Source organism: Phoca vitulina, unplaced genomic scaffold (genome assembly GCF_004348235.1).
Source record: "Phoca vitulina isolate PV1807 unplaced genomic scaffold, GSC_HSeal_1.0 scaffold40, whole genome shotgun sequence".
In the NCBI taxonomy this organism is placed as follows: Eukaryota; Metazoa; Chordata; class Mammalia; order Carnivora; family Phocidae; genus Phoca; species Phoca vitulina.
This window is the reverse complement of record NW_022589743.1, coordinates 15,790,629-15,862,329: the sequence shown is the minus strand read 5'-3', so window position 1 is coordinate 15,862,329 and position 71,701 is coordinate 15,790,629. Positions and strand designations below refer to the sequence as shown.

At 44.3% G+C, this 71,701-nt stretch overlaps 1 protein-coding gene across 2 annotated transcripts; it reads left to right on the top strand.

Annotated features, from left to right (window-relative positions):
- Positions 1-16,997: 16,997 nt before the first annotated feature.
- HEATR6 (HEAT repeat containing 6) lies at positions 16,998-50,374 on the top strand. 2 transcript variants are annotated; one of them, XM_032428876.1, is made up of 20 exons: positions 17,006-17,212; positions 21,089-21,196; positions 23,364-23,504; positions 23,978-24,093; positions 25,173-25,287; positions 26,931-27,032; positions 27,941-28,078; positions 29,789-30,087; positions 30,894-31,071; positions 35,391-35,597; positions 36,031-36,130; positions 38,552-38,904; positions 39,753-39,875; positions 40,239-40,325; positions 42,677-42,811; positions 43,554-43,676; positions 44,375-44,499; positions 46,061-46,157; positions 47,216-47,420; positions 49,423-50,374. In XM_032428876.1, the coding sequence occupies exons 1-20, from the start codon at positions 17,006-17,008 to the stop codon at positions 49,992-49,994; spliced, it is 3,531 nt and encodes a 1,176-aa protein (XP_032284767.1). In that variant the 3' UTR covers positions 49,995-50,374. The 2 variants fall into 2 exon arrangements, with proteins under 2 accessions (XP_032284768.1, XP_032284767.1); XM_032428877.1 differs by lacking the exon at positions 42,677-42,811 and having other exon boundaries at positions 16,998-17,212.
- Positions 50,375-71,701: the final 21,327 nt, after the last annotated feature.

The following is a 71,701-nucleotide window of genomic DNA, read 5'->3' as shown; positions in this document are numbered from 1 at the left end:
ATTTATTCTGTTGTTACTGCATGCCTCTTACTGTGCTGAGTGTTGGAAGAATAATTGAGAGGTCTGTGTCCTTAAAGATCTTAAAGTAATAGAGATAAATATGTAAAACCAAACACAACCAACAAAATAGAGACAAACATATAAACCAACAAAAACCAACCAAAACCTCTAGAAAATGAGCGTGTGTATATGATTTTTACAAATGTGATGTCATATATCAGCCCTAATCAGTAAATACAGTTCTACTGCATGTTTTAAATGGCTTTATTGTTTTCCAGTATATAGATATGCCTTATTTTCCACATCTTGTCTTGTTAACACTAGAAAATCTGTCATTTGGGGCTAATGTTCAGTAACAAGTACAAGATAAATGCCCTTGAGTGAAATCATATTTCTTTTTTTTAAAGATTATTTATTTTTTTGAGAGAGCGTGAGATAGAGAGCATGAACAGGAGGAAGGGTAGAGAGAGAAGCAGGCTGCCCGCTGAGCAGGGAGCCCGACGCTGGGCTCCATCCCAGGACCACAGGACCATGACCTGAGCCGAAGGCAGATGCTTAACCGACTGAGACACCCAGGCGCCCTGAAATCATATTTCTTTAAGATAAATTCCTAAAAGTGGCATGGCCAAATATACATTTGAAAGCTTTTGATGTATATTGTAAATGCCTAATGAAGACATCCTTCAACACCAAAAAAGAAAAAAAATGTGTAGCCTCACCCCACATATTTGTAATTTAGTAGACAAATGTCTACTAACATTTTATGTGTGTATATATGTATGTTATTGATGGGCTTGTGTTTATATTTATAAAAACACAGAGAAAATCCTAGAAGGAGCCACAGGAAACAGTAGATACCTCCTGGGAAGTGGGCTTGATGGGTTGAGGGGAAGGGAGACTGACTTGTTCTTTATATAGTTGAGTGCTTTTTGCCTTTTATAAATGAAAATATAGGGACGCCTGGGTGGCTCAGTCAGTTAAGTGTCTGCCGTCAGCTCAGGTCTTCATCCCAGGACCTGAATCGGGCTCCCTGCTCAGCGGGGAGCCTGCTTCTCCCTCTGCCTACCGCTCCCCCTGCTCATGCCCTCTCTCTTTCTCTCTGACAAATAAATAAAATCTTTTTTAAAAATGAAAATGTATTACTTTTATAATAAGGCAAACTATGTAGATATCTATATATTTTGAACTGAACAAAAGTTTAAAACACATAAGCCCCCTCACAGCGCTCCCCTGGTCTCCTGCCAGGCTTCGCAGTCCTCGTCTTCTGGTGGCAGGGCTCCGTGTGGAACAGCGCCGAGGACACTGGAAGTGGGTGTAGAACATCCCCGTGTCACCGGCCAACACAGCCACATCTGCTCGCCAGCCCGAGACCACGGTAAGAGCAGCAAGTCCTGCGTGTGCATCCTAGGCCACCTGGAGGCTTAGCCCTGCCCAGACAACGGCTGTCAGGCCCACCACAGAGAGAGAGAGAGAGAGAGAGAGAGAGAGAGAGAGAGAGAGAAAGGCAGCAGCAGGTGGGGCCCGTGTTAGCCTCTGTGAAAATTAGAAAAGATGTCCCTTCTCCCAGGTCTAGAAGACTGTGAAGACAGATAAATAAGATCTTGCTTTAGAAGTATCTGCAAACCTTGAACAAGCTGGAAATAGTCTTCAAATGAAAAGGAAAAAGTATTAAGTTACCAAATCATTCCTCAGCAAGGGTCAGAAAGAACATGGGTATGAACGAGTTAGCCCCTGTCTCACACCCAAACACACGTCTGTGCTAGTGTGAAGCACACAGGTCCGTTCCTTCACTTCACCAGTCTTTACACCTGCCCAGGCTGATTCTTGCCTGCCCTGGCTGGCAGCTGCTATTCTGCCAGAGAAACTTGGGGCCACGCATGTAGCCTGAACATCACCTCACACTGGAGCCCTTGAGCCCCCAAGCAGGACACCAGGAACAGAAGCCAGCGGACCCCAAAGTGAATGATTTCAGGAGCTAGTAGAGTGGCTGAGTGACTCGTTAGTAGTCTGGAAGATAATGCCCGAGGTAGTAACAACTGAATTGCAGTTCTATTCACTGTACCACTGCTCCACAGAGATTGTAAAGAATGGCCTCTTAGCTTTGGGATTTTGAAACCCAACTGAGGATAAGGAATGCATTTAGAGGAGAAGGAAAATCTTTTATATTCTATGTTATTAGGTGTTAGATATTTTCTCCACATTATTTCCTTATCCTTACAAATAGCCCCATGAGTTGAATAATCTGAGCCTCTCATCCATGATGAAGAAACCTGCTGAGATTAATTGCCGAGGATGTAGTAGATTCTTACTAGGATGTAGTAGAGCCCGCCTTTAGATCCAGATCTTAGTGGCCCCCAAACCCCCTCTTTTTTCCTACACTATACTACCTCCACAAATAAAAATTAGGATGTGTATTGTCTGGCAATTTAATTGCAGTCAACCACTTTGAAAGCAGCTGTACTCCCTAGTCTCCCAACAGTGGGAAGCGCTGATAGTATTGGGGCCTTAGGAATAGACACTGGAGGGTTTCCTAACACTTGGTTAGTGACTTGTTACAGGATCTTGATTAACATTTGGGAGACCAAGAGCTTGAAAGACCTGCATCAAGGTTTTATGCAGTCTCTCTGTGCCAAGTTGATTAGGCAGTCCCTAAAATGTTGGCCATGGGTCTTGGCTCCCTCCCAAAACTGAGAGATGAAGAGGGGTTGAAGTTGAAGAAAATGAATGAAGAGAGATGAAGTTGGGTTGGGACAATAGTACCATCTCAACTGACAGTGGCTTGCAATGTCCCTGAGGCTTAAATGCCACATGATGCTGCCCAGGGAAGCAGCTGCTGAGAACTATGCTATGGAAAGTCACTGATGGCCCAGAAATCGGTGCATATTTCAAGATGATCCAACTCTAAAATATGTGTCACCCTACCCTTTTTTCCTTCTTCATTGAGCTTCACTTTCTCAGTCTTGTGAAATCCTAGGATTCACAAATACTCCTTCAATGACACCAAAACCATGCACAATAGTATAGCCCCAAAGTCCTCAAGCACCCCCAGCCCCAGCCTCTAGGAAGAAATGAAATTACATCTGAATGGCAGCCTGGGCTGGTACTCCTTAAACGCAGTAAGAACCTAGAATTCCAAAACAGCTGCACCACCAACACTATTCACGAAATGTCAATAGGGACTTCAGGAAATTCAAAATCTCAGAAAGTGGTCAGCTCTCCATTTAGGAGTGCGGTGGGGGTGAAGGGGAGAGGAGTTGGGGGCAGGAAGGGCTGGGCAGGAGAAAGAGATCAAACTGATCTGTCAAAAGGGATGTGACTACTTAGAATTCACATTGCATTAATTAGCTGCTACAACAGATAAACCCCCAAGTCTGACTGGCTTAACTCAGTTGAGGTTTACTCTTTCCTGGTGTGAAATCCAGAATGTGTATTCTGGAACAGCAGATGGCTTTTCTCCAAGCGGTGATTTGGGGACCAGGCACCTTCCATCTTGATTCACTAATTTTTTTTTTTAAGATTTTATTTATTTATTTGACAGAGAGAGACACAGCGAGAGAGGGAACACAAGCAGGGGGAGCGGGAGAGAGAGAAGCAGGCTCCCCACCGAGCAGGGAGCCTAATGCAGGGCTCCATCCCAGGACCCTGGGACCATGACCTGAGCCAAAGGCAGACGCTTAATGACTGAGCCACCCAGGTGCCCCTTGATTCACCAATTTCAATACTTGGCTTCTAGAATTATTTGTCTATGTGCTCCAGGCTAGCAAGTGGAAGAAAGTAAGGCAGGTTCCACAAGGTGGGGAGGGGCATGCCTCACCCCAGAAGTGGTGCATATCACTTCTTTTGGGTTGCCTAGAACTCAATCACATGGCCATAGCTAACTGCAGGGCAAGCTGGGAACTGTAATGTACTATTCTCAAGAAGGAGACATGAGTCCACCTGCTGCTTCTATGGAGGCTGGCCTTCCTGACTGGCGGAGGCTGCAGAGCCCTCCCTGCAAGATGAGTGTTCTTCCAAACAGCTTTGCAAAAGGAAAACCAAAAACTACATAAAAGCCGGATCAACATTTCTGAGAAGATGTAATAAAAAAAAAGGCTCGAGGATTCTATATAAGGTGGAAGGAGGAAAAAAGTTGTTATACTCAGATATGGGGCTTTTCCTGCACCTGAACATGGCAGGAGGCTTCTTTACCCAGGGGATTCTCTACTTGTTAGCATTTCAGGTAGCATGACCGGATGAGGAATTCTAAGTAGTTCTGCAGAGAATGGGGGAGAAGTAGAGAGGTTGCCAGTCTCCATTCCTAGACCAGACCCTGAACCCCACAATATTAATATTTGGATCTAAAATCTGGGGAATGGGAAAGTGTAAGGAAAAGGCATAAACTGTGTGTGGGGAGGAGCGAGGTTGGGATTTGGATCAGGAGGACCTGAATAATTAGGAAGTTACTGGGGAGTGACTTTTCTTCATGTGTGTATGGAGATAACCTTTGAGAGTACTTTTTATTTTTAAAAGGGATGGAGATAGCATACATGTATATACTAGTTTAAAGGTCAATTTATATATACTATTTAAAATATGTATCTATAATATCCAATTTGCATATGTATATGTTTGTAAAATCTGGCACACAGAGGTGCTCACCCCCTTTCCCTCTGCCATTCAAAGTGGCCTCTGTTCTGGGGCACCTGGCTGGCTCAATCAGAATAGCATGCATGTCACTCTTGATCTTGGGTCATGAGTTCAAGGCCCACGTGGGATGTAGAGATTACTTAAGTAAATAAAACTTAGAAGAAAAGTGGCCTCTGTTCTTTAGCAGTCTTGATTATTAGGCAGAAGAAACTATTTTACTTGGGCTCAGAGAGCTTGTTTGAAGATACACCATTACTCAATATTAAACACGGATCTGTATAATCCAGGAAGGTCAGCTGCCCATATCAGGGCTTAAGCTTCCAAATACCTGTGTTTCCACCCAGGTTCCACACCCTGGCCCAGCTCAGTGGGAGGAAGTGTATGAACATCAGGCCATCTCTGCCCATCTGCATTGTCATCAAAGGAGACTCCACACAGCAACGTGGCACGGGGGTGTCCTCCTCCTTGCAGTCCTCCCCACTCTCAGCATGGACCTGGGCTGCCCTCCAAACCGGCAAGGCGATCGGCAGGTCCGGTCAGCCACTGCTTGCCTGTGTTAGGATGAGGAACTGGATAGAAGGATGTGTGTACAAAGATGAGCAGGAGGGGAAGAGAGTGAGGAAGGGCAGGGGCACAAGACATTGTATCTTAAGAGGAAGCCCAGGGTAGCATCTCAAGTGTCACCTCTGTCTCTGCTCACATGCTGTCCTCTTTTCCAGAGCCCCTTCCAAGGGCCTCCTCTGCTCCCACATTCGCTGGTATTCACCACAGCGTCTTGCTGCACATACAGCAATGCTCAAGAGCACCGGTATTCCAGAGTTCACTTCATTTAAAGGAGAAGCATACGCCCATGTCCGGGTAAAGGAGAAGCGCTCACATTGGTGGGGTTTCAAACTGGGGGGAGGGGAGAGGTACTTGTGAGCTTCCTGCTCTAGCAACAGCTCTTAGCGATGAGGACCCTTGCATCCCACAAAGGCGGCATGACTTATCCAAGGTCACACAGTCTGGGGCTTAAACCTGGGTGTGCTTAGTTACAAGCAAGAATTCCTTTTTAAATAATACTATCACTGACCCAGAAAACAGCAACCATTATGGGGTGCTTGCAGTCTTCCAGACGTGGTGCTGAATTATGAACATAATTATCTCATTGCATTCTCACCCCATCACGGGGAGGAAACCGAGCCTCCCAGGGGTCCAGTAACTTGTCCACGGTCGCACAGCTACCGAATGGAAGTTGGGATCTGACCCAGGTGGTCTGGCTCCTGAGCTCAGACTCCTGCCTGCTACGTGATCTAGATTTGACACAGCATAGAGGTCTAGGTGGGAGGACACATGCTTAACATTCTCCTGGGGACCAGATGTTATCCTTGCCGGATCCCCTTGACCTCAGTCTCATGCTCTTTGCAGATCCCAGGGAGAGGAAGAGCTGGTATTTGGAGCAGGTGAATGTTCACTAGGCATTGCTGATAATTAGCTTTCATTTGGAGCAGGGACTCTTGAATGGGGATGGTCCCTTCTAGATGATTGCTATGCTCTTTACCACCTTGAGGAGAAATGATATAAGAGTGTGACTTCCTTGACCCTTGTTAGGCAAAACTTGGTCACATGCTAAGTTTCCTGACCTCCAGATGGGAATCCTGAACCCACATAAAGTTGTTGAGCTGACAATTTCATGGGGTTGATGGTTCAGCTGGAGTCTCTTCATGATTCAGCTGCTAATTTCCAACAGAATAAAATATGGACAGGTTCTGATTTCCCTTTCTTTTGTGATATTTTCTTGGGGAACTGATACATTTTTGCATGGGCTGTCTATACATGCTATCGGGAAGAGAAAGACATACATTCCCTTTCACAGAAATTAATAATGATAGTAGCTGCCAGTTTTAAGGACTCTGCCAGGAATAGATATGTGTACATATCTGTTCCTTTAATCTGCCCAACAGGCCAATGAGGTAGGAATTATAACACCCGCTTTACAGATGAGGAAGTGAGGCTCAGAAAGGGAAATTAATTTTCCCAAGGTCACACAGCTCCCAAGCCACAGAGCCAGAGGCAAACCGGATCTGTTGCACCCCAGAGTCCTCAGTCTTAAGCGCTGGGCTGTGCTTGCATTGGTCTTAGTGAACAGCCAGAAATAAGGGCCCTATTGCTGTTCCTCAACTCTTAAAACCACAGTGACGTTATGTTGTTGTTGTTGTTTTTTAAGATTTTATTTATTTATTAGAGAGAGAGAGCACTGAGCTGGAAGGAGAGGGAGAAGCAGGTTCCTCTCGAGCAGGGAGCCCAACACAGGGCTCTATCCCAGGACCCTGGGATCATGACCCGAGCCGAAGGCAGCGCTTAACCGACTGAGCCACCCAGGCGCCCCTTTTTGGATTGATTTTAAACTTAAAGTTCCGGAATGGTCACATTTCCTCCATTGTATGGTTTGAGAAACAGGAAGAACCATGACTGGGGAACACTTTGAAGGTTGCTGATTTTTTGGGGGGGGTGGCAGATTGGGAGCACAATCAAGTTTAAATGCAAATGACACTCCCCTTGGTAGGCCTGGGGGAGCCAGATGACATTAGCTTAAAATTTGCTTGTATGAACAGAGTATTTTCTTTGTTTCATACCAGCCTGGGTGCTATAGAATGTTTACCTCCTCCTCTGTAAGAGGAAGTCCACCTTGTTCATATCCCATCCCCAGCATTTAGTACAGGGCGTGGTACAGAGTAAGTACAATAAGGCTTTTTCCAAAAACTGAATGCAATTTTTTTCATTCACTAATATTAATATTTGCCCACGCACACACCCAGGAAGTAGCCACATGGAAGGATTCAAATGGCAGTTTATCCAGTTCCAACACCATGTCCTTCCCACTGTTGGTGCCTTTATGGGGCTTCCATTCTGACAACTAAAGGACACACTATGTGTCCTGTTCAGACCCATTATCAACGGCATGCTCCAAAACCCCTTCTGCTCTCCCGCTCTTCTCTCTGTCCCCATCCTTTAGTCAAAACTCTCATTCATTTATCACTGTCTCTACTATGTGTTCATCTAATAATTATTGAGCACAGTAAATGCTAATCACTGATGATGGAAGACAAAAGATACATGAGACCACTCCCCCATCCTTGCCATCAGGATATTCACAAGAGAGAAATGTAAAAATAATAAAAAGTGCTATGACCAAACAAGTATAAAGTTATATGTCCCGGGGGTGGGGGTTGAGGAGGGTTTCAGCGGTGAGGTTTGTGCTGAGCCTGGTGAGATGTGGCAGGGAAAGAAAAGAAAAGGGTGTTCCAAGTTCAAGGAACAGCTTGAACTGAGTGTGATGTACCTGGCAAGGGGCAGCAATCAGAGCAGCCCAGAGTGCCAGGGTGAAGAGAGAGGGAGGAGGCAGGGAAGCAGGCTAAGGCCCTATTGCCGAGGCTCTGAAGGCCCTGCTCAGCCCAGTTCTCAGAAAAGGACAGACAAACATGTGCTTAGGGCACCGGCAAAACAGGACATCTAAAAAGAAACAAGTTTTAATTTCAACATACCTTTGAGTTTTGTTGAAATTTCAAAATTATTTCAAAATATATCTTTATTTCAAGTTGAAGCATTTTTTAAAATTTGGAATTACATGTGGAGAACATCACTACCATTTTTTCAGTGTTTAGGGTCTCTTAAATGTCTCTCTCTGGCTCTGACTCCGTTACAGAAATTGGACACCAGCTGACCTCAGCTTTGGGATAGGCAGGATTGAGTTGAGGCAGTTTGCAAAATTGCTTTGTGAATAACCTATAACAGCACCCCTTAACCTACCCAGGGGTACTAGCAGTTTATGATGTTAGGTGTTTGTCCAAAGGACCTCTCACTGGTGGCATTTCAGGAACTGTGACAAAGGAAGCATGATAGGGAGGGTCTCTTTCCATAGTTCTAGAATTAGGAACCAGGGCCCCTGGTGAAACGTCAAGGACTCTACTTTCCAAAGAGAAGTCAACCCTCTCCCCAGAGCTATAAGAATCTACAAACTGGTCCTGCCATTCCCAAGCAGCCCAGTCATCCTTATCCCATGTTAAATAAGACATCTTATGGGACACGATGCTCTTGGCCAGAAGTTACACGTGCCTTCCACTGCCCCCACTACCACTGGGGAGGGAGGGAGGGCATATTCCTCCAAAAAACCAAGGGGTGTATTTCAGAAAAATCATTCTTATAGCTTAGGAGTGCTTACAAGAAGGGGGAAATGAAATCTCACTCCCCAGCTGGTTGGTTACTGCAGCCACCCTGCCCCCGCCCTCCCACCCCAGTGCTGCCTGATGAGGGACATCCTAGAAGAGCCTAACATGTATGTTGAGAGTTAGGGTTCTCAGAAAAGAAGGTGAACAAGATGAAGTGCAACTCTATGCCACAAAAGGACATATATCATATAGGCAAAAACCACCACAACTGCCTAAATCAGACCAAGCCAGGAGACTAAGGGGGCTTCATTCCCAGCAGCAGGTGACCTAGGAGCACCGCTGTCAGCTCTCCTGACTCTTCCTGTCCTCATACCAGAGACCCTAGGGACCAGAGCAGGGCAGGGAGAAGTGAGACAGGGGGCTGCACACTCGCTAACACCCAGTTCCTAGATTGTAATTTCTATAAGGATGTATTCGTGCCAAGCATGCACCTGGCCCAGAGGAGGCATTTACTTGGGTTGAAAAAGGAATGCGTGGATAAAGTATGTAATAAAAGTTAGTGCTTACCCCGACCCCACTCCACCCCTTTCTCTGTCACTCACTGCTTTCTTGCTTTAGGAGACTCTTACTCATCTGCCCTTGGAGGGTGTTCCTTCAGCTCAGACTGGCTTGGGCAACAGCAAGGCCGTCCTCAGGAGACCTACCGGTGTGAGCTCTTCAGAAGGAGTTTCTGGGCAGGGCTTAGGCTCTCACGTGCCTAGTCCCACCTCTGGGCTTGCATTCTAGCTCAGTGGGCAGAAGAGCATAAATTGCAGCTGTTCCCAGGCTTGCTGCATTTTTACCGAAGACTTCCGACGGCAACATGAAGTTGGGGGGCTTCCTCTTTCTTGTGATGCTCCTCACCCTCAGCTCGGAGGTACAGGAGCTTCAGGCTGCAGTGAGACCATTGCGACTTCTGGGTAAGTCTGGGCAGAAGGCGGCCCGTTCTCTGCATGAGGGAGCTGAAAAGTGGGCCAGCAGGGACTGCTGTGCTCCGGTGGGGGAGGGGGAGAAAGGTGAGAAGGAAAGATCCTCTAGTCCAGGAGCCACCTTGACTGCAGCACCTCGCTCCCTCTGCATCCACTCTGCCCCCCTTCCTTTCCTTGGGTCTTCCCTTCAACTGGACTCTCCACTCTTCCCTTTTGCTTCCCCATCAGCCACCCGCCATCTTCCCCAGCATCTCTCTCCCCCATGGGTTTCTTGGTCTCTTGTTACAAATAGATAAGATCACAAGAGAACATATTTTCTTAATCATGTTATATGGCAGTCATCTTAATCTCCGCTTTTCCTTTTACCACCAACATTCTCAAAGGAGCAATCTTAATTCTCTGCCCTAACTTCCTCACAACTCATTCCTTTGCCTCCTGAAGATTATTGCCATTCCTGTCCCCATCAGTCTCCAGAAACTTCGCTCCCAGGATCAGCTGATAAATATCTTGACTCTCCTCAGCTACAAGTCTGTAACCTCGGCAACACCTGACATGGTTTGCCACTCCATCAATCCTCAAACTTTCTTGTCTCCTGGATGATCGTCACTGGAGCTCCTACTTCTCCCTAAACATTCTTGGATTCAGCTCTTACTCCTCTCTCTTCTTTGCTGTCCTCCCCCCACATTTAAACCTCTTGCCAAATACCATCCATTCTTTGTCTCTTGCGTGTGCTCCTTCCTTTCCACTCCCCATTGCCACATTGGCCCGTCCAGCCCTGACGACCCCGTGCTTGGGCCAGTGTGGTGTGGTTTTCTGACAGCACTTCCTGACCCTCGATTGCTCCTGAGGTTTGCTTGCTCACTGAATCCTGGTCCACTCTATGCCCTCATGCCAGAATAATCTTCTTAAGTGAACTGCAGGCATATCCCTCCCTTGGCCTACCAAGTGAAACCCGAACTCCTCAGGTCCTCAAGGTCTGGGCCCCGTAACTTTACCCCCCAATTACTTTTCCTGCCTGACTTCCAACTGCCCCTTATACTTATCCAGCTTTGCATTTATTTGACAGTCCTCCTGTATTCCTTGTATTTCAGACTAAGGAGTGAGGAGATGAGGCACCCAGGGTGCCATATTTAAGGGAGTGCTCACTCTCAGGGTTGTGCAAGTTCCTCCTTAAACTTTGTGCCCCAGGTACCTTGCATGCCTCTTCCTACTCCAGGCCCTGTTACATTTCCCCTTGTGAACTTTTGTTAGTAATTCTTTTCTCTTCTGCAAGACTCTACCACCCCCCTCAATTCTGCCTTAAAAAGATTCCTGTACTTCAAGACTCACCTTTTTTGGTTCATCTAATTGGAAGTAATGTCCTCTCTCTTCTGAGCCCCTTTTCCTTTGGATATACCTCCTCAGGACACTTGTCACATACTGCCTTGTTTTTCGTACTTTAAACACAAGTCTTATCTCCATTGTTAGACTCTATACTGCTTTAAGGTAATGACTCTTATATCTTTATATTTTCTCAGTAACTTAGCCCTATGCTTTGTACCTAGTAAGAAATCAACAGATTTACTGAATGACCAAACTGCTATGAGTGGAGACAAAGTCTTCAACCTTCTCACCATCAGTCAACAACAGTAAATCGTGTTGACATTCTCTGAGGTCTGCAAGTATATCGTAGACATCGCACTAGGCCCATTCTTAGAGTCTTACATTGCTAGTCATCACAGCATTTTTTTCCTTCTGAGCCTGGACAAGGTGTCCCAGCCCCCTCAACACAGCATCAGATAGTCATCTCTGTGGATCAGAATTGACACTGGAGAATGAACTTCATTTTCCCTGCTAGATCCAAGAGCTCCATTTTACATATGAGGAAAACAAAGGTCCAGAGAAGTCCAGACATGGAATCAGGTAGAGAAACTCGTGATAACAGCTGAGTAGAAGCAAAAGCACAGCACAACAGAAAGCATAGTACACATTCGTCCAGAGCTCTGCCTACATTTAACTAGAAGCTCCTGTGAGGTCTTAACCAGCTTCTTGGACCTACTTCCTTGGTTCTCAAAGACTAACTTTGAGCCTCTGGGAACCTGGGGTCCTCCACTCAGACCAGGAGTGACTCCTTGAGATTTGGTGATGTGTTCTTCATGTCAGGGTCTGTTTCACCATGTGGGATGGCAGAGGGAGCTTGGCCCAGGGGCCAGGCAGGTCTCGGTTGAATTCCACTTCTGCACCTACTAGTGGGCAGTTCACCTCTGTGCACCCCAGCTGCCATGCCTATAAGATGAGACTAGTCAGACTCACCTCGCAGGGTGAGTGCAAGGCACTCTTGATGGCATTTGGTAGATATGAGTCTCCCCTTTTCTGCCCCTTTCCCTGCAAAGTATGGAAGTGAGGACATTTGAGTGGGCTTCTTTGCACTTTGCTTCTGCATACACAATTATGCTCTTCTTTAAAGTAGGCCTTACTTTATTGTGATTATGTGAATTCATTGTTTTTAACTGAAATATATAAGATGTTAATGAGTATTGTTCTGTGAGTAATCATTTACAAATTCCCTTATTCACTGAACTGAAAGACAGAAGTGGAATGGGTTCTTTTAATCAGTCAAGGGCTAGCCTCTCTGATACCTGTGCTTAAAGCAGGGTGGTTTTCAGCTGGTCTGTTCTAACATAGGCACCTGCATTGAGCTCTGCAATGATGACTGGGATTGTGATCCAGGAGAGCACTGCGTCAGCAATGGGTGTGGTCACATCTGTGCTGCAGCCTAGGGACAGGTAAAAACATCAGGCCCTTCCCTGCTTCCTCAAACCTTGTCCGAGCTGGCTCTGATGGGACTTTCCAGAAGTGGGTGGGGTAGAAACCTGTTTCTCTGTGGCCTTTCCCTCTTCACACCCTTCCCAAGAAAAAGAAGCATCTATCACAGGATGCTGGCTTCCAAACCTTTAAAATAATTTCATTACCCAGTGAAATCAGACTGTTTATTTGAACAAAAAGAACATAAAAATCAGTCACATTACCCCCCATCCCCAAATGATACCTGCTTAATACTTTGGTGCATATTTTAAACACACAGGCAAATACATAATATATATATTGAAACGAGATAATATTGTGTCTATTTTGATTTCTTAATTATTTCACTTAGAAATAGTTAGTGAACAACTTTTAAAAACACCAATCTTCTATACCATCACCTTTAACAGCCTTAATGAAGTCCATCATATATGCTCATATACTTAGTAACCCCCATTGATCACATTTGTTTATTGTTTATTGTATTAATATAGTTATAATGAATACTAAATTCGTGCATACACCCTTATTAATTTCCTTGGGATAAATTCTAAGAAATATAATTTATGACCATTTTCAGGCTCTGATGCACACTGCCAGATTGACCTATGAGAACCCTTTTCCTGGAGAAATATTTCAGGGTCCTCACATAATAGTTTCTTTATTTTCAGTAGCCATCAAATGAAAAAAAAATGCAAAATGAAAAGCTACCATGATTCAGCCTTGATTATAAATTAAGCTGTATTTATTAATTAATATAATAACTAACACAATAGAATCAACATAAACTTTAAAAGTAACCCATTTGTGTTCAGAAGGTACTATCTGTCCAATCCACCCACAGTCCTTGGGATGCTTTTGGCCTTGCTGGCTCTTTGTAGGTGCTTGTTGATTCCCAGAACTGAGAACTGTCACCTCTCAATTGCATTCTGTGATTCCAGGTCCCCAAAACAGCAGGTCTCATGTATAATTTTTTGGTCCATTTTTCAGATGAAGACTTATCTTGAGGCTCATCCTTCTCTAATAATTTTTCATCGCTTCCTATCTTCAAAGATATGACTGGAACTCCTTGACCAGGAAGACAGATGAAAATGGGGGCCTGTGGGTGGAGATTACAAGAGATGTGGTGGGGAAGGAAAAAGAGTCATTTCTTTTAATAAATCATCATTGTTAGAAGTACCCACACTGTTTGAGTTATTTGGTTAAGGGTGATGATGAGGTGGAGGACGGGGTGGAAGACAGATGACATTTGTCGAGCACTTGGTATGCAACTGTGTTATATTCTCCACAAGCATCATCTAATTTATCCTTACAATCACCTTGTGACTATGCTTATTATCAATACCATTTCATATATAAGGCTGCTGAGGTTTGGAGAGATTAAGTAATTTGCTCAAAATCATATGGCAGGTAAGTGTCAGGGCCTTACCTCTAATCCCATGTCCAACTCCAGGGCCTATGCATTATAGCATAGTAGTTAGGAACTCTGATTCTGAATTTTAGACCCAGGCCTGCCACATAACTGTGTGACCTTTAGCGTGTGTCCTAACCCTTCTGTGCTTCAGGTTTCAGATTTGTATAACAATGTATGCTTCATAGAGCTACAAGGACAAAAGCAGTTAGTTCATTATGTTAACTGCAATTGTTATGATTATCAAATAGATGGGCCAAGGGCGCTTAGTGATGATTTTCTAGGGCTCTAGAATGGAAGCCTAAGACAATCCTCCTTCCTAGCCTATCGTAGTTCATCTGGATCCTGAAAACCAGCCCCTCTCTTCTGGTTTTCCCCATTACAAAACATGGGAGGTAAAAATAGACTTACATTTATTTTCTGTTCTTCATAATCGCAACTGGCCTGGGTTGTGGTCTGATTTTGGTCAATTTACTGCCTGTGTGGCCCTTGACAAACCATTTAAACCCTTTAAATTGTCTTTCTTTAAGCCATTAAACTTTTTTTATCTGTAAAAAGGAGGAAATAACAGTATCTACCTCATTTGGATGCTAAGATTTATAGAACTTTATAGTTTATGAAGTATTTTCACAAAGATCCCATTTGATTTTCACATCAACCAACAGATGGGAAATTGGGGACTCTGAATAAACAGTGAATTTATTCATCCTGCCAGCAAGTATTGGGAGGTGTCTACCATGACTCAGGTGCTGTGCTTGCATTAGGGATACAATAGTGAACCAGACAGACAGATGTGTGCCTTCACAAAGCTCACATTCTAGAGGAAGAAACAGAAAATATAACAATAAAGAAGATAACTACACATTATGGTAAATGTTCTGAAGGAAATAAACAAGGATGCGAATTAGAAGGGGAAGGGGGTAAAGCCTACTTCAGTTAGAATGATCCAGACTCTAATTAGGTGATTAAAATAAAGTCTTGACTGAGTTCCAAAATATGAAAGAGGTGACATTCCAAAGTAAGGCTCCAGATCACCTTACGCAGAATTTATAAAGGGAAATGGCTGTGAACATGCTTAGCATCTTTAAGGCCCCAAGGTCAATGTATGATTAAAAAATGCTGAGAGTGAGGAGGAGTAAGGATGTGTGAGGAGATTTTCTTGGAAGAACTTTTGCCAAGGTATAAGTTCCACAGTTTGGGGGTTATTGTCTAAACACAAGCCAGTGAAGGGGGCCCTCAAGGCCTCCCTGAGAGCTTGATGTATGTTTTCTTCAGTTGGTGATAACCAAAGGATAGGAATGTTCCTTTCCTTGTAGAAACTACACTGCCATCTGCAAGGGTATATTCCGTCAGAACTCAATAGACCGGTATCAGTACACTTTACAATATCTGGGTCATTCAGTTCTGAGTAACAGTATGTGTGGGCCATCCATCTTACAACCTAAGATGAGCCACACTGAACCCAGATCCTTTCCAGTCTATATCACACCACCTCCACTGCGGTGATGACCAGGCCTCACATCCTTCTAGCCCAGTGTGTTGGATATCTCTTGTGCACTGCTTCAAACACTCTTGGCCTTACACTCTTATTTTAGTCATCGCTATGGCAACCAGTTTCTGTCAGGCATCTACTAGTTTAGCACAAGGTAACTTGCCAGAGACTTGCCTTGGACTTGTACCCTAGTACCCTACACCTCTCACTTTTGCCTCAGGGCTTCTTTGTACAAGAAGAAACTCCTGCAGGAACCACCACCCACTGATGCATGCTCAAATGAGAAACATTGGAAAAATGATGCTTGGTGGGGTAATGCTTGACAACAGAATTCAAAGGCTGACAGTTATATGCTTCCATCTCCCATTCCTCAGGAGGGGGTGCTGAGAACATTCCAGAAGGCATCTCAGAAAATCTTAAGGATTGAGCAATCACTCACCCTTTGCAATGGCCAATTCAATAGTACATATGTGTACTGATTCTCCTTTCTTCCCTGTTCATTCTTGACTAAATCACTAATATATCAACCTCACCTAACGCTCTGCTTTGGGAGAAATCAGACTAACATTTCCATGACTAGGTCTCAGCTCCTGATCTTCCCTGAGCAAATGCTTGAATATCACAAATACATACAAATACATAACATGCACATACATCCCAAGAATAAGCAATAATATGACATCTAAATTCAAAAAAAAATTAGTATTTCTCCCCAAAGCCCAAAGTCTTCAGAAAACAAGCTTTTCTAAAGCATGCCCCCAATTGTTATTGCTAAACACAAGTGTTTTAGTCTCAGGATAAAACATGTACCTTCAGGTGACTTCAAGGTTTTCCGTAAGAATCACTGATAAGAATCTGCTTTATATTTGCATAATTCAAAAGCCCAAGAGATGACCAAATGTAAATTTCACGCCTTCACCTCTTGGGTGACTAAAAACGGTTTACGGCTTTTAAAATGGCTATTTTCTTTTCCAGCTTCTTGCTTTTAAGGCTACAGGAAATCTTGGGGTGTCCAATCTCAACCAGGTCACCCTTAGGCAGGTTATATTTTACATGGCTCAGTTTGAACTTCCAAATTACTTTTCTTGTGTAATGAAGTGCAAGATTCACAGGAGGATGCACAGCCAGCGGCAAGGAACACTGGGAATTATACCCTCTATTTACAGGGTGGTTTTGTGCCTGGGTAAGAATCAAGGGCTCTCACACGATGTAAGAAGAGTCCAAGGATGTTCTAGAACTAGCAGTCTCTGCCACTGCCACCACAAACAGCCCCTCTCCAAATCCAGCCCGCCTGAAACGCTAGTACTAAAGAGCCATGTCAGCCTTGTCCAGGAACACACTTTCTAGGAGGACAAATAAAGTCCCACTTTTCAGTCAAGACTCAAAGACAAATGTAAAGTAAAAAACCCTCCAAGCTAATTTCTGACAAATATTCGCAAAGCAGGCAGAGGAGGGTCCACGCAGAGGAGAGTCCAGGGTCTCACTCGGCTTCTGGTCTAAGGAAGTATTTCCGGAACTGGCGCGCGGAGCCGGGAACACCCCGGAAGTTATTTCCCTGTTGTCCTACGTAGGCAAGATGGCGGCGGTACAAGTCGGCGGCTCGCCCCAAAACGAGCCGGCGCGGGAGGTGCCACCGGACCAGAGCAGTGCCTTTCGCTGCTTGTCGGCCAGGCTCTGCGCCCTGCGCCCGGATAACAGCAGCTCCGCCCGGACCGAGATCCACCTGCTCTTCGACCAGCTCATCTCTGAGAACTACAGTGAGGGCGGCGGCGTGGCTCCGGAGGTAGGCGGCGTGCCGGGTGGGGAGGACTCGGGCCGCGCCTCCTGGCCCCGGCCCCGCCCTCAGGGGCCCTAGCGCGTAGCTCCCGCCGGCCGCGCCCGGCTTTTCCCAGCCCGGCTTCGCGTTACTTAGTTCTAGGCTCGCTGGCTCCCTCCGACCGTGACAGGCTCTGCCCTCCTCTATCTGGAAGATCCTGCAGTGCTTGGCAAACTCGCATCTTTAAAACCCCATTGATGACTTCTGCTCTGATAACACCGCAGGTGTCATCTCTGGTCCCACCTTCCCGTCCCCCAGCTCCACTCCCTGCATACAAAGCACTTTGTATATAAAATTCACTTCTACCATTTATTGAATACATAGCACTCAGACCATCATGTACTGTAATTTACGGTGTACGGTTCTAGGAGTCTTACAACGTGGGTATTTTTAGATCTACTTTACTGATAAAAATACTGCGGCACGTAAAGATCCAATGTCCTGTTGCTGGCAGAAGGCAGAGGTAGAATTGGAGCCTAAGGCTGTCACATGCTCCCTGCCATTTTCTGTTCTTTCGTGCTAGCACTCCCCTCTCTACCTCCTGTTTAGAAGTACTCCGACACTGAGTAATAATAATAGTCACATCAGGCCTTGGATAGTACTTACTGAACTCCCAGAACTCTTGACCCAGTCATACCCCTGCCTCTGGTGCTCACAGGCACCTCAAACTGGACAGTTCCTAAAAATGAAGTTACGTTATCTCTGTAGACACACTATATCCACAACCCATCCCATCCCCCAACTCACAGAAACATGCCCAGTCTGCCAAGTCACACTGGCACAAACACTGGTGTTTTCCCTTTTTCTCCCAGATCTATCCAATTCGGATTCTTCAGATTCCATCTCATAAATATTTCTCATTCCCTTTTCTGTGTTCCCACTGCCAATGCCTTAGGCCCTCAGGCAAGATGACTTTCCTGAACTCTTCCACTGGTCTCCTCAAACTTCTCTTCTGCCTCCTGTCTAGCTCTTCTCCAAACCATTTTTTGTCCTGCTACTAGAGTGATCTTTTCTTTTGTGAGAATAAAACCTGATTAGAAAGGCAAAACTCTGATTTGGGAAGATCTTTAATACATATTGGTAGATGATCAGAGCAAGTTACAGAACGGTTCATTGCAGTACGACACCAATATAGGGGTGAGGAGTGCGTTTAACAGAGTATGTACATTTATAGATGTAAAGAGTTCACAACAAAGAATGGAAAAGTTGACAACAAAATAGTAGTGTGTGTCAGTAGGGAGTGCAGTGGAATTAAGGGTTTACTCGGGAACTTTTGCTTTATTGGTACAATTTGATATTTTTCCATCAAAAATATGTGCCTTTCGAGTCTCCTGTCACTTCTCCTTTTGTGCTCTGTGTACAGTCATTTAAAACCTGCTGTTCCTCAAGCATCTACTAGTGTTTCACTCCTACTGGTATTCCAGGTCTTTGCACCCTTTATTCCCATTGCTTGCTGTGTCTTTCATTGCTTTGTCTGTCTGGCAGATTTTTAGTCATCCTTCATATCATTCCAAATTATGCTTAAAAATCACCTTCGTGAGGGGTGCCTGGGTGGCTCAGTTGGTTGCGTGACTGCCTTTGGGTCAGGTCATGATCCTGGAGTTCCGGGATCGAGTCCCGCATCCTGCTCCCTGCTCAGCGGGGCGCCTGCTTCTCCCTCTGACCCTCTCCCCTCTCATGCTCTCTCTCTCTCTCTCTCTCTCTCTCTCTCTCTCATTCTCTCTCTCTCAAATAAATAGATAAAATCTAAAAAAAAAAAAATCATCTTCATGGGGCTCCTGAGTGGCACAGTGGGCTAAATGTCCGACTCTTGGTTTCAGCTTAGGTCATGATCTCAGGGTCCTGGGATCGAGTCCCACATCAGGCTCCACACTCAGCACAGAGTCTGCTTGGGATTCTCACTCCCTCTCTCTCTGCACCCCCCCCCCTTGTGCTTTCTCTATCTGTAAAATAAATAAATCTTAAAAAAAAAAAAATCACCTCCGTAAGACCTCCCTAATTACCATTTCCCCATGGAGTTTGCAGTTAATTCTTTCAACATTTAATTCACTTTAATTATTTGTGAGTATTTCTGTCTTCCTCACTATGAGCTCTTTTTAAAGTTCAGGAATATGTTTGTTCACCTTTGGAGCCCAAAGATCTAGCACACTATCTAGCACATAGTAAGTGCTCCAAACCTTTTAATTCAATAAACATCAGTGGATGAATGAATAGTGTGATTTGCAAATAGGTTGCCCTCTTTTTTTTGAAGAATTACCTAATTTTACAATAAATTTATACAGGTGTCATTTCTGATTTTCCCAGTGGCATTGAAAATATGGTTTGCTTACTTTCTTTTTCTTTTTTAAGATAGGAATAAATGAGTTCTATTTTTTTTAATTTTTATTTCCTATATAGTTAACATATAGTGTTATATTAACTTCAGGTGTACAATATAATGATTTAACAATTCCATACATCACCCGGTGCTCTTCACAAGTGCCCTCCTTAATCCCCATCATATGTTAAAAAAAAAAAAAAAAAAAGGAAGAAGATAGCAGGAGGGGAAGAATGAAGGGGGGGAAATCGGAGGGGGAGACGAACCATGAGAGACTATGGACTCTGAAAAACAAACTGAGGGTTCTAGAGGGGAGGGGGGTGGGGAGATGGGTTAACCTGGTGATGGGTATTAAGGAGGGCACGTTCTGCATGGAGCATGGGTGTTATGCACAAACAATGAATCATGGAACACTACATCTAAAACTAATGATGTGATGTATGGTGATTAACATAACATAATAATAAAAAAAAAAATCCCCATCACCTATTTCACCCATCTCCCCACCTGCCTCCCCTCTGGTAACCATCAGTTTGTTCCCTATAGTTAAGAGTCTGGTTCTTGATTTGTCTCTCTCTCTCTCTCTCTCTCTCTCTCTTTTTTCCCCTTTGCTTGTTTTTTTGTTTCTTCAGTTCCACAGATGAGTGAAATCATACGGTGTTTGCCTTTCTCTGACTGACTTATTTCACTTAGCATAATACTTTCTAGCTCCATCCATGTCGTTGCAAATGGCAAGATTTCATTCTTCTTTATGGCTGGGTAATAATCCATTGTATATATAAACCACATGTTTACCCATTTATCCATGGATGGACACTTGGGCTGCTTCCATATCTTGGCTATTGTAAATAATGCTGCTATAAATATAGGGGTGTGTGTATCCTTTTGAATTAGTGTTTTTGTATCCTTTGGGTAAATACCTAGTAGTACAATTCCTGGATCACAGGGTAGTTCTATTTTTAACTTTTTGAGGAACCTCTGTTTTGTTTTCCACAGTGTCTGCACAGTTTGCATTCCCACCAACAGTGTACGAGGGTTCGTTTTTCTCCACATCCTTGCCAACACCTGTTGTTTCTTGTGTTTTTGATTTTAGCCATTCTGACGGGTGTGCAGTGATATCTCATTGTAGTTTTGATTTGCATTTCCCTGATGATGAGTGATGTTCAGCATCTTTTCATGTGTCTGTTTGCTTACTTTTTGCTATCTTTAACTACAGTGTGTGCTTTTACATTCTGGAAGCCTTTCTTTGGTTATTTAATTGCACTGTCTACATATGTAGAGACTCTGGAGTCTTTAGCCTGACAAAAACCATATTGAGTCTTTTACTTTTTAGTACACCCCATTTCTGTGGTATCATTTAATTTTTTTTCCTAGTTTCTGCCTCAGATTTCATCTTTCCTCATTTTGAGTGTGAACATTCACTTTCATTTTTCTGTTTGGCTGTATTTGGTGGGCCGGCGGGGGTGGTTCTTCACTTGACTAATAGGTATATTGCCTTTTCATTGTCTTTTTTTTTTTTTTTGTAGGATGTCTGTACTCTTCTTGTCCAAGCTTGCCGACTGGTGCCTCTTAATCAGAATCATCTTGTCAGCAAAGTGTCTCAACTTATCCACCATTTACTTAACAGATTACAGGTAATCATGTGTATAACCTTAGAATTCATCATAAACTAAACCTTTGAAATGCTATGTCTGTGTTAGGTGTGATAGGCTGATCTTTTGAGAAACTGCAAAAGGCAGTTCCTTACTAAGAATGATATTAAATGTAATTCTGACGAAAAAATTATGCTGCACAATTCTAGAAGTTTGTCCATTAGAGGTGTCCCTTTCTGTCTGGTTCAAGAAACCAGTATTGTTGAGGCCCCCAGGTCTTAGGATTTTTCATGGAAGATGTATTTGACCAAGATATATCTAAGAATAAGTTGAAACAATCCCCTGCTCCTTTCCTACCAGTATTTTTTCCCCTTTCCCAAAGCTACCATTTTTGTGGTCTACTTTGTTCGTCATAAAACATAAGAAGTAGCTTGGGAGCAAGAGGACATTAGATGAAAAGACCCCTGTTATTTATATCAAGATCTGTACTATAGCTCCCCTCTCTCCAGAACCTTTATAACTTCCTCAATAAATCTCATATCTTTTTAGGAACAGTTCAGAAGTTGCGGCTATTACTTACCATAAGATACCACATGAGTACGTGAATGTGGTTAGCACAAACCTTACAATTAGCATTATGCAATCTAAGATTCTTTTGGCTGCAAGAAACAGAAAAGCCAACCTAGAATAGCTAAAAAAAATTTTTTTTAAATTATCTCATGTCACAACCCCCAAGGGAGGCACTCTAAGGGGCACTTAATAATAAGAAACTTACTGGCATTTTTTTCATTTGCCACCAGTGTATGGGTTTTGGGCATCTCTCATAGTCAAGATGACATCTTGGCATCCTGTGTGAAATAAATAAATAACATCCTGCAGAAGCAAAAGAACAGTTTATTTATTTATTTATTTATTTGAAATAAAAAGAACAGTTTATTTTGTGTCCCTTTGATTTAAGAATGAGGCAGCTTGTCCCCTACACTCTCCATCAGACCTCCCCTGATAGCTGGCTGGGGAGACCTAGGTCATACGAGAAACCCCTCTACACCCATTGATCAGGGGAATGGTACTACCATGAGTGGCTTAAACCAGGGGTCAGCCTTGACTGCACATTAGAATCACCTGGAGGGTTTAAGCTCCCTAGATGATTACAATGTAGCTCAACTCTTATATCAAAGTTTCTTAATCTCAGCACTATTGATATTTTGGATTGGATGATTCTTAGTTGAGGGGCACTGTCCTGTGCATTGTAGGATTTTAGCAGCATCCCTGGTTTCTCCCTTAGAAGCCAGTAGCATCCCCCCAATTGTGAATGTCTACAGATACTGCCAAATGGGCAAAAAAATCTTATTTCCCTGGGAAATAAGATTGCCCCTGGTGGAGAACCACTGTCTTAGCTAATTGGGATTTACCCTCAGGTCTCATGTACAAGAGATGAGCACCCAAATAAAATCGGTACTCTGCCAACAGGAGATAGGAGATGAATGCTGATGGGTAAGCAGTGTCTGCTACGTGTGTCTTCCTAAATGAAATGAGGCTATTTTCAAGTTTAGAATTTTTCACACTGATATGGTGTCTTCTAAATGTTTACTGTTCTCAGGTATATTACGTTTGTAACATGGGCATTTGGAAAAATTCTTGATCACATATGGTACCTACAGCCCTTAGCCAACTTTCTAGCTTTTGATGACAGGTTATCTCAATAATTCATGAATTGATACTTCGATTAGCCTACTTTGTCTCAACAAGATTATAAACTCCTTGAGGACAAGAATATGCCCTCTCTTCCTGTCTTATTCCCTACATCAGGGTGAGACATAATAGCTATTTAGCAGACATATATGTTCACAGTGTATTTGTTGAGCATTTATTATGTAGAAGGCAATTTCAGTGGATTGAGTCTTACCCATATATGTGGATTTACAGCTGCCAGTGTCTGGTTAGCTCAAGGAAAATTTACAAGGACTTTACCAGGTTCTACTTTGTGTGGAGGGAGTAAGGGGGAGGAAATGAGCAAGGCCGTGGGGCAAGGAGAAGGCCTTATCTTGACCAGACTTTCAAGGCCTTTAGAGCTGATCTTTTTGATCCCAAAAAGATGGGCTCATGTGCTCTCCTTTTCATAGCCTGATTCAGGTGAGCATACATGTCCGAAAGGATAAAAATATTTTTTTACAAGTTAGATCATGCATATTTTTTCCTCTCTTGATAGGTGATTGTGGATGAACAAAACTTGGATTTCCTGTTGGCGTATGCTATTTCTGCTATTCAGCAGTGTAGTTCCTGGACACACATGGAAATTCTTCAAGCCCTGGCAGCTCTGGTTTACTGCAATGGCTCAAAATGTCAAAAGGTAGTTTAAACTGTGTTCTGTCTTTCCTTCAAAAGGTTAGGAACACAGGCTCTGAACCAACAGGCCTGTGCTGAGGTTTCTATCCTGTCATTCATGATATGTGTGACCTTGAGCAACCCTTACTCAACCACTCTGAGCCTCATTTCTTCATGTATACAGTAGTTCGTCTGAGGATGAAGTGAGACAGTCCTTCTAAAGTGCTTAGCACTCAGTAAATACCATTACCATTTTTTATTATTACTGCTCTTTGCTATGTACCCACAACTAAAGAGCTTCAGCAACTACCTGGGCTGGGAGCAGTGAACCCCACTGGTGTTTTGGGGCACATCTTTGCATGCCCATCTGGAAGATTTACCTAGCAGCTAGTCGTCTGGTACTTAACTGCCCTTCAGTTTAAAAACTGACATCTGTCTAAAGAGTAATATTTTCCTAGAAGCTTTCTTTGACCAACATTAGCTGTTATTTTGTTTTAGTACCTCCCAGGCTTGCTAGGCAAGAGCGGGATTTTGATGAAGTTGAGTGACTTGGCTCAGCCCGACCCTGAAGTTCGGAGAGCTGCAGTACACTGTATGGCAAATTTATGTCTCAGGTATGTGGAGCCAGTAACATCTCCCAGCCACGGTAAGATAGGGCCTCTCGTGGGCCCTTTGTAGGTGGTTCAGTCTGTCTGAAGCCAGAGCCAACTTAGAAAAAGAACCTACTGTGTGGTTCCCATGTGCCTCACTAATAAGATCATCTTATATTGTTTAATTTTAATATTGCTTATAGAGGGGCGCCTGGGTGGCTCAGTTGGTTAAGCGACTGCCTTCGGCTCAGGTCATGATCCTGGAGTCCCGGGATCGAGTCCCGCATCAGGCTCCCTGCTCAGCAGGGAGTCTGCTTCTCCCTCTGATCCTCCCCCATCTCATGCTCTCTCTCTCTGTCTCATTCTCTCTCTCAAATAAATAAATAAAATCTTTAAAAAAAAAAAAAAAAATATTGCTTATAGAAAAGATAAAGGAAAAACTAGACTAGGACCTTATCCCTAAAATAGGGTAAAAGGAGTCCATGTGCAATATGTCAAGGTTTTGTTTTCTGTTGATATAAATTTTAACCATACTGAGTCTTTTAGAATATAGTCATATGAATTTAAGCTTTGTTGAGGCATCTTTCAAGGCCAATTTCTTCTAAGAAATTGGAACCAATCCCAGCCACCCAGTTGTATCTGCCTGCAATGAAAAATGAGGAGCACAGACTTGAGCTGCTGTGTGGTATCTGGTCTCTGTATTGTCCAATGGGTCCAACGTCCAATGGGTCCAACGTCCAATGGGTAGGAGGGCTGGCTCAGCTGTGTGACTCTAGCTTGACAGGCCCTGTCTGCATTCTTTCCCCTCTAAACACTGAAAAGCAGAACTAAAAAGGATTTCTTCCTCTATACTTCTTCCACCACAAACTTCTGTAACTTTTCCCTGTGGAAACCACTCTTCCTCTTTCCTATTCATTCCATGCTTGTGCTGTCCCGCAGCCATAGTTAATTACCCAGAGTGCACAGTCTTCCTTAATACAGTTTCATCCAAGGGTGTATTCCCACTCCGTTGGTCTGTATTACTGCTGTTTTTAATTCTTACTCTTGCAAGCCTCATTTCAGAGAAGACTGAGTTTGCGTTGCTTTCTCTGTGTGTGTTTTAGTGTGCCAGGGCAGCCATACTTGGAGGAGCCCTACCCAGAGATCTGCTTCCGGGCTTTCCTGACCGCTTTACAGTCTCCGAAATCATCTGATATGGATGATATCACGTTTTGCATGGTAGGTGGGGCTACCACTGATCTTATACCTGTTACAGGTGTGTCTAGAAGCAGCAGAACAGAGGCTGTTACTGAAGAGTATAATGTGGTTGCTGAATTTGTTTTGTCTGGAGATAATAGGCATACGTGGAATGTTTGTAACTTACAAAGATGGACATCATATCTTTCAGGTTTAAATTACAAGACAGTTTCTATTTATTTTGTTTTGCAATTTTAAAGCTTTTTAAAGAAAAGTATTTTTTTCCCTCCTGACTATGAAAGCAATACAATTTCAAACTAGTAACTGTCATTTTATTTTATTTAATTAATTTTTTTTTTAGAGAGGGAGAGTGCAAGCAGGGGGAGGGGGGCAGAGGGAGAGAGAATCCCAAGCAGGCTTCACACACCCAATATGGAGCCCGATACGGGGCTTGATCTCACAACCCCAAGATCATGACCTGAGTCAAAATTAAGAGTCAACTGACTGAGCCACCGAGGAGCCCCTAGTAACTATCTTTTAGATGGAAGGGAAAGGAGTAGATTTCAATAGTATCTGCAATATTATTTCTTTTTTAAAAATCTGATAGAAATATGACAGTTTATTAACATATTTTAAATTCAGAGTGACACATATCAGAAATTACAGATCTGTGGTGGCGAAGGTTCCTCATAGTTCCCTGCTCAGATATAACCACCTGGAACAGTTTGTTCTACAAGCCCCCAAATATTTTTTCTGTATGTAGATGAGCATAGTTTATAATTTTCAAGTGGGGTCATATTAAATATGCTGTTTTACAATTTTATCTCCTTTTTAAAGTGAATATTTCTTGGGCATCTTTTCAGTACCTATTGATGTACCTCATGCTTTCTGACTGCTGTCACTGGGAGACCTTGGGCAAGTTGCTGAACTTCTTGAGCCTCCCTGTTCCTTCTCTCTGAAATGGGACAAATGATGCAATTACCTTGTAGGGGTCCTGCAAGCAGTATATGAAATACAGCATTTAGAGTGCTTGGCAGATGCTTGCTGCTATTATGGTTGAGTTTCCCATGTAGCAGAGGGTCAGCTTCTTATACAATCATTGTCATAGCAGGTGGAAATGGAAGTTTTTTTCAGTGTTTCCACTCTTTCAGAAAAAGGCTGTGGTCCACATCTTCTCCTTGGGGGGGGGGCGTATTTCTTTAGGATGGTATTTCTTAATGAGAATGCTGGGTCAGAAGATCAATCTGGAGCAGACTTGCCCTCTAGAAACCTGCTCCCACACACATGCCTTTGCCTTTAAGAACTAGTGAGGTTGCTGCATCAGAGAGCTTCCCCACTTCCGGTCTCCGCTGCCACTTTTCCATCCCTATCACCTTCTTCCCACTACAGACCTCTTCTTTTTTTTTTTTTTCTTGCTCACCGTTTGTACATACTAGCTTATAAACATGTACGGTAAGACCACTCTTCCGTGAGGGCACTCTATTCTTCTAAAAAATAATTAGCAGTAGTTCATCAGATCTCTCTCCTCTGGGTCTTCTTTTGTTTTGTTTTTTTTCCCCTCCTTTTGAATGGTTTTTTCCATCATGTAGAGACTTTTTCTCCTCCAACCTCAGTGGTGCTAGAAAGTTGATCCCTGGATAACCACATTTCCTTTACCTTTAAGCTTGTCCTCTTCTTTCCACTAGTTGTTACAAAATGCATTAAAAGGTATACAGTCTCTTCTAAATGGGGGTAAGATGAAACTGACACAGACGGAGGAACTTGGAGCTCTTCTGGCTGTGCTAAAGGTAAGGCATTGCCCGTTTAAACCCAAGTCCTCATTATGGCGAGTGTCTTTCCTACTTAAACCCAGGCATAAGACCACTTTACATCATCACTCCAAGGCTTTCTTTAGGGTATTATATTTTAGGAGAGATCATTCAAATGTTCATATACAAGCATACTTAAAATTAAGAACTGAAAACAGTAAACCTTGTTTTAAGTAAATATATCAAAATTCTAAAACTTTACTTATGCATCTTAACTTAGGAAAGGAATAGGTTATGATCTGTAGATAATTTAATTTTAGATCGTCTCAAACCTGTTTATACTTGAAAGAAGAACCAGGGCTTCCCTTTGGCTCTTGGCCCATGCAGTAGGTGGGCCAGTCAAGATGGCATCAGTAGGCTGCATCCTTTGGCTTCTGAGCCTGCCGGTCAGTGGGAAGGTCAGATCAGCCTCTCTGGGGACCCACCTTTTCGTTCAGCCAGGAGGTGGCCTCCGGTCAAAGCCATGTATGATAAGTTAGATTGATCATGACTAAAACTTCAAATCTTTCCTTGTCCCGTCTCCCAAATATACAGACAGCTATGTGTGGACATGGATAAGCGAAATAAGAATGATTGATTGGTTAAAAAATTATAGATCAAATGATTGGATAAAACAGATTGGATAAATTTTAAAAATTAATAAATAAAAAACATAAGTAAATAAACTAAAATCAAGCCTAACCTAATCTGGCCAGACCAGATCCATCCAGATGAGATTAAACTCTTCTATAAGCCCTAAACCTCCAAGGTATCAATTTTCTGTCCATTTTAATTTCCTTAATAAGCTTCTAGACATTAATTTGTTCATTGATGTGATCCAGAATATGGTGAATCATTCTGTTTTATGATTAGTTTTGTGTGTGTGTTTCCTTAATCATCATTATTAGAAATCTATGTTTCATGGACTCCCGGGACTAAACATAGAGCTGCCCACAGTGTTATACCCCACTCCACTTCCTCAGTACGATGGGCGACCACCTGTCAAACCACAGCAGTCCGAATCCAGCGCTTCCCGACCAACTGCGGTACGCCTCTGTCTGCTTAGGTTTAAGTTGTGGATTGCCTTTAATTGCTTGTTATATGTGATTTCTATGATTTGCATCACTACTTGTTCCAAAGGCTCACCTTGAATTTGATTTCAGTTTAGGGTTTTTAGCATAGTAAATTTAAATTCATCAGACTGCTGGAAACACCAGTTAGAGTCTCTTATATTTCTAAGCGTTCTAGACAATAGAACAGATGTAACAGTGGGCATTCATTTTATACCCAAAGCCACACATCCTTGTTCCCCAAATGCTCAAGACCACAGGCCAACCAACTTTCTCTATAAAAGGCTAATTGGTAAATATTGTAGGTTTCAGTTACAACTGCCAAATTTCCCAGCCTGTTCATATAGCTGCCATCTCCCTTATGTTTCCATTGGAGAACCTAGAGCATATAGATATATGGGCCACGGTATTACATCTAGAAATGTATCCGGTATTACTTTCAAAATGCTTATAATTAGAAATTCTTTCACTCATTGACTTATGCAACATTAACTGAACTTCTGCCACATCCCAGACATTATGTTAAGCATTAAGGATATAGACTCTGCTTTTTGGAGTTTGGGAGAGAAGGGGAAGGTGGATAAATAAGCAACTAAAATGCAGTATTGTGATTTCTTTCATCAGAATATTCACAGGGTACACTGGGATCACATTCAGGGTACCCAGTCCAAATAGAGGAGTAAGAGGGGGCTTTTTAAAAGATGTGGTGGCCAAACTGAGACTTAAGAATGAGTAGAGTACAAAAAGGAAGGAAAGTGTTTTATTCAGAGGGAACAGAAGGTGCGTAAGCATAGAGAATGAGCATGGGCGTAGCCCATTTGTTAACCAGTAGGCTAGAGTATCAGGTGTGTGCAGGGGAAGGCTGGGACACGTAGGTAGCATAGGCCACATCCTAAGAGTCTTATACAGTATGCTAAGGAGTTAGATTTTATCCTACAGGTGGTAGAGATGAAGACTTTCATATAGGGGAGTGAGGTGATCAGATACACATCTTAGAAAAATCACTAAGGTAGCAAGTAAAAGGGTGTGAGTCTGGAGCCACATTAATAATGCAAAATAGAAGGGATGAGGACCTTCCTCCTCAAAGTCAGGGACCTTGCAGAGGGTGGCACAGATTCCAAAGATATTTGGAAAGGAAATAGGAGAAAGGGAAAAAATTGGCTTTTACTTCGTATCTACAAAGCCCCAGTGCCCTAAAACATGCACTGTATGTGGTGGATTAGCATCTCTCTTCTGTATCTAGAGAGGCACTAGCTACGTGTCTTATCTGGAAGAACTGAGAAAATTGTCACTCAAGTCCTTTTCTATACTCTAATTCTGTTGCGGCTGAATGCTTTCACAACTGTGCAGGGAAGGTAGCATTAGCCTCATGCTTACAGATGAGGAAGGTCAAGCTAATGAAAGGCTAAGTGATGTGCTCAGAGTCACAGGGGTAGAATGTAAAAAGCCAGGCTACAAGCGTGGCTCTGTCGCACGCACTTCACGCCTTATTTCCCGTGGTCCAGTGGGGTGTGTGTAAGCGCTTAGCATAGCATCGGACACACAGAGTAGGAAATAAGTGCCACTTTTTTCTCTTCTCTTTTCTTCTTTCCTCATACTACATGTTGGGGACATATTTAGTAGTTATTAAATGAGAAAGGCACCAATAGCTGTCATATATACGTTTTCATTTGCTCCTAAAATCAGAGTAGAAAGAAAAAATCGAAAGTAAAATCGAAGAAAATCCAGCAAGGAGAAGAGGAAGAGGAAGAATCCAGTGGTGAAAGAGAAGTAGCACCCGTTGCTGGCCTGGGCAGAGAGCACCTGCATGAGGGGGACACTCCCTGTTCCTCCTCCCTGGGAGGCCAGAGTTTGCCGGTGGAGGGAAGCGGCACTGCAGGAAAAGACCGAGTCCCCCTGCCCATCCGTTCTGCCGGCTGGAAGAGGGTCAGCAGTAGTGAGTCCGACTATTCCGATGCTGAAGGAGGCATGCAGAGTAAAATGAGGTAGTAGTATTTTGTTATGTTGTTACGCCTTATAATCTCTGTTGCTTGTAAGTTTATAACTTTGCTTAGAAACCTCACTGGTGCACGGGATTTAACTTGGAGATTCATTTATGCGGGCTTTGCGTTACTCTGCATTTTGCCTCGTTCCCTTCATCTGCCTTTGTACATGTGGTCCCTCTGCCTGGAATTTCCTTTCATTCTCTCTGCCTTCTTGCTTTGTTAACCACTACTCATCTTCAGTACGAGTTCAGCAGTCACGCCCTCTGAGAAGCCTTTTCTGACGGTTCCCCCCAACCCCCACCCCAGTTCTGGCTTAGGTCCCTACTCTATGACCCCTTGACTTATCCCCGCCTTAGTGTTGATCATGCTGTGTTGCATTTACCTCTTTAACTCTCTGTCTCTGCCATTCATGAGCTTGTCAGGGACACGGGCAGGCTTTATGTCTGTCGGCCTCAGCCCAGCGCCTGGCACATACTTAAGTACTCCGGACTTGTTTGTTGGATGAATGGATGCTCTGCAGTGTTTCATATCTAACACTAGTTTCCTGACCTCAAACTGTTGCCCTTTTATTTTCTGTTTAGTTGTGTTTTATGTTGTCGACTTTATTAACTTGTATATAAACAAATTGCTTTAACAAGTTTTGATTGAAAAATATTTTTTTTAATATCACATTGGCATCTTTTCCTTAGGGTTTATTCAGAATGTTGAGTTTCTCAATGTATCATTTGAGTTGGCTGGAATAAATAGCCTTTCATGTCTATATTTTTTAAAACTATTAAGACTTTTTTCTTCCTTCTCTTGGGTAGGTCTTACCAAGCCAAAGTTCGCCAAGGAGCATTAGCTTGCTTTCTTTCTACTATAAAATCAATAGAAAAAAAAGTTCTTTATGGCTACTGGTCAGCCTTTGTTCCTGATACGCCTGAGCTTGGCAGCCCTCAGTCCGTGTCCTTGATGACTCTTACATTAAAAGATCCTTCTCCGAAGGTAAAAGCATTTAAATTCTCAGCATGATAGTAGGAAGAAGAACTTTAACATCTTCGTTGTTTTCTCTACCTTATCTGATCTCATCTGAATACAGTGCTCATTAATACCAGCCCAAGTTCTGACTTGAGAACCACTGGACAGGCAGGAGGCTAGAAATGGGCTTATGTGAATAACAGGTTGAGAAAGATCACAGTGAGGTTGCCTCCTGCCCAGGGCTCGCTTCAAGCCTGAGCACACTGAGTGTTATAACTTCAGTGTCCCTTTTGAGCTGCACTGAAGCAGCTGTGCTTCCTTCCCTCCAATGAAAATGTTGATTGCATGGTATTTGTAATAGGAAAAAATTAAAAGTGGCGTAAACACTCAGTGGAATATCTTGGTCCACAGTGGTTATGAAGGATGTGTAAAGCTTAGAAAAATGTTTATGATGAGAAAACATAAGAAAACTTCTGGTGACCCTTCAAAAGCTCTTATAGGGTCAAGAAAAATAAATGGCCCTCAGTTGTACACAAAAAAATTGCAAATGCCCAATATCCTGAGTAGTTAAAAGTGGCAGAAATTTTTCAGATTGACTCAATAGCAAAGGAGAACCTGGGAGGAAAATGGGAATGAGTGGTGGCAAATAAGTCAGTAATGAAGCCATTCTGGTAATTGAAAGGAAAACTACTATAAAGGATAAAAATACGTAATATTTGAAGAGCCTCCAGCTGAGGGGAGCCCGGCAGTAGCTGAGGAGACGGTGCTGTGGAGCAAGTAGGCCAAGTACCGTGCCCGCACCACAGCCGCACCCCGAAGGGGGGAGGGGCACGGGAGTCTGCGGTGTGAGGACAGAGAGGTTATGGAGTCAGATCTCATGAAAGTGCTGGAGTTCATGTCTTTATAATGTTTACATTTGACTTAGAGTGTCATGAGAAATTTTACGTACTGCGAAGTACTCCTTGATTTGGTATCTTTTTGGGTTCTTGGTCTTTAACTTTGGTGAATGCAAGAAATGTGGTGAGAAAAAAGTGCTGTAATGTTACGACCGAGGGTAGATTCCCCTGGAAGCACAGTTGCTACTGACACACTGAGAAACTTTCCAAAGAGAAACGGACAGAAGGAAAGGGGGCTGGCCTTTTCATTCAGACAATGGATTACTTTCAGGAAATTGCAGTCGGAGATGCTACAACAGTTAATCGCAAAGGAGAAAACTTAGAAACTTCCTTTAAGATTTGGCTGTGGAGCAGTACTTGGGAAATGGTCACATTTTTACACGTTGGAAATGTGCTTCAGAAAGCACATCCTGTATGTGTCCAGGCAGCACACAGCAGATTATCAGTACAAATACTGTGACTAATTTGCAAATTTCTTCTATATAAATTCCTCAGTTGTTAAAAAGGTAGATTATTATCAAGGCTTGATCTAAGGAACAAACTATGGGGCATACTGTCTACTTGGTACCTTGAGAATTTTCCTGATTTTGAAATTCCGTAATGATTATTTCTCTTTTAGAGAGTTATGAAATGTGGAAACAAATCGAAATCTTGAGTAGTAGATAGCATAACTAGGAAAGCACAGACTGGTAAATAATCAGGTTTTCTCTCATAAGGCCAACCAAGAACAGATGACCTTGGCTTGGACATCTCCAGATCTAGAGACCCCGACACTGTTCAAATGCCTCCACCCTAAAGGCAACCAACTCTGGAAATGCAGTCAAATAAAATTAACCTTGAACATGTGTGCAGAATAATCAGTTCTGGGACGAAGCCAAAGAAGGGAACATCCAGGTGCTTCGAAACCTCACTGCTACCCACTCCCAGCAGTGACTTCTTTATCACCCTCCCAGAAAGATTGAGACCAAACAAACATGAGAGAAGGAAAACATAAGGATTGACTGAGCTACCTTAGCAGACATTTCTGCTACATCCGTAGGTAGCAAAAAAGGGAAAATGCTTTCCAGTTTCATTACCTTTGAACAAGACTACATGTCCAAGGGAGTGAAACCACCCACTGGTGAAATGGAGCACGCTGATGTTTATCAGATTGAAAAGTCTTCATCCATAATTGCAAATATTCAGATAATAAAAACTTAACAAAATGATTTCTCTGGAGAGCTATACCTCTTACGGTTTGCTTGCACATCAGTAATTTCTGCTGAAAGTGCTGATCAGAACCGCTAAACAGTATATTAAATACTGATGTAAAAGGCAGAACTTCAATCAAGCAGAACTTGAATGAAATTCAATGTCATAAATAGCATTTTTTTTTTAGGAACAAAGATATGTTAAACAGAGTTTAAGTCAGAACTATGAGAAGTATAATTTGATTTATCACATTTTTTATAGATTTCATACCTCAGTGATATATTTCAGTGACATTACTTTTGTTTTCATCTATGATGGTCATGGAAACTTTTTCCCTCTTGGGGTACCAAAGTTAATTGAGCTAAAATTTTTTGACTTTTGAGCATAAGTTCATCTCTCTCCACAACTTGGTTTTTAATTGTAATTGGTTTGCAAGCTGTTGGAATCGTGGTTTTTAATTGCTGTCTGAAGAAATGGAGGTTTAACATAACATCTACCTTTTTCAGTTCAGATCAGCCAACTAATCAGGGGTTGGCAAGGTATGTTTTTGTATGACCCATGAGCTAAGAATAGTTCTATGCTTTTAAATGGTTTTTTTTAATGATATTTCATGATTGTAAAAATTATATGAAATTCAGATTTCATTATCCATAAGTAAAACTTCATTGGAACATAGTCCTATTTATTTTTTATTTAGTGTCTTTTCTACTATGGCTGTGTGGTTGCAACAGAGACTCTTGGGCCTACAAAGTCTAAAATATAAAGTATGTGCTACTGGTCCTTTGCAGAAAAAGTTTGCCAGCCCCTGATCTAAGTCTTTCTTGGGTGAGCTGACTTGTGACTTGTGCACGAGTTCTTTCTCATGCATGGTCTCTCAAACACACACGTGTGCGCACACACATAATTTCCTAATACATTGTCAACTTCCTAACTTCAGTGATTATGCTTAATTCCAGAGACTCATATTGCTGTACTACAAATTTATTTTCAAAGCAGTAAATTTGCAGTTTTTTTGTTTGTGAGTCCACTCTACAAAAGGCGTGCAAAAATTATTTATTCCTTGTTCCTTGGAGGTGATATAGTTGAAGATTTTCTGGAAAACCTTTTTCACACCAAACTCAGATATGCTTCATGATGAGCAAATATTTAGATTAGAATTATTATCTTTTTTAAAGATTTTATTTATTAGAGTGAGAGAGTGAGCACAAGCAGGTGGGGGGGCAGAGGGAGAAGCAGGTTCTCCGCTGAGCAAGGAGCCCAATGTGGGGCTCAATCCCAGGAACCCGGGATCATGACCTGAGCCGAAGGCAGACCCTTAACCAACTGAGCAACCCAGGTGCCCCTAGATTATGTTGAGTCTCCATTTTAAAAATATCTGACAATGTTTAATTGGCATTTTGGGGGATTGGCCAAATAGGGTACAATATTGCATTATTAGTCCTACATTTATCACCTACATTCCATTTTGGTTTAATTGGCTTTCTTTTTATTTCTTTTTTTTCTTTCCTGATTTTTAATACCACAGAATCATCCAAGTACCAATTGAAAGTCATCTTTTAACATTATAAACACAATATTGCTCCAGTGACCCTTTTCCTGACAAGTACAGCAGATCATTGACAAAGGGGCACATACTTTCCTGTCCTTCTGTAAGGTTACAGTTAATGGTTTTCCTTTCTTTGATTATCAGAGACTCACTGCAGGCAGTGTTCATTTCTGCACCTAAGAATGTTTCTGAAAAGTTGGATCACTAATGATGCCTGCCAAGTTGAATGTACACAAAGTCCCTAATATCCTGTTTAATTAACTTTGAGCATTCACGGATGCTTCAGGAGAGCATATAAAGCAGCATGTTTGATGTAAAACAGACTCTAGACTCATGTATTTTTTTTCTACCCCATGAACTATTTCGCTTTCTCTTTTCCCTTGGCCTTATGCTTGAATAAACAAGGCCTCTAATTTTTCTTTAAGTTATTCTCATGTTCATGATTTCAGGTTTTTGTACTGTGGTGTAGCTTAGACTTATTCCTTACTGTAAGGAAACCTAACAGCAATGTGATATAAGTTTTTTTTTTTTTTAAAGTGGGGGTGCAGGGAGCCTAGTTCATGGCTACTTTTAGGACCTGATAGATAATCCTAATACCTCTTTTCCTAATGAAAATGATCCAAAATACTTTGAAAATTAAAAACGAAAATAGGAAGAAGGGGATTTGACTCCTGATTATTAACTAACTGATGGGAATCATCCTGAAATTTCAGACACGTGCATGTGCTCTGCAAGTTTTATCTGCCATCTTGGAAGGCTCAAAGCAGTTTCTTTCTGTTGCTGAAGATACCAGTGACCACAGAAGGGCTTTCACTCCCTTCTCCGTGATGATTGCATCCAGCATTAGAGAATTGCACAGATGTCTTTTGTTAGCCCTGGTGGCTGAGTCATCCTCACAGACCCTAACTCAGATAATTAAGGTAAACGTGCCAAGTTATCCATAGGTTCTGGAGGGGTTTTGTCTGTTTCAGTTTTGTATAATGTTTTACATTGTCCAAAAGTAATTTGACTTAAGAATATAACTAAGTACTAATTTTATTTAAAGATATCCTATTTGGAACTCTTAACTGGTGATTTTATTTAAAGCTATCCTGTTGTGCCTACTTGTTTGATCTTACCTATAATCTCTGTATATCCAAATAAATGATTTACTAAAAATACTCCTATTTTTAGTATTAAGTTGTACCAATGAGAATACAAGTGCTATTCCCCTAAAAAAAAAAGGACAAAAAAGAAAAAGACTGATTTTCAAATAAGGATGAAGACTTTTCTTCTTTAATTAAATGCTGTAAAGTTTGTGTCTGTGCTGTGGCTTAATCAGACCTGTTGACGGGCTCTTCTTGTATTTTGCAGTGCCTCGCGAATTTAGTATCGAATTCACCATACAACCGTCTGAAACTCAGCCTGTTGACCAAAGTCTGGAACCAGATAAAGCCTTATATTCGCCACAAAGGTTGGTGGTAGTTTAAAGTCAGTTGCTTTTTTATATCAATCAAATCTAGATTATTAGTTTAAAAGGTATTTAGAGCATTTTTATAGCTCTAAGATATCCCTGCTTATTCTCAAGTTTTTGGGGAAACCAGCTATTGCCAGAACCCCACTTTTGACCTCTGAAGCCCCAGTAGACACCACTCGAAGGAAGTGAGGTGGAGAATTAATTGTAAAGATTACTGGCTCTTCGCTACTTCAGTGCAGTGACTTTAGAATTAGGGGTGAGCCAAGTGCCGGGGAGCCCCCTCTGGTATATAATACACAGTTCATATCCTTCAGGCAAAAGTAAGGATGGATGGGGGTGCCTGGGTGACTCAGTTGGTAAAGCATCTGACTCTTGATTTTTGGCTCAGGTCCTGATCTCGGGGTCATGAGATTGAGCCCCACATCAGGCTCCATGCTCAGTGGAGAGTCTGCCTGAGATTCTCTCTCCCTCTCCCTCCTCTATCCCTCCCCCCACTTATATGCACTCTCTCTCTCAAATAAATAGATAAATCTTTAAGAAAAAATAGGAAGAAGTAAGGATGGATGGACAGTCAGAGACATCATTCTCTTTTTGGAAAGAAAAACTGGAATATAAAACCTAACTTCTTGAACATTATCTCCTCTGAAGTTCGGATAAAATTCCAGAGCCTCAAGTCCCCACTGGCTACAGAGTCTTACTTCGTGTTGTTTCTTGGCTTACTCCCACACAAAATATATATGTGCCGTAGCACTTGCCTGGAGAATAGTTGTTCCTTTTGCTTGCAAGCTTTAGGATCAGACCACATTCTGGTAGGTTAAGTTTTTCAGTGTGAATTCTAGTACTTGAAGGAGGTGGCGATGTTTCTGTGGCGTTGTGGGAGGGCTGGTGGACCTGGAGTCAGGCTGAGGGTCTGCAGCCCAGTCCCACTTCTGCCATCTCAGAACTGCGGCTCTGTCAGAGCCTCGTTTCCTCCTCACAGGGAGAAGTAAACCCACCTCATAAGATGTTTATAAGGCTTAAATGAGGTAATCATGTGTAAACTAAGTCCAATTCACTTGTTTCACCAATGTGTAAAATGGGACCCAGAAAGATAAATCCTGCCTTGAGGTCTCTCATCATGTTAGTGGCAGAAGTAAGATTGAAACAACCCAAGCCTTTGGGCTCAGTGTCCTGATCATTCCCCTGCACCAGCTTTTCTTCATCTGCAAACTGAGGGGAGTGGATCAGGTCTCAAAAGCCCCTTCCAAGTGTCTGGCTTTGTCCTCCAGCATTTTTATTATTCAAATGGTCAAACCCACAGAAATTTGAAAGACTAGTACAGTGAACATCTGCATACCTCTACCTAGGCTTGACAGTTGTTAACATTTGTCATGTTGGCTTTGTCTCTGCATATGTGTGTCTGTGTCCTTGTGTATACATATGTGCGTATAAATATGTGTATTTTTGAACCATTTGAAAGTCAATTACAGGGCGCCTGGGTGGCTTAGTCTGTTAAGCGTCTGCTTTCAGCTCAGGTCATGATCTCAGGTCCTGGGATCAAACCCCACTTTGGGCTCCCCGCTCAGCGGGTAGCCTGCTTCTCCCTCTTACCTCCGCCCCTCCCCCTGCTCATGTTCTCACTCTCTCTCAAATAAATAAAATCTTTAAACAATTTTTTAAAAGTCAATTACAGGGGCGCCTGGGTGGCTCAGTCGTTCTGTGTCTGCCTTCGGCTCAGGTCATGATCCTAGGGTTCTGGGATCGAGCCCCTCGTCGGGCTCCCTGCTCAGCGGGAAGCCTGCTTCTCCCTTTCCCACTCCCCTTGCTTGTGTTCCTGCTCTTGGTATCTCTCTCTGTGTGTCAAATAAATAAATAAAATCTTTAAAAATAAAAATAAAAAGTCAGTTACAGACATGATATTTCATCCTAAATACCTCAGCACCCATCTTTTAAGAATAAAGACAATCTCCTAAGAAACGCACCACTATTCTCACACCTAAGAAAATTACATTGATCCCATAGTATCATCTGGTATCTGCTCCACATTCAGATTTTCCCCATATGTCTCAAAGAGTCTGTCCTTGTTTTTTTGTAAGAACTTGGGTTCATTCCGGGTTCGTGCATTGCGTGTCATTATCCTGTCACTCTAGTCTCTTCTAATCTAGAACCATCCCATCAGCCCTTTCTTTCTTTCACCACACTGATGTATGGATGAGGCCCAGAGGGTTGTCTTCCAGCACGTTTCACATGCTCAGTTTGCCAGATAGTCTCTTGACAGTGTTGTTGAACTTCTGTTTCTGTCCCATGTCGTTCTCTAAGCCAGACGTTAGGGCTAGAGGTTTAATTCGATGCAGGTTAACCAAGGATGCCCTAACTCTTCATAGCCTGCGGGGGTGATTATGACCCCACAGTGATAGTGATTCCCGCTAACTTTGACAGATGTGAATGTTCGAGTGTCAAGCCTCACTCTCTTGGGAGCCATCGTGTCCACTCACGCGCCTTTACCTGAAGTCCTGCTGCTCTTACAGCAGCCCTGTTCTTCCGGACTCAATAGCAATTCAGCGACTCCCCACCTCGGCACTCCTGACTGGTGGAAGAAAGCCTCCTCAGGACCTTTTCTGGAGGAAGCATCAGTTAGCTCCCCTAAGGGGTCTTCGGAGCCCTGCTGGCTCATCCGACTCTGCATTTCCACTGTGGTACTGCCCAAGGAGGATTCCTGTTCCGGTAGCGATGCTGGCTCTGCGGCAGGAAGCACCTATGAACCATCCCCCATGCGGCTGGAGGCCTTACAGGTAGGAGGTTTCAGCTCCTCATTTCTGAAATGGAAGTAATCATTCTGCCTTCAAAGGGTGCTGGATTGTGAGGAGTGAGTCCATGAAAATAATGTAAAACCGAGCCACAGGCCAGTGGTGTTAGTGGGAGTTGTATTTCAGGTGTGAGTGCTCCGTTGTTTTGTTTTTGGTGGAGGTTGGGAGAAGACTTGGTTGTAAGTGTCAGATGCGGTCCTTTTTGGTGCAAGCCATTTTAGTCACCTCCGTTTTTATGTGACAGGTGGGTACGCTAGATTATATAGTAACTCCGAAAAAAATTGCACAGTTCATCTTTGATTTCTGCAACTTTAAGTAAGTGTGTAATTTTCCGTAACTTCTCTTTCATCTTCTGTCTGCTTAGAGACAACAAAGTAATTGCTTCTTCAAAGGAAGAAAACGATCCTAGATTAACGTACTCGCTTCTTCTGTACTCAGCTGTGATCTAAGACATGGGTTTGGTTCTGCACTCTGCTGCTAATTGTGTGGTTGATATTAAATATGCCCTGTAACCTTAAACTTTTTCAGCCTTAGCCCCTTCAGCTGAAGTATTCGATTAGTCCCTGTCTCAGAAAATTGTTCCCAGGCTTAAATAATATTGCCAGTCTTAATGAAACACATTTCACAAATTGTAGAGCACCATGAAATTATATGATACAGTTAATTGATTTCAGTCATAAAATAAAGATTATGGTTGTTCATTTCATTCAACATTAGAATCCTGCCCCTTGTTAAGTGTGAGTGATGTCTGTTAATATGAAAGCACTTTTCTGGATGTTGCAGCCCCGCATGGCATTCAGATCTTGGGGGTTATTCCTCTGTTCCCTTTGCAGGTGTTGGCTCATCTGGCCAGGGGCTACTTTTCAATGACTCAAGTGTACTTAATGGAGCTTGGAGAGGTGATTTGCAAGTGCATGGGGGAAGCAGATCCATCCATTCAGCTTCATGGAGCAAAGGTAACTTTCATGAACAGCCACCTGCTTTTTTCTTCTCTTCCTTTATGTTCTTCCCTCTGCTGCATGTCTGTCCGTTCTGAGGTTTCTTACAGAGGTTTCAGGTAGGGAAAGTCATACGTTCCTTTATTTTCAGCTCTAATACAAAAACCCAAAGAATTCATCTGGTGATAAATTACCAATATATTTCTGGTGATTTTGTTCCTGAAAGAATGCCTCTGACATAGGAGTTGCTGAGAAAGGAAAGAAAATTCAGTCGGAAATTGTTTCTCCCCTTGATCTGAGGTCATCTCCAAACAAGTGAGGTTTTCTACCTCCGTAATTATAATACTGTGCTTTGATAATCTATTTCTTTTACCTCGGCAGCTTCTGGAAGAACTGGGTACAGGCTTAATACAACAGTATAAACCAGACTCTACCATAGCATCTGGTCAGAGAGTGCCAGTCACCTTGGTGAGTATGTGTCAGTTCACCGTTTTCTCTTTTCTTAGTGCTTCAGTCAGTTTTGAGGCTCACTGAGAAAGTGAAGTAAACAGCATGACTTCTTCCAGTATCAAAAACTAGTTTATAATCTGTGCTGACATGATACTAGCACGAATAGGATTTATTTGCGCTTCAGTGTCTTTGCAGTTCCGTGTGTGGTCGAATTATGTGTAACATACAGCCAGCAATTTGAAACACCAACATTTCTTCTGCATAAAACCTAGTTTGGTTACTCATCCTGCCCAAGAGGCAGACTGGAAAGATGGGAAGAGACAAGCATTTGGAATCAGAAGACAGGAGATCAAATCTAGGAAGCACCATTAATGGGTGTACGAGCATAGTTTCCTCATAAGGAGGAATAATAATCTTTAACTCCTGGGGCTGTTGGAAGATTGAAATGTAAAGATGCTGGCACATGGTAGGTGCTCGATAGACGTCAGTTCCCGTAACTCCCTCTCTGCTGCGCCCCCGTGGTTCCCATTAAAGTCCTGAGATCTTAGGTGGTTGCTGCTGTCCCCACACTGTGCCCATCCTCTGGAGGTGTGAACACGTGACCCTACCAAAAGTGATGGGTTTTCCTCCTGCCCTCCTCATCCTGCCACTTCTTTCCCCTTTGCAACTTCCATCATCCTTGCAAGGAATTAAGAATACCTAGCCCTAGTCCTTTCCCGAGACTGCCACTAAAGCTAGAATGTCACCATTCACAGGGAGATGAGTTGATTTGCTCAGACAGACCTGAGTTTGCATCCAGACTTCTCCCCCTGCTTGTCAAGTGACTTTTAGGCAAGACTCTTCTGTTCACATTTGTGTATTATTTTATCTGTATAAAAGGGATACACTTGCTATATTACTTGTCAGTTGCTGAGTAGTAAATTATCAAAACACTTAGCAGCTTAAAACAACATACATTCTCTCACATAGTTTCTGTGGCCCAGGAATTGGGAGTAGCTTAGCTCGGGTCTCTCTGAGGTTGCAGTCAGGATGCCGGCAGGGGCTGCAGTTCACTGAACCTGACAGGGGTTCGAGGATCTTCTTCCAATAGGGCTCACTCACATACCTAGCAAGATAGCACTGGCTTTTGGCAGTGGGCCTCGCTTACCTCCTCCCCATGAGGACCTCTCCAGAGGGCTGCAGGGTGTCCTCCTGACACAGCAGTTGGCTTCCCCCACAGCAAGAGAATCAGGAGAGAGCAAGACAGAAGCTGCCGTGTTTTTATGACCTTGCTTTGGAAATTTCACATTGTCATTTCCACAGCCCACTACTGGATACACAGGTCAGCTCTAGCCAGTGTGGGGGCGGAGGGCCACCTCCTTAACATAGGAGGCGAGAATCACTGTGGGCCATCTTGGAGGCTGGCGAGCATACCTGTCCAAAGTCTTCTGGTTTGGGGTGGGAAAGGTCCAGATTGGGTTTCTAGGAGTTGGGATTTAGGGGAGGATAGAACTGGGCTGTGGGATACATGGTAAAACTCAGGACTAAATCCATGGGGCAGAAAGTAGAGGTACCAAACCACAGACAGATTTGCAAATGCACATGAAATCCCCGGGTTTTTAGAAAGCATGGGAAGGAAACTGTTCAAGGTACTCTTCGGGTGCCTACCTTGAGATCTTTAAAGTGAGTTCAGTTTTCATAGTGCTCACAACAGCCCCCTGCTCAGTTTAAGAGTCTCCATTATGCACTGGGCCCTATGTGAGGAACTTCACACACAGGGTTACATTTTCCTCTCACCCACACTCTGCCAAGTAGACAGCTTTGCCCTGTTCTCCTGAAGAGGAAGCTACACTTAGGTTCGGTGACTTGCCCGAGGTTGCAGAGACGGGAAGCAGCCGCTGAAGGATCCAACTCTGCCTCTGGATCCCGCGCTCTTTGGACTCTGGCACCCGTCTCTGGGCTCTGCAGGACCCTGACGCCCATTAGCAAGTTACACCATCTCTTCGTGCCTCAGTTTCCTTGTGTGAAGGTAGAGATAATGACAGATGCTTGGTTTATTTGCGCCGAGGACTGCAGTGGGTAGATCTGTGTGAGGCACTGAGAGCAGCGGCTGCTGCCATGACCACCATCATCTTCCCCCTGCTCCTCACGATCATCTTCTCTGGCCGCCTGACTGTAGCAGACCATTTCCTGGTCGGTCAAGTGGAAGGATGCAGTCATCGTTTTCTGAAGCCCCTTCCATTGCTGTGGAAGGACTACTGGAAGCATTAGAAAAAGCCGCTGCTTCACAGAAGGACGTTTGGTTACTACAGCCCCCGTGGTAGTGTTCGCGTCGAGTTGGGTCCACTGTTGGCTCTTGGGCCACGGCTTTGACTGTGCCCCTGTTCCAGGTGGTGACATTCTGGACTATGATGCTGAACGGCCCTCTGCCCAGAGCCCTGCAGAATTCCGAGCACCCGACCCTGCAGGCGAGCGCCTGTGACGCCCTGTCTTCCGTCCTGCCCGAAGCCTTCAGCAGCCTGCCGGTAACCCGGGGAGTGTTTCCTCAGCCCTGAGTGGCGCCATGAGCATCTGAGCTTCAGTCTGATTCAGATTCTTTTTCATTTTGAGCCAGTTCTCAACATGCTCTCTGAGAAAAGGGGGCTCAGTCGACTTGAGTTGGGGGCAAGGGCGGTGATAAAACTTAGAATCTTAACGTCTCGGGAGAGCTTTTTCTCCCTGTGCTTAGAGGGCGGGTGGCGGAAGTGGGGGGAGAGGCTTGGAGGTGAGAGACATTTCCGAAAGCTTTTGAAGCCAAAAGTTAGGAAGACCTGGGTCTAAGTCCCAGCTCTTCCACTCTCCGCCTCTCTGATGATCTTAACTTCTGTAAAACAGTTTTATCCTCTATAAAATGGGCACAACGTGATGAATAACGTGAAGTGTGTGGCCGTACTTGGCTGGTGCCCACCGCCGGACAGGGTATTCTGGCGGCTTCCCTTCTGTAGTCCCCAGTGGCATTTGGGTCTGCTCTTAGCTTTCACGAAGGAGCAGAATACAGTGACCCAGGTCACGTTGTGTTAAAGGTCACAGATGCCGTGTGTGCAAACACTCCCCAGTGCTGGGGTCCGAAGTGAACCTCTGTTCTCTGCCGAGATAGCTTCAAGGTCTCAGTTGTGTTCAGCTCCCAAATATGAACTCAGACACAGACTCATCACGGTTGCCTGTCGAGGACAGTGGCTCATAGTTCTTTCAGTCTCGCTTTTCCTTCGCCAACCTTTCTCACTGCAGAGTGACAAGCAGATCCTATGCATCACCATGCTGCTTGGGCTGAATGACAGCAAGAACCGATTAGTGAAAGCTGCGACCTCGCGGGCCCTTGGAGTCTATGTGCTTTTCCCCTGCCTCAGACAGGTTAGAGCAAGCCCGCCCCGCCCTCCCGTGCCTGCGATGGGCCAGAGCGAGAGTGCTTTGGGTGCATATAGAGCTGGATGGTAAAAGGACATGACATTGCTTTGAATCTGGTTTCCTTAATTGCAACTTTATAAAATATGGTAATGCCTGTACTGCCCAGGACCCTCAGTGCCCAGGTGATGTTTAAATTAATGAATAATTGGGAAAAAAAAAAAGAAAGAAATGAGACATTACGGTGTGATAGTAATAATTTGGAGAGCTGATAAAATTTTTACTAAGAAGGAAATAAATTTCTCCTTCACTCTTAGCTGTGACATTTATCTCCCTGAGAAGTGTGTAATTAGAGTGTATTTTAGAAATGCATTTCATTGTCAACATCCTTTCCCAAGGTGGCAATCTAAGCACAGAATTCACAGATAACTGTCACGGACCAGGTTATAAGATGTTCAACAAGAGCAAAATCCATAGGCTCCTTGGGTGTGCATGGCACATACCAAAATCATGGGAGACCCCCCTCTGGGGTTTTAGTGAGCGTCCAAATTGTAACATAGTTGAACAGTAAATTGAATAAACAAATGTTGATTTTCAAATAGAAATTTGTGGTAAAGACTTAAATCTTTCTCAGAAAATAAATATCAGAATCCCAAGCAGCCGTGTGAGCTCGTCAAGTAACTACGGTGTTTTGTTTTATCTTATAGGATGTCATATTTGTTGCAGACACAGCAAATGCAATATTGATGTCACTTCAAGACAAATCTCTGAATGTCCGAGCCAAAGCAGCCTGGTCCCTGGGCAACCTGACAGACACTCTGATTGTCAACATGTACGTGACTCAACTCATTTCCCCTGGGTGACTTCTGAGACTGAGGTCCCTGGAAGATATCTTTGATCTCTACTATAAAAAAAAAAAACTAACAGTAATTCTCCCATATTGGGTAGTCAGTCTTCCTGCTTTGTTTTGTTTTCTATTACTTCAAGTAATAAGATAATTAAGTTGTGGGGCCCCTGGGTGGCTCAAGTCAGTTAAGTGTCTGACTCTTGATTTCAGCTCAGGTCATGATCTCAGGATTGTGAGATTGAGCCCCACATTGGACTCCATGCTGGGTGTGGAGCCTGATTAGGATTCTCTCTCTCCCTCTCCCCCCTCCCCCCAAAAATCAGCAAGTTGTTTTTTATATATGTGTGTGTTTGTGTGTGTATGTGTATATATTTAATACTGTATGCTGATATAAGTAATATATCCACATTATAGAAAATGTGGACAATATAGAAGTAGAAATTCAAAACCATGGTAATAGTTGCACTACTTTTTAAATGTCAAATTTGTAATTTTTTAAAGTAATATATTCACAGGTTAAAAACATTCAAACAATACAAAAGAGGCATTCCATCTAGAGCCTTGCTCCTACCTTGCTCCCCTCCCTGGAGGCAAGTGTTGTCCTCATATGATAGCGTCCTGCTTTTCATTGCTGCGCTCTCACGTATAATGTGTATAAGCATTCTCCCAACTTTTATAGATGTGAATTACTGTTAGACAGTCATCACGGTGCCGTGATCATTTAACTGCTCCCCTGTTATCAAACGTCTGCATTATTTTAGGCTTTGATATGCAGTGAACATTTTGGTGCATGAAATCTTTATTTTTTTTTTTAATTTTTTTATTGTTATGTTAATCCCCATACATTACATCATTAGTTTTAGATATAGTGTTCCATGATTCATTGTTCGTGCATAACACCCAGTGCTCCATGCAGAACGTGCCCTCCTCAATACCCATCACCAGGCTAACCCATCCTCCCACCCCCCTCCCCTCTAGAACCCTCAGTTTGTTTTTCAGAGTCCATCGTCTCTCATGGTTCTTCTCCCCCTCCGATTTCCCCCCCTTCATTCTTTCCCTCCTGCTACATTCTTCTTCTTCTTTTTTTCTTTCTTAACATATATTGCATTATTTGTTTCAGAGGTACAGATCTGAGATTCAACAGTCTTGCACAATTCACAGCGCTTACCAGAGCACATACCCTCCCCAGTGTCCCATCACCCAGTCACCCCATCCCTCCCACCCCACCCCCCACTCCAGCAACCCTCAGTTTGTTTCCTGAGATTAAGAATTCCTCATATCAGTGAGGTCATATGATACATGTCTTTCTCTGTTTGACTTAGGTGCATGAAATCTTTATTTTGAGATACACTTTTTGGTCACATTCCTAGAGGTGGACCTACTGGGTCAAAAGGTATAAACTATAAGTTCTTGGTATAATCTGAACAGATTTGTTGAGCTGTTTTCCCAAAATTTTGATAGTTATACTAAGTGAATGTATGTGTATATGTGTATGTTTAACTGGGTTTTACCATTCAACATGTTTTGCCTGCTTTGGATGGAATAGGGAGACACCAGACCCAAGTTTCCAAGAAGAGTTCTCTGGTCTCCTGCTCCTGAAGATGTTGCGATCAGCTATAGAAGCATCCAGGGATAAAGACAAGGTAGACCCACAGCACTAGTATTTCTCAATTCAGTACTTAGCGTATTATGGTTTTGTCCCACCAAATTTATCCCTGTTCAGAGGAGATTGAGAGAGTACTGAGGGTATAATGTGGCCTACTCCACCTTGCATGGTTTCTCTCCTGTCTCCTGTGTCCTGAAAAATATCAGTGCTATTTGTAATACCACTCCATGATCTGCCCACGTTTGTTTTAATATTAATCTGCTTTTGTTTTGTTTTGGTTTTTTCCAAAAAATCTTTAAGTAGAAGTGACAAGTCAGAAGGATGAGCAACTCTTGGCTTTGAATATCCCCGGTTGGACTAATAAACTGAAAGCATAGAAATGGGTTTTAGGGTCAGGCAGACATGGTTCAAATCCTGGCTTGCCCTTTAGTAGCTGGGTGACGTTTGGTGTATTATTGAACTTCTCTGAAGCTCAGTTTCCTCATCGTGGACGTGGAATCTCAGTGGCCTTGGAGCTGCTTGTGCTGAAGCACCTAGCATAGCACCTGACCCATACTGAGTACTTAGCACAGTGATTCTGAAAACCTAACGAAACCCTGCCTTGGACTCATTGGTTCAGAATTTCTGGGATTAGGACCTGGGAATTGGTTTCTGAAAAAGAAAGCTCCCCAGATGATTCTAGTATGCTACAAAGGTTGAGACTCTAATGGAAAAGTACTAGACTGGAATTTTGAAACCTCAGCTCTCCTCCTCACCTTGCTGCAAGCCAGCTTTGCCCTGTTGCCCCTGGGCCTTCCATACCATCTCTGCAAAACGAGGAAGACAGAGCTCTCTGAAGTCTACTCTAAAGACATCAGTGAGGAGCTGTGGAGGACCTCACCTTTCTGATGGCACGGGCTGTTCACCACACAAGACCTTTATAGAGTTTCAAGAAGCTACACCTTTACAGGCTGCTTGTCTCATTGGCTGTCTTGCTTTAAGATGTCTAAGACTTCCTGGGTTTTTTTAAAATACTTTCTGTAACATCATTTTGGCAAAGCAGATTTCTAACGCTGTTTTGTTTTTTGCTGTTTTTTTTTTTACATTTTTTTCTAGGTAAAAAGCAATGCAGTCCGGGCCCTTGGAAATTTGCTTCATTTTTTGCAGCCATCTCATATAGAAAAGCCCAGGTTTGCTGAAATCATTGAGGAGTCCATCCAGGCCCTAATTTCTACTGTTCTAATTGAGGCTGCCATGAAAGTCCGATGGAATGCCTGTTATGCAATGGGGAATGTATTTAAAAATCCTGCTCTTCCATTAGGTAAGAAAGTCTCCCTCTTCTCTCTGGTGGAGGGCCCTAGGACAACACACACCAGTCTACATTGTTATTGAAGATGTTCCTCACATTGCTACTTATCACAGTGTTAGAAAAAAATGGAACTGTTCCGAACACCCAAGTTTAGGGGAATGGTTGAGATAAATCATAGTATATATATTCAAAGGGATGGGTGTTTTTTTAAGATTTTATTTATTTGAGAGAGAGAGAGAGCACGAGCAAGGGGGAAGGGCAGAGGGAGAGGGAGAAGCAGACTCTCCGCTGAGCAGGGAGCCTAATGTGAGGCTTGATCCCAGGACCCTGAAATCATGACCTGAGCCAAAGGCAGATGCTTAACCAACTGAACCACCCAGGCACTCCTCAAAGGGATCTTTTAGAATTATGTTTACAACAAGTTTTTGATAATCTGGTCAAGTACTTCTGATGTTAAGCAAATTAAAACAGGATATGAAATTGTTTCTACAGCATGATCTCAATGAATGGGTAGAAAAAAGGACTGAAAGGAAATTAACCTAATTAATAACAGTGGTTGCCTCTGGAAGGGATGATGAGTAGGATATTTTTCTGCTTTCACTTTCTAAATTTTCTACAAGAGCATATGTTGTTTTAACCGCAGGGGGTAAAAATGAAGAAGAAAAAGTGGCATGGAAGAAAGGGTAGAAATTGGAAATCCCATGTCAGCCCTTGGTACCGAAGTGGGCTGCTGCATAGAAGGAGGGCATCGAAGTAATGACCTGCCGTGTACCGTGATAGAACATCGGTGGCTAATAGCTGCTTAGGCATGTGGGTCGTAGCTTCCAAATCCCGTTCACTTTCCTTACCAGCATTTGCTTTATACGTTTGTCTCTGTGACAGGGTTTGAGACAAGGTGTGTTCCTGGGGAGCTAAATCCATTCTGGAACAGCAGGGCATGCGTCAGGTTAGGGAAATCTGGCTCTGCTCCCCTTTATTGCCAAGAGCTCCCAGCCAGGGGGCACCTGGCTGGCACAGCCAGAAGAGCATGTGACTCTTGATCTCAGGATTATGAGTTCAAGCTCCACGTTGGGTGTAGAGATTACTTAAATAAATAAATAAACTTGATTAAAAAAATAAAAGGGAGCTAATGGAGAAGTAGCTTCTCTGCTTTTCCATGGAAGAAATAGCCTAACGTGACCTGTGGAGTTGGAGCTCGTTAAGGTGCATGTCTGCTTGCCTGTCTTCAAAGGCAACAGAGAGGTTGGGAGGGGCTAGGAGAGTTAGGGAAGCTGAAATCTATTCTGCTGCCCATCTTGAGGAAAAAGAATCCCCCACCCCCCAAAAATGGAGTGGGGAGTGGTAGCACTGATGAGGAAGAAAGCAGGCTGATTTCCTGAGACCATCAGGAAGGGAGAGAAGACAGAAATCTGGGCATCATGATCTCAAAATTAGACAGTTGCACCTTTGGTTAATCTGAGTACTCTGTTCCCCAGTCACTGCCTAAATAGTATTTTCTTTCTCTTTGCAATAAAATGCATGACTTGCTGTGTCCAGAGCAGTGTCTGGATGCTAATGCGGGTGAAGAAATACTCTTTTGTCAGCATGAACAAGGCTGGGCATACAGTTGAGCAGGTGCGCACTGCTCAGGAGCATCCGACTGAGAGAACAAGTGGGGCTACAATTCAGTCTGGGCTCCTCCACCAAGCCTTATGCCCTCAGGACAGCCTCTTCCCAGAGAAGAAGCCTCTTCCATGGTTGCCAAAGTCCCCATTTAGAGGAGCGAGTAGCAGAGGCCCCGAGCGTGCGGCAGGGTTGTTTAGGGAAATGGGAAGTTTGGGAGTCATTACTCGGCGCCTTCCCCAGAATCACACAGTCAGCGTTGGTCGCCCTAATCCTATAAGGTTAGTGTGAGAATTAAGTGAAAACATAGTGATTAGCTTGAGCACTAGTCTGTGTGCTTCCTCTGCCCCTTCCCTCTCCCCTGTTTATTTCTAAGCCTTCATTTGTTTCAATGCCAGTGGATTCTTTCTAGGAACAGCCCCGTGGACCTCCCAGGCCTACAACGCCTTGACGTCAGTTGTGACATCATGCAAGAACTTCAAAGTGCGCATCAGATCCGCCACTGCCCTTTCCATCCCGAGCAAGAGAGAGCACTATGGGTCTGTTGACCAGTACGTCCAGATCTGGAATGCATTGGTCACCGCCTTGCAGAAGAGTGAAGACACCACAGACTTTCTGGAATTCAAGTACTGTGCCAGCCTACGGACCCAGATCTGCCAGGCACTGATCCACCTCTTGAGCTTGGCCAGCGCCTCAGACCTGCCCTGCATCAGAGAAACCCTTGAATTGAATGGCGACATGGTGCAGTCCTTTATCCTACAGTTTCTAAAATCAGGAGCAGAGGGAGAGGACCCTAGAGCACCCCACGGCTCGCATGAAAGAGACCAGCTGGTCAGAAGGGCCCTGGAGCACGTAGGCAGCATCCAGGCACTGGCGGGCGACACAGCCAGGAGGGCCATCATGGGCTTTTTAGAAGATATCCTCACCGTTTATTTTGACTCGTCTGGATCCCAAATAGCGCTCCCAGAATTAACAAGTCGGTGAATAGTCCGCCATACTTCCAAGTGTCGAGTGGTAATAGAAAGACCCAAGCTTGAGTATCAGAAATGCAGGATTTAATTTTAGGGGCAGAAACAACCCGTTCACTTTTATTTAGAATAGGTTAGCGTCTATCCAAATTTTTCTCAAGGGCTCAGCCACTTTAGAGAGTGGTTCCACGGCATGGGCCACGGTCCGGACCGTTGGAGCCTCTGACCTGTGCGGCCGGAGCTGGGAGACAGGGTTGGGTGTGGGCCGAGCGGACTGGGCGGGCGTGAAGGGCGTTTAGCCTCAGAAGGTAGAGACATGAAACAAAGGAATTTAGGGATTAGAATGTTGTGTGTTGTGTCTCTGGGAATTGTTTTTCTTTCATAATAAAGTAATGAAAAATAGCGTGCCCACAATCTCCTCTGTTTTCAGATCAAGTTGCACTTATAGAAAGCTTCCCGCAGAGCTGATGTTCAGCCAGTTTGTACTGGGGTAGCTGCCTCAGTTGCTAAAATACTGAAAAGTTCCTTACAGATTGGTAAATAGCCACTGCACTGAGCTCCCCAGTACCAACCCTGGAAGCCTCTCCACGCCTCCCCACAACCCACTCACAGAAGCGTTGACCCCCGGCACAGAGAGGCTGCCCGAATAGGCCCGTGTCTGTTTCCCCCTGGCTGTAACACCTATTTCTGTCTCCGTTCCCTGATGTCCCGTGGGAAAGTGTGGTCCTATCCTCAATTGATGGTGGTTTCATCACCTTTGAATTTGTGCCTTAAAAAAGAATTATTTAATTTAGATGGTTAGAAAGGTTTTTAAATTACATTTTGATCATGTCTAAGCACTTATAAAAGTCACTTCTCACTGAAGAATTATTTACATTTAAATTTTGCATTCATCTCTTAGCCTCCAACAGTTTGTGAGAATTGATTTCAGGTAGGAATTTAGATACATAAAAGAACCAATTAAAATGATTCCATACTTATATTTGATCTGGGATAAATAAGAATCAAGATACATTGAAAGGGTTTTGGCGATACATTATTTAACTATTGTTATTTAGCTTAAAATATCTATTTTAGGCCATACGTGTGTCCTCAGCATTTCTCCTTTGCCCCTAAGTTGCTCTTTTCCCTCCACTGTGTTGCTGGTTGCTCAGGAAGTGCTGCCCAGGCAGTTTGGGAAACAGAGTAGTCCGGCAACTGAAGGCCCACTTTTCTATTGGTAGAATACCAGCCAGTTTCCAAAGAAATAGACCACAGGTACAGTAAAACACCCCTATAAAACATTCTTTAACTTTGCTTTTCTTTGGGGATGGTTCTGGACACGAATTGTTACAGAGGCCTGGGGCCCAAGTTGAACCTGTACTGATCTGATGATGAATCTCGAAACCTTCTCTTGAAGGGATACATCCTTAGTAGCAGCTCATTTACTTGTCACTTCCATAAAAGCAAAAATGTGGCGTAGATAGCCACTATTTGGGGGGCTCTCACTGGTGAGTTTCTTGATAAAATATTTGTGAAAAGACTTTGAATGGTTTGATTTGATGATTTGCTGTTTATCTTAAATCTCATTTAAAAAAAAAACAAAAACAAAACCTTTCCCTTCCATAAAGGTTTCCAGGTCTCCAGATGTTATTGAGTCCATATGCAGGGAAAGACCAGGGGTCAGCTGCTAGGAATTCTAGGTTATCAGGGTACAGTTCCTGCCTGGATGGGCTGCTGACTTCTCTCTGTGGCACTGTGGGGGTAACCCAGGGGCCGGAGCTCCCTCAGATGCCCGGGGCCGGGGCCTCAGGAAAGCTGCCATCCTGAAGGGAAGCCATGCAGACGATGAAGAGTTAGAACTGAGTCTGATGCAGAAACAATAGAAAGTTCAGCTCCACTTCTGAATCCTCATTCAGAATGCTAAGTTCTGAACTGTCTTTTGATATTTAAAAAAATTGGAGAAGGGGTCATCCAGGTACAGATGGCTAGAGCCTCCGTTTTTAACAAACTGACTGCATTAGGACACCTCACTTACTTTTGAACCGTTTCTGTGACCACTAAAAGAAATTCCCTAATTTCTACCCACTTCTAGAACTTGAGGAAGGCACACGTTGTAACCTCTTCTGTGGTATTAGTTAATGGGAAAGCAGGGGTCCTGTGGTGATTACAGGGCAGCAGAAACCTCCCATGGGATACCAGGGCAAGGGCTTCCTTGATTCTGACATTTGTGCGTGAATGCTGACCCTGAGCAGAACCCCACATAAGAGCTCTGTGAGTTCTAGCTGTTCTGGTTCACTTGGCCTTCACTTCCTTAATACAGTGCAGTGGTCAAGAGCCTGGGCTTAGATCCTGGCTCTGCCGCTTTCTATCTGTGAACATTTTGTGCCTTAGTTTTCTCATCTTGTAAAATGGGGATAAGAGTGACTACCTCATAAGGATGTTACAACGATTAAATGAGTTAATGTGTGGAAAGTTCTTAGAATAGCTTCTGGTACTCAATAAACGTCAGATATTTATTTTCCTTGAATTTTCAGAGGGCTAGACAGAAATACTCTCAACACACCATGACCTTTCGTGATGACAAATAGCTGGGTTGTCCTGACTGCTCCTTCAGGTGAGGTGTTACCTGGGCTGCCTCGGGAAGCTGACTCCAGCCGTGTGGGAGAAGCACTGCCCCAGGACCTTGGTATCCTGCCTTGCATCTTGCCCCTACAGGTCCCCCATGGACCAGGGAAAGGACCAGATGTGTGGGAGGCCACAGATTTAACAGGGCAGCAGTAACCCCTTCCCTAGTTCTGCTTCATGACCCATCTCTGAGGGCCGGTAAGAAATTACCGATCCAGTTTCCACAAGCTTTGGAATTACACCTGGGTTTTAAAGGACAAAGCTGCAACTTAATAATGACATCCGTGGGCAAGTTACTTGACCTCTCCTCTGGAAGCTGGGGAGAGCGGTACCTCAAGAGTTTCAGGGGTAGGTCACGTGATATGAGTGGAGCATCTGGCTTGGAGCACAGAGCAGGCGCTCAGTAAGAAAAGGTGCCCTCGTTAATGCTTTGCTTTGATGTCTTTCCTGGGCTTGAATGTCTGTCTCATTAGAGAGAGATTGGAGTGGGATCTTGGGAAAGGAGCGTCTGTCTGCTTTTAGTACAAAGCTTGAGTCTTCAGGTCGAAACGAAAGGGATCCTCAGCTCCCGTGGACAAGGGCATTATATTCGGGTTGGGGCCAAAGTCTCGGATACTCAGCATTCATTTGCCTTTCCTGTCCAGCACACCCAAGGACTACAGCAAGGCCATCAGCAACAACAGCTCATAGCACAAATGCGGGGGACGGGGGGTGGGGGTGGTAGACCGCTCTGCAGATAGAAGGCAAAGCTGCAGGAGCTTGGATCATTTGTAGAAGCCTTCCCTTGTGAACTACTGCTCTGCAGTTGGTTCCGTGACCAGCTAGGATTTACTGTGGGAATGCTGGCATTTTTAGAATGAGCAGATCTATTAACAAAATGTTACCACGTTAACATGTCAAATAAGAAAACCCAAATGGTCATTTTTATGGAGGCCGAAAGAGCATTCGATAAAGTTCAATGTCCTTTTCTGATCAAAATTCTTTTTTAAAAATAAAAAATACTTCGTTAACAGCATAAAATATACCTATCAGTGTCTTTGCTTAAAAAGTCAGAATCGAGACAAGCAAGCCAGTCATCACGATTATTACCTAACACTATACAAGATTTAATGGCCAAGGAGATGGTTAAACCAGTAATAGAATTTTCCAAGAAATTTTTTCGAAGAGAGTTTCTGAATTACCGTTATTTGTAGAACAGCAGTCTGAGAGACTGAATTCACAAATCACTATTTGCCGAAAGTCAAGAAAATCAACTCCGAAAATAATAGACCTCATAAAAGTTCTTAAATTCTTAAGGTAGGGGGTGCCTGGGTGGTTCAGTTGTTAAGGGACTGCCTTCGGCTCAGGTCATGATCCCAGGGTCCTGGGATCGAGCCCCGCATCGGGCTCCCTGCTCCGCGGGAAGCCTGCTTCTCCCTCTCCCACTCCCCCTGCTTGTGTTCCCTCTCTCTGTGTGTCTCTCTCTGTCAAATAAAATCTTTAAAAAAAAAAAAAAATTCTTAAGGTAGCCGTTTACAAATACGCCCAAACAAGTGGCTCTTCTGTATGTCAGCAATAACGAATGTGTTTTTTTTATGTTAAAAAAGATTCCATTCACAATAGTAACAAGAAAATAAAATACTTAGGAATAAATTTAAACAAAGCCAATGCAAATATTTTGTAAAAAATATTAAAAATTTTTCAATGGTCACAAAAGAAGACATTAAAAAGAGAAGGTATACCATGTTCTAGATGGAAGGACTCAATTATTATAAAAAGACCACCTTTCTTCAAATCTATAAATTTAAATTTCCATCAAAATCAAAATAAAATTTTTTTAAATGACAAAATGATTCTAAATTTCATCTACAAAAGTGAATGCAAAAATTCAAACCAAGGAATCCGCCTTTTAGCCACCACACTGTAGAAGAAAAGGGAATTTCTCCCTAAATTAGTGTGCCCCATGGAAGCACTTTTCCAGCCTTTGTAAATCCACGCCCCTGTCTGTTAAATACAAATCCATCTCTCCTTCCAGTCCTGGTCCTATCTCTCCACTCCAGATGCAGCTGTCATGAAGGGAAGGAGTAAACAGGACCATGAGCGAGGAACAGGAGAACTCAGAGCACCACCAACCTGGCACTAAGTTTGCCATTTCCCCCCTCTGGTCTCTCCTGGCCTGGACTCCAAGCAGACAGAGACCTGGACCTGCAGACCAGATGCAGACCAAAAGAGAAAAGCTCTCTATTTCCTGCTTTAGGAAAAGCAAAGAGGGCCCTGTAGGTCAGAGAGTGGGGGAAATTCCGTTTGTTATTGCTTCTCCCCTCCCCCACAGCAGCCCCTTGGAAAGCCCACTGCGGCAGGGGCTCTTAAGAGGCAGCCAGGCCGGTGCCTAAAACTACAGGGAGAAAACTCTTCTCTCCGTCCAGAGGAAGTGTGGTCCCGGCAGCAAGAGAGTGATGACCATTGCTTTCTCTCTCCCTCTTGCTTTTCTTATTTAACCTCTTTTTTTTTTTTTTTAAGATTTTATTTATTTATTTGAGAGAGAGAGAGAGAGCACATGAGAGGGAGAGGGCCAGAGGGAGAAGCAGACTCCCCGCTGAGCAGGGAGCCCGATGCGGGACTCGATCCAGGGACTCCAGGATCATGACCTGAGCCAAAGGCAGTCGCTTAACCAACTGAGCCACCCAGGCGCCCCGTTATTTAATCTCTTGATATGATAATATTTTGTTAATAGGACGTTGACCCCAAAGGGAAATTTGAAACTTCAGGAATGAAAGAAGAGCAACAGAAATGGGAACTATTTGGGTAAATATAATCGATTATTTTCTCATCTTGAGCCCATTATAACATGTATAATGTAAGTTTCACTTCCACAACATTGTCTGATGGGGTTTTAGCGAATGTAGATACAGTACATATGAAAATTATAAGAGGTAGGGTATAGGGATCTATATGGTAGTAAGATTTCTATACTTCACTTGAAGTGATAAAATATTAATCCTAAACAGACTATGAAAAGTGAAGTGTTTTGAAATCCCTAGAGAAACCACATTTAAAAATTACACAAAAGATACAGTAAAAAAACTAATAGGTAACTTAAAATGGAATACAAAAAAATATTCAGCTAAACCAGAAGAAAAGAGAAACCAGGAATGAAAAACATAGGGAACAAATAGAAAACAAATAATAAAACAGTAGCCCTATATCTAAACATGTCAACAATTAAATTCAAAAGACCTAAATTATGCTAGTTATAAGAGATTGTCAGGATGTAAAAAAAAAATTAAACACAAAAAAACCCCCTTAAAACCTAACTATTCGCTGTGTATAAGAAACCCATTTTAAGTAAATAGTGTAAGTTAAAAATAAAAGGACAAAAAACAGAAAAATACCATGCAGATATTAATCAAAGGAAAGCTGGAGTGGCTATATTAATATCAGACAAAACTGACCCCAGAGCGAGGATATTTACCAGCATGGAAGAAGGACACTATAGAATGACAAGGTCAACACACAAAGAAGACATAGTAATCCTAAATGGCTACATACCTAACAACAAATATTCAAACTACATGAAGCAAAAACTGGTAGAATTGCAAAGAGAGATGGCGGATCAGCATACAATTATAGTTGGAGATTCAACACTTACTCTTTCCTCATAACCAATAATAGAATAACTAGACCATATTCTGGATCATAAAACGAATCTCAACAAATTTCGAGGAATTAAAATTATACACAATATGATCTCTGACCACAAAGGAATGAAGCCAGAAATCAATAACCGGGAAATAAAAATTCTAAATACTTGGAAACGGACATACTTCTAAATAATCCCTGGATCGAAGGGGAAGTCTCAGGGGATATTAAAAAATTAGAACATAGTCTAAACTGAACAAAAACAAACATACAACATGTCAAAATGTATAGGTGCAGCTAAAGCAGGGCTTTGATGGAAATTTGTAGCATGAGAAATTAGGGAGGAAGGAAGGTCTCAAATCAATAATCTCAATTCCAAACTTAAGCTCTAGAAAAATAAGAGAAACCTAAAGCAAGCAGAAGAAAGAAAATTGTGCTGAGTGAAGGAAGCCACTCTCAAACTTACATACTGTATGATTCCATTTACATGGCATTATGGAAAAGGCAAAACCATAGTTAGGAAAAACAAATCAGTGTTTGCTAAGGATTGGGATGGAGGAAGCATTCAACAGCAGGGAAGCATGGGGGAGTGTTTTGGGGTTGATGGACCTGTTTGGAATCCTTATTGTGGTGGTGGTTACGTAACTCTATATGGAAACTGACGGAACATATACTCCCTCAAAAGTCTATAATAATAGTTTTTAAAAATCTCTGTCTCTGTCTCTCTCTCTCTCGATGTCTTTCTCAGTGTATAGACTGTGTCTGTTTACCACTAGGTACCCACAGCTGACAGGATGCCAGGTACAGTAGCACTAAATATAGTTTTTAAACGGAGAAAAGCCATTCATTCAGAAACGACTCACTGTACTCAGAAGATGGGGTCCAACATGCCTCATTGTAATGGTCACGGCTAACCATTTTTGCTGCTTTTAGTTTTAAGGACAGAAAAGATTCTAGACGGGTTATCCTACTGCATTTATAACTCAGACCATCCGATTATATACAATAATACGTTCTGTGGCTATTTTTATTACTTAAAAATTTCAGTTCTTTTTGGTTCTTTCATGCGGCAAACGTTCTTAAAAGTAGAAGACAGCCACACGCCTTTACAGGTAAGATATGGCAGTGTGGGAGAATGGCCAGCAGATGGAGACAGAGAACACACAAAGTCATTTAGACCCCAGGCTGTTTCTCGGGCTCACCTAGCACCTGGATTTCAGATAGCGCTCAGTAGAACACTGATTCGCAAACCTGGCTGAATTGCAATCCCCTGAGGAACTTTAAAACCTACAGAATCTGAGTTTAGCGGTCTGGGGTGCCGTCTTGCCACGAGCAGGTTTAAAATCTGCACAAGTGATTCTAATTACAGCGAAGTTTGAGACCCCCTACCTAAGCACGAGCAACACCAGCGGGTTTCCGGCTGGTGAGTTTCAGAATCACCTGGAGAACTTGTGAAAACCAGAGACTCAGGCTGTTGTAGTCTTCACTCTTTTGAGAACCAGTGCATACTGAAATGGTGACATATTAAACTTAATAGAGTTAAATATATAATGAGGACTGAATCTGATATCATCTCATACTAGATTCTAATATATCAGTAACTTCAGGCATCAAATGTTAAGAAAATCTTATAGGAGATAAATCTTAATTGAAAAAAACGCTAATCATGGACTTCATTTTTCCCCTGGGTCAGCTGGGACCATCTTGTGGGACGCAGAAGAGGTCTCCTCTCCAGAGAAGCACAAGTTTCTGTCAGGTTCCAGGAATATTAATAGTCATACCTGGTCATTTCGTGGAGGGGCATTAGGAAAATGTTGAGCTCCTTGGGCGACTGGATTTCCAGCCTTCATGAGGTACGCTCCCCAGATTTATTTTCACTTTCTTTCACCAAAGTATTTAAATTATTTTAATATTAGAGCCAGCAGAGATTAATTTTCTAAGTAACATTTATCTCTTTTCCATATTATAAAAGCAATGAGTCTTCACTGTAGAATTTTTGCAAAAAACCCCAATAAGTCTGTGGAAGTAAAAATGACTTGTGATGATTGCTATTATCATTTTGGTATGTTTCATGTCAGACTTTTGGTGATACGTGCGCGTGTGAGTATGAGTATGGGCCATCCACGTGGACTCACATGAGCACTCTTCCATATATATTGTGGGAAATCAGTCTACAAAACTGTGATCATAACCGTGTCGTTTTTGGTAGTCTGCTATTTTACTTAATAACCTCTCATGAGCATTAAATATTTTCCTAAAACTGATTTTAATGACTCGAGAGTTGTCCACAGTATAGCAATACATCGCATTTTAACCAGTTCTCTCTTGCTGGACATTGTTTTCCAATTGTTGACTTCCATGCGACTCTTTAACAGATGTTAAATTTTATTTGGATGTGTGATATGAGGCAGAGATGTAACTTGATGTCTTTCTGATCGTCTCTGGACCGCTGCTTTAATAATCAAACCATCCTTCCCCTGGGTTTGACGTGCCTCCTTGCTCAGATCCTACCTGCTTATATTCATTCAGGGCTGTGGTTGGTTTCCCAGTCTCTTCCCCATTCTGCGCCTCTCTCCTGGTGCTAGTCAGTGTATTGACAGCCAAGATGGCGAGCGGGGCGGTGGGCACTTTGGGAACGAGACTGATGCTAGAACGGGGACAACCTGGAGGGCTCTGCCAGGCTGCCTGGATATAGGATCTCATTAGCTTCCATCACTCTCTACGCACATGGCCATCAGTCCCCTCTGGCCACGAGTCCCTAAGCCCAGGCCCTTAGGGATTATGACCACAGCCTCCAAAGAAGGGGCTCCCACCACTAGCAGGTCTGTAGGTCTTCTTGCCTTTCTCGCTGGCTGCTTGGCTCATCCTCCACAGGGCTCCACGGAGCCCTTCCCATGGCTTGGCTGCCTACCAGCCCCTTCCCCACCCCAACTCCTGCGTGGGCTCCAGCCATGTGGGCTCCAGGCATGTGCAGGCCTTTGGTCAGTCCCCATGCTCCCTCCCAGCCCTTCAGTCTCTGCCTGCCAAAGCTCCCATACCCGCTTCAGTTCCCAGCAGACACACCATTTCCTCTGGGCCGCCTTCCCTGAGCACCAGTGACATGGGATGTTTGCCATGCTCAGCCCAGAGGGTTGTTACAGGAGGGAATGAAATGATCAAGCCCCTAGCAGAGTGCCGAGCACTAACAAGACATAAATGAACGCTAGTTGTTGTCATGGTGTTTATTATGATCCTTATCATATCACTCGCCACACTGTATTACAATTGCCCTTTTGCTTGGCCGTCTTCCTACCAGACTGTGAGCAACTTGAGAGTTAGCATCGTGCCTTACCCACCTTTTTCTCTCCCCCACCAAGCCCTGGACCAGGCACAGAGCAGGCGCTCGGCAAGTGCCTGTGTGAATGAAGTGTGAAATATCCCTATTTCACAGATGAGCAAACTGAGTTCCACAGAGGGAAAAATTACTTGCCCCAAGTGACGCTTGTCAGTAAGGGGCAGAGCGGGGATTGAATTCAGGTCTTGGAGGCTCCTTCGTCCAGTGCTGTGTCCCTCTCCCCTGCTGTTACCCTGAGGCCAGATATAGAAGAAATGAAGATACAGAGAGGAGTGACTTTCCAGCTTGTTATGTTTTGCTGGGTTTGACTCTGGTCTCCCCACCTACGGGGATAATTCAGGCCCTCATGGGAAGACCTTCCTACAGCCTTGCTGTCAGGAGGGCGGGCTGCGACGTCAGAGCTGACAGCGGCCCTTCTCCGTCAGCCAGTCCACCCTCCTCACCTCTTCACTTCAAGGCAATCCAAGACCCGGAGAGGGAAATCAGTCACCCACAGTCACACAGCAGAGCTGGACTCCCTTTACAGTGCTCCTCTCGCCCCGGGAAGTGAAGAGGCATCAGCATGGCTGAGCAGCGGAAGGGGGCTCGGTTATTTACGGGGCAATGGAAGGCTTCCGTGGGAGCCTCCAGAACAAGCAGTGGAGCTTCGCGACAGGCCCTCCCGAGATGGCGCAGCCCACGCCAGGGCGGAGGGGGAGGAGAGCTCAGCGGACGGAGAGCGCACAGTCGGGGCCCCACCCAGGGCGACCGTTATAGTCTCTGCCCTGCCAACTGTTTTAAATTTTTTTTAAATTTTTTATTTATTTTTTTATTTTTTTAAGATTTTATTTATTTATTTGAGAGAGAGAGAGTGAGAGAGAGAGCCCAAGAGGGGGTAGGGTCAGAGGGAGAAGCAGACTCCCCGCTGAGCAGGGAGCCCGACGTGGGACTCGATCCCAGGACTCCGGGATCATGACCTGAGCCGAAGGCAGTCGCTTAACCAACTGAGCCACCCAGGCACCCAGCCCTGCCAACTGTTGACGGGCCGTGCCCTTTATAGCTTCTTCAAGAGGAGGACAATTACCTTCCGCAGCCTGAAGATTTATGGCTGAAGAAGGGACGAAGGACATTCCACTCCACTCAGGCCCTTTGAAAGTGGATTTACATGATTGATGTCTAGGTTGGGGCCCTTTGCCTTTAGCTGCAGAAGGACGGTCACTCACAGTGCCCCCTTTTCTGCCAACCCCTGCCGGCTCCAGGGCCGCAGCTAGGGAATGAAGCACGTTGGGGGTAGGTGGGGAAACGCGGAGGGGCATGGCCAGTCCACCAGTGTGGACGCGCACCTGAGCCTCACTGGTCCGGGAGGCGCGGCGGGCAGGGCCTGCTGGCCGCCCCAGGATTAGTGCTGGGACTCAGAAGACGACGGTCCGGCAACGGCTGGGCTTGCCTACCTGGCTCCCGTCCCTCCGGAGACCAGCAGGCATTCTCTCCCTCACTCATCACCCTTCCCCACCCACCCGACAAACCCACAGGCAGCTGCAGCTTGAGGATACAGAGACGGATCGTATACTGGCCCTGGGCTGGAGGAGCTCAGGGACTGGCCAGTAAACATAAGGTTACAGTCAGTGTGGAGGAGGGGTCCCAGCCAGCCCCCCGGGGGGAGCAGAGAGCAGCCAGGGGAGGGGGACCGGTGTGTCTGAAGGCATGGAGTGGTAGGGCGAGGGGCCACACGAGTCAGGGAGGGGACGCGGCAGGACGGAGGCAGGCGGGTGGAGGTCACAGAAACCTGCGTGCATCCCAGGGAGTTGGGATTTTGTGGAGAGCCACGGGGAGCCATGAGGGGCTTTCAAGAAGAGTGCGGGTGACACCACCAGACTTGCACTAAGGTGGCAGCATGGAGGATGAGTTAGACAGAGGTACTATGGCTGTGCTTGTAATCAGCTGGGAGCCGTGAAGAGGCTGACACCCGGGTCCACCCCACCCCCACCTGCCCAGAGAGGCTGCTGTAATGGGTCTGCGGGGTGGCCTGGGCCCTGGGATGTTGAACCTCCTTCTCCCTGTGAGTCCGATGTGCAGCTGAGGGGGACCCACTGGAGAGACATCCCGGGTAGGAAGCATGTGGCCATCCAGGTGAGAAGCGGCCGGGCGGTTTCTGGAGATGCAAGAAGGAGAACCCCAGCCCGTGGTGGAGGGTTGGATATGACTTCTTAGAGAAAAGGGAGAGCCTGGCAGTTCTTCAAAAGGTTGGACATCGAGTTACCATATGTCCCAGCAACTTAGGTCTATACCCCAGAGAAATGAAAACATACATGCACACAAAAACGATCCAAATGTCCATCGACTGATGAATGGATAAATAAGATGAAATTCATGCAATGGAGTGTCATTCAGTAAAAAGAGGAATGAAGTACTAATACCTACTGCAACATGAAGGAGCCTTGAAAACATTATGCTAACTGAAAAAGTCACAAAAGACCACGTATTGTCTGATTCCATTTATATGACACGTCCAGAATAGGCACATGTATCGGACAGAAAGTAGATTATTGGCTGCCTAGGCCTGGGGTGCGGGGGAGACTAGGAGCTGATGGCTAATGGCTATGGGGTTTTTGAGGGGAGAGGTAAGGAAAATGTTCTAAAATTGATGGTGGTCACATGATGGATACCCACCTGATTAGGAAAAGCTACTGAATTGCACACTTTAAGTGGATGAGTTGTACGGTATGTGGATTACACCTCAATAAAGCTATCAGAAGGAGAAAGGGAAGGCTCAAGCATGATCCTTGGTTTCCTGACAAGATGGTGGCCTCAGGAATCAGGTCGCAGGCACAAGGAGAGGAGCAAGTCGGGGACGGTGTGATGTGGATGTATTCACTCGTTCGGCAAATGTGTTTTGAGCACCAGGCAGTGGGGTACAACAGTGAACAAAACAAACATGCCTTCCCTGTGGGGAAGAGAAAATAATACAGTAACTTAGTGTGTCAGGCCGTCGGTGAGGTGGGGACCCCTATAACACGGGAGGAGGATGGAGAACGCTGGACCAGGCTACAGCTTTAGATGAGGCGGTGGGGAAGCCTCCCTGCGAGGGTGACATTTGATGGCAAGTAGGGGCAAGGCTCTGAGGAACAGGAGGTGGAACAGAGAGCAGGAACAGAGCCAGGAGGGCCTTGTCCTCCCCCAGCCCCTGAGGACTCTGGGCCCACTGTGAGCGAGATGGGCAGCTTGAGAGGGTTGTGAGCAGAGCATTGCCATGAGCTACCTCCCTTGTATAAGACTCCCTCTACCTCTGGTTTCTCAGCCTCGACGTTTTTGACCGTGGGGCAGGGTAATTCCTTGTTGTGGAGACAATTCTCTGCATGTGGGATGTTTAGCAGCATCCCTGACCTCTACCTAAGATTCTCCGGGTATCTGTTTCCTTCCCTATAAAGTGAGTCAGTGGTGCCTGGCCTGGCTAACTCTTTCAGGGAGAAAGAGAAGCATGGGCTTTCCAGTGTCCTGGGGGCTCTTCCATACACTGGCTGTGTGACCTAGGAAAAATTACTTGGCTTCTCTGAGCCTCACTTTACTCATCTGTACATTGAAAAGGAAAAAAATACACATGGCATGTATAAATGTGCGATGCCGGGCATCTACTAGAGGTACAACACATGTGGGATCCCTTCCCTGCTCAAAGGGTTGTGTGGGGGTAAAAAGCCCCTTCTCAGTAAGGCCTCCCAGCCCATCCCTATCCAAAATGTGAGCCCCCACTGTTCCATCCCCACCTTGCTCATGTCCCCTTTTCTTCCATATTGCTGATCACTATCTAACATGTTTCTTATCTGGTTTATTGTCTCCCTCCCCCACTAGAATGACTATGCCTCTAGGGAGGGAGTTTGTGTCTGGATGGTTTCCTAATACATGCCGGAAGCCTGGAACAATGCCGGCGTGTGAATTTTCGTTGAATGCATGGAATGGAAGTGCTCTGGCTATTATGCTATTGGGTTACCAGGTTTCCTCTCTTCCACATCTCTGAAGCCAGCGAAATGCACACATAGTAGGCCTGCTGCTGCTAGAGAGCAGAGCCCCAGCAGGAAACAGTCCGAGCAGAGGCCCCGCGGGAGACAGGAATCAAGGGAAAAGCCTATCAGGGGAGGCATGGAGCAATGAACACAGTGAAGAGCTGCTAGGTAGTAAGGTGAGAGCCTTCTGGGCTCTTCCACACCACAGCACAACAGAATAATGCTCCTTTCTCGCTCTCCACCTTACACTGGGCACAAGAGATGAATCCTCCACCCTCATAAACCAGCCGAGCCCACAAGAAAGCAATCCATGAAGTGTTAATAGCAGGGCCCCCAGAATTCAACCCCTCTGTCTTCCACTGCCTGATCTCAGCTTTCTGGGTTTCCCACTTCCTTGGTTTCTTAAGATTGCATCAGTTTCCATCGACTCGGGCTCCATGACCAATGCACACAGCATGGGATCCTCTTCCCAAGCTCCGAGCTTGATTTCACATTCACCCTCCAGTTTCATGCACCCAATGCTTAGCTAAGAGGCACCCTGCACCCTGGCCCCTCAGGGGACAGTGGAGCAGAACACAGGCTTAAGGTCAGGTGGCCTTGGGTTCAAATCCCGAGTCCAGGAATCACCAGCGGGGCCACCCTGGTCGACTTATCTGAGCCTCAGTTTTCTCATTTGTACATTACAAGGACAAACATTCTCTTGCACAGTTGTTGTCAGCAGTGATTCTCAAAGCATGGTCTTTGGAACACCCATCAGATGAGATGTGTGAGAAAGGGTTTCACTGTCAGGTGAGCCTGGCAAATGCGGACTATCATGTCCCTGTCTGGGGGATTCGTGAAAAACATTAGATCAAGCAAGCTCTGAGAAAGCCGTGAAAGAATCCATATAGCTTTGATCAACACAGGCTTTTCCAAGCAACAGAAATTTTTTGCAAGGCTCATGTACTAGCCTCCAGCGGAGCCAGCATTCTCTGTAATGCACTTTGGAGAGAGCTGTCGTGGAGGCTTCAGCAAGATGCTAAGCACCTGGCCGCCGGCACGGCTGGGGCTCCCACACAGAGGACACTGAGCGTGCGTGCCGCCGTCTGCACTCTTCACCTGAAGGTCAGCAATGTTTATTCAAACCTTGCCCAGCTAGGCTACAAAAGAGCCTTTTAGGCTGTTGCGACAAGTCATTTTCCAGAAAACTGTTGTTGATCCCTTTACACAAAGGGAGAAACACATAAGTTAATGACGTGTGTACTTTTGCAGCTGAAATACGGGCACTCACAAGCCTAGATATGAAGAACGCTCGCTCCTGGATTCCTGGGGGGTGACTGGTCCTACCTGTACCAGCAGGAGGTGGTGAAGTTGGGTAACTTGCCCAAAGTGGCAAAGGCAGAGCTCTTTCCAGGAACAGCCCCACCTTGCATACGCAAAGCAGAGTGCGTCCCACTGGACATGGGTTCAGATCTAAGTACTTTCAGGCCCCATAAAAAAGTCTGGCAATATATCCCAAAAGCCTTAAAAATCTTCCCACCTAGGAATGCCTCTTCCAGAATTACTATAAGGAAACCATCCAAAATGCAGACAAACTGATAATGCATAAAGATACTCATCACAACATTTTCGTGGCCAAAACTGGAAACAACCCAGGGGCCCAACGGCTGGGGAATGGTTAAATCCACTGCGGGCTTTTCCATGTTAAATACCTCACAGCCATTTAAAATAATGTGTATAAAGGGTTTTGAGTGATATTGGGATACATTTATACTATAATATTAGGGAAATAAAATTGGCTACAGAAATAAAATACATCCATGATAATAACAGCTGTGTTGGTGCACCGAGGAAGAAAAATTTACCCGTGTATTAGGAGTGGTTATTTCTGAGCAGAGAATGAATGGATAAATGAATGAACGAATTTTCATTCTATTCTATAGGTTTTTCTATATTTTCTCCTTTTGTTCTACATGTTTTTCTGTATTTCCAAGTTTTATACAATAGTGATCAGGAAAAGGTAAACATTTATTTAAAAACAAAAAAAGAGGGGCACCTGGGTGATTCAGTCCATTAAACATCTGACACTTGATCTCAGCTCGGGTCTTGATCTCAGGGTCGTGAGTTCGGGCCCTACATTGGGCTCCATGCTGGGCATGGAGTCTACTTAAAAAGAGACAGAGAGAGACATGAAGCTGAGTTACCTACTAGAACTAAATGAAACACTATTGTAATGTCCAGAGAACCCCTCCCCCCGCAATCTTATGTTGGGGGATGCCACCCACCAGTGTTTCTCAAACCCCAGGAAGTATCTGCTCCATGTGGTCATAAAGGAGGACATTACCTTACACATTATTACTTAATATTTATATAGAAATCAACTCAGTTTTTTAACTTAAATGCATGTATTTTAAGATAAATTTTTCACGACTCTACATGGGAACGTAGTATCCCTTTCCATTAATTATCCACAAAAATAAATGCAATAAAGCAAAACAACATTACCAAATTCTAGACTGGCAAAGCTTTCTGAGCCTCAGCCCTGTTTCTTCTCTGTTTAATAAAAAGTGGAGGCCAGGAAAGAATGTTGCCAGGGAAGAAGGGACAGATTAGCAAAGGTTTGAATGTTATTAAAATGTCCTAGCCCAAACAGACCCCTTAAAGGAATCAGAAAGATTGAAAGATAATTAATTGAACATGATTTTCGCACTAGAAGTTTTGATTCATGTCTAATGATTTGCCCACGTAGCACCCAAACTGTCCACTCTACCCCACGCTGGGGGCACGTGCTGCACAGTATTCTAGAACCAGGGGGGTGTCTCCTGTGTCTGTGGTCACTCGCCCAGCTGGTTTTTGACTCAAGGGCAGGTGTTTCTACCATCGATGCCTTTCCTTTCCTCCTACCATTCCAAAGTCCTGCTCTTGTTCAAGACCTTGGTGTTTCCATCCTAAACTTGCTGATGCTGTGCTGGTTCCCATCTGCAACAGGCCGGGCAAGTTAAAAAGGGCAAAAAGATACCATCAGTGCTGGAAAGTGGTGGAGGACAGAAAAAAGCTTAGTGAACTTAAATTCACTCATTATACAGACCGGGAAACAGAGACCCAACAGGAGGAAGGGGCTAATGAGCAGAGACAGGATTGGGATAGCATCCAGGCACCTGAATCCCAGTCCAATGTCACCTTTCCACTATACTCCACCTTAAGTTTGCTCAGAACCAGGAGAGGTTTGCCTACTCTGGAATCTCTTTCTAGCTGCAGGATCAGAAGTTATATTCAGAGACCAATAAAGAAGAGAAGAGATCTTCCGGCAAGCGTTTCTCTTCGGGTCCCTTAAATGCCAGCGACCCCACGCCTCTCCTGACTGACACCAAGCTGTGGGCTTGCTTGGCTCAAGGAAGAATCACGGATCCGTGAGCTTCAGCAGAAGGTAGGGACCTTAGATCACTCATCTGACCTACATCTAAAGAGACTCTCCATTTGCTAGTGTTCCTGGTCCAACCACCTCATTTTATAGAAAAGGCTGAGTGCCAGGCAGGAAACATAACTCGTTTGAGATCACCCAGCTAGAAAGCAGCAGTGCTAAGACTGGGATGTGAGTCTTCTGGGTCCAAGGCCAGTGCTCATTTAAAAAAACAGTTTTAAAAATAAAATTCATTGGGGCGCCTGGGTGGCTCATTCAGTTAAGCGGCTGCCTTCGGCTCGGGTCATGATCCCAGGGTCCTGGGATCGAGCCCCACATCGGGCTCCCTGCTCGGCGGGAAGCCTGCTTCTCCCTCTCCCACCCTCCCTGCTTGTGTTCCCTCTCTGGCTGTGTCTCTCTCTGTCAAATAAATAAATAAAATATAAATAAATAAATAAATAAATAATAAAATAAAAATAAAATTCATTTGTAAACTTGAGCAAGCAGAACTATAGTGCCGATAGGACCCTCAATAACATTCGTTTATTCAATCCATTCATTCAACAAATCCTGACTGAATGAGATATGCCAATATACATTGACCAGGGGTACATAGCATAACGGCCTGGCAGCATCCAGGAGGATCCTCTCGGGGTTTGAGGCTGTGAATTTAAAGTGTGAGCCACCAGCATGATTGCACGCTTTTCTGGAACCTGGCTCGGCGACACGGGGTCAGGCGTGAAGTGAGCTGAGTCAGATCTAACCAAGGCTGTGGCTTTGCCAGAAGAGTGTGATGAGGTGAAGGGTTCAGGGAGTTGGGGGTGCACGAGGAAGGGGTTAGGCAATAATCAGAGGATTTAAAAGTGAATCTTCTTTTAAAAACTTTTTTTTTAAATTTCACAAAATGAAGTTTGAAGCCTGGCTGCGATGCTGATTCAGGTTGAAATGGTGATATTGTCGTCTTTGTCCCAAAGCTGTCTTGAGGGTGTTTTGCTTGGGCTCGTCAGCTTGTTAGATGGGGGAGGTTCCACTTGACTTCAATTGTTGTTTGAGCCAGAGCTTCAGGACCTTCCTTCCTCCGGAAGGAGCCTTTTGAGACAAATCCAGGGTTCAGTCCAAAGCTCAGGAGCTGCAACTCAACTTATAAACCCTTTTATAGCATTGCTTTGCATAGGTAAATAGTTGACTTCCTATTTCTGGAAAGGACATATTTGTTCTCAAGGCTGCCTCTGTCCTGGGCACCCACTGGGCTGCTGGAAAACACAACCATTCCTCTCCTGACATTGTTTTGAAATAGCCAAGGCAGTTTGCACCCTTCAACCACAAAACAACAACCGTGCACCGAAGCCGCAATCCAAGCCGTGCTCGGTGTTGTATTCTGTGCGTCCCCTACCTCATCACAATACTCACCGAGAATCTGGCCTCCTTTCCACTTATTGTGGGTACCCATGCAGGTTTCCATTGATGTCAGCAGTGGTAATGATTAAGTGGAAACACCCCACCCCATTCAAACGTCTCCCTTTCCCGGCCGATCCCCATTGTGAGCGAAGGTGCAGTGTGTCGGCCAATGTTTCTCCCAGAGCTTCAGCTAGAGTGCAGGTGAGGTGAACCTGGAGAAAATAAGGCCTTCTGACTCGAATCACGCCATCACCCTTTCAGCGCTCCAGATGTCGGCCTCTGCCCCCCTCTCGGAAGCGGCCAGCCTTGGAAGAGCCCAGAACAGATATTCCACTACCAAGTATGACAAATGCAGAAGGGTATGCGTTTATAAAAGTCCAGCAGGATGTACACTTCGGATGTGTGCTTCTTACTGCATGTAAACTCTAACCCAATAGAAAACTCTTGGGAAAAGCAGAATTCTAGATCACGTTCTAACTAGTGTAGGATTTAGGGGTGGAGGCAAGCAAGGATGCCATTACCCACTTTAAGATCCCGATTTTCTGGGTTGCATTTGACAAGAAGACATCAACACAGGGAAGAATGGGTGCCAACTGTTGTTTCCAAAAAAAAAAAAAAAAGATAATAAAAGGTCAGTAAGACCCCCCACCCCCTACTACTTGCTCTCACATTCTCAATCCCTCCAAGGGATTTAAAAAAGAAAAGCCCAGGAAATTCCAAGCATGACTACCTCCCCAGATAAGACAGAAATGGAAGAAAACCAAACTTTTTAAAGTAAGCATTTTGATCTTCATGCAAACATGGAGTTAATCTTGGGACAGCTAAGCACAATTACACAGATGAATTCATTGTGTGAAATGGTCATTGAGCGTAGAGAATGTTAGTGGCTGTTCAGAGTCCAAGCTCTGTAGGGGTCATACCTGAATCTGCTGAGTTGAGCACATGGAAACCTCAGTGTGCATTCAGGCTTGACCATTCTTTTTAATTTATTTCAGAGTTGCTCTCAGGGTGGCTTCGGGAAATGCAAATCAAACGTCCATAGTGGTGTCTGAAGACGTGCAGGGTTTTGACACGTGTTAAACTGCAACTATAAATAAAAATCTTTGGGCCTGTATTTACATATATTAAAGCTGTTCTTAAGATAATAAGATGATTTTTATAATCCCTTACTCTTCAAATCAGCTTTTATTCATACAGAGAGGATGCAAGCGTTAGACTGGACGTGATGGCAGCTAGGTTCTGGCTCCAGTTCCGTCTCACATTCTCCAGGAGTCCTGGGGTCCTTCCTTTGTGGACTCAGGGCCTCCCCGCCTGTCAGCTGAGGAGTTTGGACCACAGGGTCTGGCTCTTAGTTCTGAGGCTGCAACTCAATGGAGTTTGGAAATACCACTTTACCTCCAGGATTTTATTCTAAGCAAATTGGATATATTTCTACAATGTAAAATACATGTGACTCTACAGCCTGATTGGCCTCCCAAACCCACAGACTTGGGGCCACAGTTGGAAAGAATTCAAGTCTTTGTTTTAAACACCTGTCCCTGTTCCCACCAAGAGAAAACTCTAAACTCCTCAAGTATCATTGGCCATGGTGAATGTGCAAAATTCAGCACTACAAAGGAACCACATTCCTGAGAGGTTTCTTTCCATGTTTATAACAGTGAAATGTGTGCCCTGAAAGAGGCCTTAGCAAGCATGGAGGCCCAGAGAGGTTAATCAGCTTGCCCAGGATCACACAGGAAGCAGGAGGGAATGAGGACCGAAACCTAAGTCTCCTCACCCCCAGCCTGGTCGGGACTCCTGCACGTGCCCTCAGGAGTTAGAAACGCTCACCTTTTGGATTTATCTTTCCCCATTTACCTACACCCTTCACAGGGCATGGAAATGTTGAGTTTTGTTTTTTAGAGTTCCAGCTTGGTGAAATTCACTAGGGAAGTGGATATTGAGGAAAAACTCCCGGTTGCCTAATCTGTAGGAGAGTGTCACAGAAGAAATGTTGGGAGCTGTCTCTTCCTTGTCCCCAGAAGCACAGTAACTAGGAGACAAGAGAAGGAAAGGCGGCCCGGACCCCTCAGGAGCCAAGCAGGTGCGGCCTCAGCTGGAGATGTCTGTGCCGACATCCTAAGTTTGAATCAGAGCAGGGCCCTGGTGTGCTGGTGGAGCTTGGGCCTTTGGAAAACAAGTTGGAGTAAAACCAAACCTGGGTATGTCCCACAGCATCCCCTGATCTCTCATCTTTGGGAAAGGGACTCCCATTTCCAGCATTCTTAAATGCTTCAGCTGTGGGCGCCTGGGTGGCTCAGTCATTAAGTGTCTGCCTTTGGCTCAGGTCATGGTCCCAGGGTCCTGGGATCGAGCCCCGCATCGGGCTCCCTGCTCAGCGGGGAGCCTGCTTCTCCCTCTCCCACTCCCCCTGCTTGTGTTCCCTCTCTCGCTGTGTCTCCCTCTGTCAAATAAATAAATAAAATCTTAAAAAAAAAAAAAATGCTTGAGCTGCCAACACATCTGTCTGCCAAAGTCAGCGCTCGTGCACAAAGTGCCACACCTCTACTCAAACGCGCTTGAATTGGGGATCATGTCTGCTACATGTCCTCTGGGGAGGGAAGGCAGGGCCTGGAGGCAAGGACAAGAGCTGTCAGCCAGAGCGGGCAGAAATTATGCTGAGTCTGAGAGAAGCGAGCCTGGCTCGGAGCATAAGGCACACCACCTGTGAGCCCGGCTTACTGCTATCAAGCTGTATGACCCCGGGCAGGAAACTTTTCCTGTTTCTTCATCCGTGAGATGGGGAGAATCCTACCTCCTGAAAGCATTGCCGAGGGGACTGGAGGAGAAAGTTCCCTTCCTCCACCCCTTTCCTTAGCAGGCTCTCTATTGAGAGATGTCGCCATTTGCTGAGCACCCATTAGCCCATCTTATCCTCACAACTGAAAGCGTTGAAAGATATGGTGTCCAAGGTAGGATGCCACTTTGACACCCAAGCCTCCCCCATCCCAAACCGATTACTACCGTCACTCGTGAGACAGCCACGTGGCATGTGGCTCACTGTTCATTCTCTGGCATCTGTCGGATGACTTCCATCTTCCCTCACTTCCGTTCCCAGTGTCCTCTCCTGTAGATGACGCTTATCCCTAACCCTCCTAAGTAGGAAGAGCAGCGTCCCGTATCTGAAAGAGGAGGGGCCATGCTGGCCATGGCAAAATTCCGTGTCTTCAGCCCTACATGCCCCCTTCTCGCCTTCTCCATATACACAGCCACCCAGTTAACTCACACCATCCTCATACTGGACACTGTGGGCCATCAACAAGGTTTGGGTGCAGAAAGTACCTGTCGGGTGTCAACCTGGCTCTGCTGCCCACTGCCAATCCACTTTCTCGCTCTGAGCCTCAGTTTCCCCATTGGCAGAAAGAAGGATC

Coding starts and splice junctions, on each gene's coding strand:
- HEATR6 (XM_032428876.1), top strand. CDS start 17,006: ATGGCGGCGGTACAAGTCGGCGGCTCGCCCCAAAACGAGCCGGCGCGG. Junction 31,072..35,390: donor TAAAAGATCCTTCTCCGAAG/GTAAAAGCATTT, acceptor CTGAAATTTCAG/ACACGTGCATGTGCTCTGCA. Junction 36,131..38,551: donor GCCTTATATTCGCCACAAAG/GTTGGTGGTAGT, acceptor TAACTTTGACAG/ATGTGAATGTTCGAGTGTCA.